The 72089-nt window shown below is 37.1% G+C and overlaps 1 protein-coding gene across 1 annotated transcript; it reads left to right on the top strand.

Moving 5' to 3' along the window:
- Positions 1-24149: 24149 nt before the first annotated feature.
- Positions 24150-68259, top strand: Cyp2c69 (cytochrome P450, family 2, subfamily c, polypeptide 69). Its single transcript, NM_001104525.1, has 9 exons — positions 24150-24379; positions 29311-29473; positions 29677-29826; positions 33253-33413; positions 34529-34705; positions 50962-51103; positions 59703-59890; positions 61432-61573; positions 67843-68259. The coding sequence occupies exons 1-9, from the start codon at positions 24212-24214 to the stop codon at positions 68025-68027; spliced, it is 1476 nt and encodes a 491-aa protein (NP_001097995.1). The 5' UTR covers positions 24150-24211; the 3' UTR covers positions 68028-68259.
- Positions 68260-72089: the final 3830 nt, after the last annotated feature.

The raw sequence follows: 72089 nt of genomic DNA, 5'->3' as shown, positions 1-72089 counted from the left end.
GCATGGCTCAGCATAACTGAGCACAAAGATTATGTCAAAAAGCATTTAAGGAAGAGTGTCTTGTTGACTTTGCAGCACCCCTATAGACACTCTTTCTACCTTATACTCTCTCATTGATAAGAATTACTGATCACTGCTGGTGCATAAACAATATTGAAGGTTTATGCCTTGTGTATGCAGAGCATAGGTGCTCTGCAAGTAAAAATTATTATAAAAGGATCAAAGTGCAGAACTAAATGGGTAGAGACATCCTTTACAGAGACTTGTATATCAGATGATGTAATGGCTTATTCAAGCAAAGACTCATTCTGTAAAGATGTTAGCATGCTTGTTCTGATTTGACTAAGCAGATACTCATAAACTTCCTCAGTATGGGAAATTGTCTCTTTCATTCTTGCTTACATCACATTGTATTGGTCATCCCTAATTTGATCAATTCACACTCTCTCTCTTTTTTTTTTTTTTCATTTTTCTGTGTTGTTTACTGAGTTAAAATTCATCGAACTTGGAGATGAAAAGATCAACTTTGGAATTTCAGGATCTTGACAATACCAGAGTTTGCAGATGGTATAGTGGGGTTTTAGGCCAAATATATTGAGCATCACATCTTTCCCTGTATTGAATTATACCAATCTAGTTATCTTTTCAACAGTTATTTACCTTAAGGTAAAACATTGTCCTTAATCAGTGGCAAGTAAACAAAGAATTTTTCAATAATATTACCACTGTTTATAGTACATGGATTTCAAAATTGTTTGTTCTTCTTGGTAATCCATTGATCTTTAATGACCCACATTCTAGGGAAACTAAACTCTACAGTACAAACACTTTCTTTAAAAAGTACAACCTCAACTTTCATTTCTACTATAATCCTCATTTCTGCAACTGGTCAGGTACCCTTAGATGGTAATTTGAACTACCTTTAACTACTATTCATTTTGTATTTGCTCCATGCTCATTACCACCTCAGCAGATCTTGAGTCCTATCCTGTCAGAATGATCTACATGTCCATCCCTGACAAGTCTGGGTCCTTTGATATTGTTCCCAGAATAGGCTATTGTAGTTTCTGATTGAACTTAATCTGAGGATTTGTTAAAATTAACAGATGACTTAAAAGATCACCTTCATTTCAGACATAAACATTTTTAGTTCTGTCATAGAGAAGCAATCCAATTTTCCCAAGAAAATATGGCTCAATCACCCCTCATAACACTGCTATTCATTTCTTAGCTTTGGGTTAAAGGACCTCTGAATCCCCAAGGGACTAATGGGAAGTGCAAGCAACCGGGTCAGTAGAATGTCTCTGACAGTAGTGTCCTCCAATCAGAAGCCAAATACAGGCCCCCTGAACTTAATGCTGATGGAACAGGAAGCAAAAATTTTCTTAATGTTTCCATTATCCCCATTTCTTCCATGGATCCCCATTTCTTTCTGGAAAACACAAAATATCCATCGAAAATATCATGCAAAACACAAAATATCCATAAAACACAAATTTCCATATGGACTCTACCTTACAAATGAAGACTTTTGAGGAATTTTCATTCATCTAAGTGTTAACTCACATGATTGTGTCTCCTATTAATATCAGCAGGACTACATATAAAATCTCACTAAAATATCTGCCCAAAAATACCCAAGAGAAATAACATTAACAGAAAGACTTTCAGGAAGTAGAGGAAGCTCCATAGATCCTCAAGCCTATGAAAAGAAATTACAGACTTACAATCAACATTACACAGATTTAGAAGACTGCACTTAAATTTTTACAAGTAGATAAATGTAAACTATATGTACTACATATAAGTATTATATGTTTTTATGCACACACATATACATTTATATATATGTATTTGTATAACACACACACACACACACACACACACATCTCAAACAAGTGTAAAAGAACAAAAACCATGGTTTAGAAAGAGAATAATTGGGTGTTTTAGGTCTTGGATTTAAAAAAAAGAGGAAAGTGAAATGATTTTAGTACAATCTCATAATTTTATTTTTTAAAAAACTTAAATAATATTTAAATATCCATCATGTTTTGAATAATCATATTTAATAGTATTACATGTCATAGCTCAATAAATTTAAGCCAAAATCTCTAGCAAGAACTCTATAAAAATGACATCATTAAGGAGCTTTTTAAATTTCATCATTGAGACAGGTGAACTTACAAGAGAAATAGTGTCCATTTCATTGTACAAAGATGTCCTAACACAAAATGTTGATTCTGCTGATGAATTATAAAATGTGTGAAGTGTCTGATCACTCCTGTGTCAGTAAGACCATGGGTCCATTTGTGGTCTTAGTGCTTAGGCTGTCCTTTCTGCTTCTTCTCTCATTGTAGAGACAGAGATCTGGAAGAGGGAAGCTTCCTCCAGGCCTCACTCCTTGTCCAATTAATGGAAATTTCCTCCAGATAGATATGAAGAACACCCACCAATCATTAATCAATGTAAGTATGCCTTATCCTCCTCAGGTATATTGCAATGGGAAATACAAGTCATGTTGCTTTTAATAAAATTGTACTTCTGGAGAAAATATTGTGAACCTGAACATAAAGAAAAAAACTGTAGACTTCTGACTTTTTCTAACTTTTTCCTCTAGTTCTGGTCAGGAAATCAGTAATGATCAAGGTTTCAGGTTGAAAAAAATGATACACAGGTCAATATATATTTGTATATGCAGAGTGCTGTGGCATATGTGGTGTTTTTCCAACACCAACACATTTTATTCCATACATAGCTTTTGACTTGAGTCTAGAATGGTGATTAATGAGAATGTGATTTTTTCTCAGATCCTGCAAGCTATGGTGCACTTTTAAGAAGCACACTCTCTAAATTTGCAACAATAGGTGAGAATGGAAATCAAACATTTGTTGAAATCTAAATCTAAATAAATCACAGAGCTCCTGAGGCAGGCCCGTTTCAGGCACCAGACATCTGGGCACCTTCCCTGCCATAGGAGAGGTGTCTGCCCCGCCTGGAAGGGCTTTGCTGTGGCACCTTGGGGAGCCACCTTGGTTCCTGGATTCTGTTGAGACTAGTCTGTGCCGGGGAGAGTGTGGACTAGTGAAGCTAACAGCTTCTGGGACAGGCAGAATACACAGAGCTACTGAGGCAGACACCATTTTGGGCTCCAGAAATCCAGGCACCTTTCCTGCCAGAGGAGAGGTGTTTGTCCTGCATCGGGAGTGCTTTGCTGTAGCACATGGTAACCTTGGTTACCAGATCCTGCCAAGACTAGTCTGCACAGGTGTAAGTGTAGACTAAAGAAGCTAACAGCTTCTGGGAAAGGCCCTGTTTCAGGCCTTCATCTTCTGCCAGGAGGCAGGTCAGAATGGCAGATATATGTGAACGTTCTCTACAAGAGGAGAGCTTGCCTGCAGAGAGTGCTATAACCACTGAAACTCAGGAGAGAGCTAGTCTCCCAGGTTGGCTGATAGAGGCTAACAGAATCAGGAGAGGAACAAACTCTAACCAGAGACAACTATAAAAACTAACTCCAGAGATTACCAGATGGCAAAAGGTAAAGGCAAGAATCTTACTAACAGAAAACAAGACCACTCATCATCATCAGAACCCTGCACTCCCACCTCAACCTGTCCTGGGCACCCCAACACACCTGAAAACTAGACCCGGATTTAAAAGCATATCTCATGATGATGGTAGAGAACATCAAGAAGGACTTTAATAACTCACTTAAAGTAATACAGGAGAACACTGCTAAAGAGTTACAAGTCCTTAAAGAAAAACAGGAAAACACAACCAAACAGGGAGAAGTCCTTAAAAAAAAAAAAAAAACAGGAAAACTCATCCAAACAGGTGATGGAAATGAACAAAACCATACAAGTCATTAAAGGGAAGTAGACACAATAAAGAAAACCTAAAGTGAGGCAACACTGGAGATAGAAACACTAGGAAAGAAATGTGGAACCATAGATGGGAGCATCAGCAACAGAATACAAGAGATGGAAGAGAGAATCTGAGGTGCAGAAGACTCCATAGAGAACATCGGCACAAAAATCAAAGAAAATGCAAAATGCAAAAAGATTTTTTAACTCAAAACATCCAGGAAGTCCAGGACAAAATGAGAAGACCAAACCTATGGATAGTAGGAGTAGATGAGAATGAAGACTTTCAAATTAAAGGGCCAGCAAATATCTTCAACAAAATTATACAAGAAAACTTCCCAAACCTAAAGAAAGAGATGCCCATGAACATACAAGAAGCCTACAGAACTCCAAATAGACTGGACCAGAAAAGAAATTCCTCCTGACACATAATAATCAGAACAACAAATGCACTAAATAAAGATAGAATATTAAAAGCAGTAAGGGAAAAATGTCACGTAATATATAAAGGCAGGTCTATCAGAATTACACCAGATTTCTCACCACAGACTATGAAAGCTAGAAGATCCTGGAGAGATGTTATACAGACACTAAGAGAACACAATTGCTAGCCCAGGCTACTATACCCAGCCAAACTTTCAATTACCATAGATGGAGAAACCAAAGTATTCCATGACAAAACCACATACACACATTATCTTTCCACGAATCCATCCCTTCAAAGGATAATAACAGAAAAAAAAAAAACAATACAGAAAGCACATCCTAAAAGAAGCAAGAAATTAATCCTTGAACAAACCTAAAAGAAGAGAGCTACAAGGACAGAATGCCAACTCTAACAACAAAAATAATAGGAAGCAACAATTACTTTTCCTTAATATCTCTTAATATCAATGGACTCAATTCCCCAATAAAAAGACTTAGACTGCCAGGCGTGGTGGCACATGCCTTTAATCCTAGCACATGGTAGTCAGAATCAGGCAGATTTCTGAGTTTGAGGCCAGCCTGGTGTACAAAATATGTTCTAGGACAGCCAGGGCTATACAGAGAAACCCTGTCTCGAAAAACCAAAAACCAAAACAAAGAAAAAACAAAAAAAAACAAAAACAAATAAAGACATAGACTAACAGACTGGCTACACAAACAGGACCCAACATTTCCCTGCTTACAGATAACCCATCATGGGGAAAAAGACAGACCCTACCTCAGAATAAAAGCCTGGAAAACAATTTCCCAGGAAAATGGTCTGAAGAAACAAGCTGGAATAGCCATTCTAATATCTAATAAAATCGATTTCCAACCCAAAGTTATCAAAAAAGACAAGGATGGGCATTTCATACTCATCAAAGGTAAATTTTTCCAAGAGGAAATCTCAATTCTGAATATCTATGCTCCAAATGCAAGGGCAGCCACATTTATTAAAGAAACTTTAGTAAAGCTCAAAGCACACATTGTGTCTTACACAATAATAGTGGGAGACTTCAATACATCACTTTCATCAATGGATAGATCGTGGAAAGAAACAAAACAGGGAAACAGTGAAACTAACAAAAGTTATGAAACAAACGGATTTAACAGATATCTACAGAACATTTTATCCTAAAACAAAAGGATATAACTTCTTCTTAACCTCAAAGACAAAAACCACATGATCATCTCATTAGATGATGAGAAAGCATTTGACAAAATCCAACACCCATTCACAATAAAAGTCTTGGAAAGATCAGGAATTCGAGGCCCATTCCTAAACATGATAAAAGCAATCTATAGCAAACCAGTAGCCAACATCAAAGTAAATGGTGAGAAGCTGGAAACAATCCCACTAAAATCAGTGACTAGACAAGCTGCCCATTTTCTCCCTACCTATTCAACATTTTACTTGAAGTCCTACCCAGAGCAATCCAACAGTAAACGGAGATCAAGGGGATACAAATTGGAAAGGAAGAAGTCAAAATATCAGTTTTTGCAGATGATATGATAGTATATATAAGTGACCCTAAAAACTCCACCAGAAAACTCCTAAACCTGATAAACAGCTTTAATGAAGTTGCTGGATATAAAATTAACTCAAACAAGTCAATGGCCTTCTTGTACACAAAGGATAAACAGGCTGAGAAAGAAATTAGGGAATCAACACCCTTCTCAATAGTCACAAATAACATAAAATACCTTGGTGTGACTCTAACTTAGGAAGTGAAAGACCTGTATGATAAGAACTTCAAGTCTCTGAAGAAAGAAGTTAAAGAAGTTCTCAGAAGATGGAAAGATCTCCCACGCTCATGGATTGGCAAGATCAATATACTAAAAGTGGCTATCTTGCCAAAAGCAATCTACATATTCAATTCAATCCCCATCAAAATTCCAACTCATTTCTTCAACGAATTAGAAAGGGCATTCTGCAAATTCATCTGGAATAACAAAAAACCTAGGATAACAAAAACTCTTCTCAAGGATAAAAGAACCTCTGGTGGAATCACTATGCCTGACCTAAAGCTGTACTACAGAGCAATTGTGATAAAAACTGCATGGTCCTGGCATAGCAACAGACAAGTAGACCAATGGAACAGAATTAAAGACCCAGAAATGAACCCACACACCTATATTCACTTGATCTTCGACAAGGGAGCTAAAACCATCCAGTGGAAAAAAGACATAATTTTCAACAAATGGTGCTGGCACAACTGTCAGTTATCATGTAGAAGAATGCAAATTGATCCATTCCTATGTCCTTGTACTAAGGTCAAATCTAAGTCGTTCAAGGAACTCAACATAAAACCAGAGACAGTGAAACTTATAGAGGACAAAGTGGGGAAAAGCCTTGAAGATATCGGCACAAGGGAAAAATTCATAAATAGAACAGCAAAGGCTTTTGCTGTAAGATCGAGAATCAATAAATGGGACCTCATAAAGTTGCAAAGATTCTGCAAAGCAAAAGACACTGTCAATCAGACAAAAAGGCCACCAACATATTGGGAAAGGATCTTTAAGTATCCTAAATCAGATAGGGGACTAATATCCAATATATATAAAGAACTCAAGAAGGTGGACTCCAGAAAATCAAGTAACCACATTAAAAAATGGGGCCCAGAACTAAACAAAGAATTCTCAACTTAGGAATACCAAATGGCTGAGAAGCACCTGAAAAAATGTTCAGCATCCTTAATCATCAGGGAAATGCAAATCAAAACTACCCTGCGATTCCACCTCACACCAGTCAGAATCGCTAAGATCAAAAATTCAGGTGAAAGCAGATGCTGGCAAGGATGTGGAGAAAGAAGAACACTCCTTCATTGTTGGAGGGATTGCAAAGTTGTACAACCACTGTGGAAATCAGTCTGGCGGTTCTTCAGAAAATTGGACAGAGTACTACCCGAGGATCCCACAATACCTCTCCTGGGCATATATCTAGAGGATATTCTAATCAGTAGGTAGGACACATGCTCCACTATGTTCATAGCAGCCTTATTTATAATAGCCAGAAACTGGAAATAATCCAGATGCCCCTCAACATAGGATTGGATACAGAAAATGTGGTACATTTACACAATGGAGTACTACCCAGCTATTAAAAGGAATGAATTTATGAAATTCCTAGGCAAATGGATGGACCTGGAGGGCAATATTCTGAGTGAGGTAACCCAAACACAAAAGAACTCACATGATATGCACTCACTGATAAGTGGATATTAGCCCAGAAACTTAGAATACCCAAGGTACAAGATACAATTTTTAAAACACATGAAATTCAAGAAGAACGAAGACCAAAGTGTGGACAGTTTTCCCCTTCTTATAATTAAGACCAAAACAGCCATGGAAGGAGTTACTGAGAGAGTTTGGAGGTGAGACAAAAGGATGGACCATCTAAAGACTGCCATACCCAGGGATCCATCCTATAATCAGCCTCTAAATACTGACACCATTGCATACACTAGCAAGATTTTGCTGAAAGGACCCTGATATAGCTGTGTCCTGTGAGGCTATGCTGGGGCCTAGCAAACACAGAAGTGGATAGAAGTGGATGCTCACAGTCAGCTATTGGATGGAACACAAGGAAGACCTAGAGCAAGTACCCAAGGAGTTAAAGGGATCTGCAACTCTATAGGTGGAACAACAATATGAACTAACCAGGACCCCATGGAGCTTGTGTCTGTAGCTGCATAAGTATCAGATGATGGTCCAGTAGGCCATCAGTGGAAAGAGAGGCCCATTGGTCTTGCAAGCTTTATATGCCTCAATACAGGGGAACACCAGAACCAAGAATTGGGAGTGGGTGGGTAGGGGAGTTGGGTGTTGGCTATGGGGACTTCTGGGATAGCATTGTGTTGTGTGCCAGCCTGTGGCTTACAAGGCTGAGTACACCAGGGAGGCAGGCTGGGGCTGAAAGAGACTTAGACAGGGAGAGGTTAATGGAGCCAAGACATGATTCTGTTCAAGGCCCTCCGTTTACTAAGGCAGTGTGCTTATAAAAGGGGGTAGGCCCATCCCCTGCCAGTCCATTCTTGGAGTCTGGAGCCAGCCTGTAGGTGATGTGTAGAATAGTATGTTCTTCCGGAATGTATCAGGTGCTTCTGAGCAGGTAGCAGTGTCTTGGAGAGAGCAGTGGCAGGTGGCAGAACAAAAGAGCCATTTAGGTCAGAAGGTTCCACCTTAGGTAATTTCCTTCACAGTGGCAGCAAGGTCAAAGTCTTGATCAGCCTAGTTCAGGGCTGAGGGAGGCTACAATTCCTCCCTGATTATATAATAAAAATATTTGAACTGAGGCATAAAATTCATTTATGCTCCATAGTCCTGCCCGGGAATTATGGTGGCTGGCGGCTGTGCCTTCCTTAGGATCTCAGATCTTCTCGAACCATCCAATTCCATCATAGGAGGCTACATACTGCTAGTTTGTGTAATATTTCACACAAACATGGCTCTGTGGTGCATTATTAACAGCCACAGCCTTTTGGCATGTACCCCTCCCTCTCTTAGATTGGTATGATTCTGGATCTGGTTGCCCATCATTAACTAAAAGGCCCTCATAGCACACCTTATTCCCAAATCAGACCAAAGCCACAATATGTACTTTGAATTCTTCTTTATGAAAATTAGTAACTGCCACCTGCCTTGTTGGAGGTGAGGTTTTATATCTGCTGTAGTCAAGCAGAAGGGCATTCCGGCCCGTTGAGAAACAGAGGTGGGACAGTGAAAAGCAACAGTATAAAAGCTTCTTTGTGGAAGCCCAGATACTGTATTCAGTTGCAAATTAGCAACAATCAAGCTCAGGCTCTGGCCTCCAGGTGTGGGGGAGCTGGCTTTTAGAATTAGCAGAAAGGCCAGAGATTCTCTGGATGTGGAGGCTGTTCTCCAAATTAACCTTGCTAGGTATTTAAGATTTTTAGCTATCTTCAATGGGAATCTCTAACATTGGACTTATTACTAGACCAGTCCAAGATTGGGTTAGAATAACTGGTCACATTGAAGGAAAAAGAAGAATCATTATAATTCTTTCTTATGACTAATCTTCCTAAGTCATATTACACAATCTTTGATGTTCTTTTTTACCATAAGGTTAAAAAGCTTGAAGTGAAAGTATAACAACGTAAAAACAGAATTCTAGGCCTTTAGGCCCAGGCTTGGGAATGTGGCCTTTGTAAAGGTATGCTAATCATAAAACACATAGCGACATTCCTCTACCCACCTGCTTCCTGGGTTCAAAGAGTGCTCAAAGAAAGTCACCCAGAACCTGCAATGCAAATGTGCTATTGTTAGGGGCTCTTAGAAGCTGTCTTGAGAGTTAACACTTACCAGGTATTCCTTGTGACTCTTGTAACTTTGCACTTCCTTGTGACTCTTAACTGGTATTTTTGGTATTTTCCAACAACACCCTTCCCACCTCCTTAAGGTGTGGTTTCTTCCTTTAAATACCCCCTAATCCAGCTACTTGGGGCGCCACGGTCCTCTACCCCTGCGTGGAGTATGACCGTGGGCCCGAGAGCGCTCTTAAATAAAAATCCTCTTGCAATTTGCAGCAAGACCGTTTCTTGTGGGTGATTTTGGGGTGTCGCCTCTCCTGAGTCAGAACGTGGGGGAGTCCTCACGTTGTGGGTCTTTCAGAAGCAAGGCAGCTTCACTTGTCCAAACTGGAAAAATGGCAAGCTAGGATGGGTGGAAAACATGTACTTAGTTCAGCTTCCTTGTCACTAAAGTCAGGACACTGAGCGAACTCACCTGTCTTGTCACACGAATTAGCCATCATGCTTCTGCAGCGTTCTGTGGAGAGAATCTATGCTTTTCCCTTTCCTAATAAGGTAGCTGTTCAGGATCAAACCATATGCCAATAAGTAAATCCTTTTAAGATACTATAAAGCATTTATTAATTTCTTTGGCATCTAAATTTCAAAATTCTAAAATACAAGTATGATTTAAATAATGTGCACGGGAATGCATTAAATAATATGCACGGGGATATAATTTCCTCCTTCTTTGTCTTTTAAGAAGTTAGTTTTAAAGTTCCATAATACCTTGTCCTTGATAATTAATAATTTGTTGACAAAACATCTCAAATACTTGACTGTTATAGTCAGGTTTAATATAACATGGGAAGTGACTAATAGCACTTTCAATTGTTTCTCTTGAAGATCTGTTGTAACTAGAAAGCTTGAAAAGTTATTAATAGTCACATGTGCATAATTTATTTATTAATCAGAAATAAGAGCATTCATTTGCAGCAATTAATTAAGTATAAGTCCTCAAGAATTAACACTATTATGTGGAAACAAGTAGAAACTGAGGACACTAATAGCAAAGAATTTTTTATAATTTGATATGCACAATTTCTAAGAATATTAAAATATTATCTTAAACCATAACTGTTTTGAATATATAAAGAACAAGATTATATATCCAATCTATCTTATATGTAGGACCTAATGACTGCCTGAGATATAAATCCAGCATGGCATTGCTTTAAGATGTCTAGGCAAACTAGAAAAATGTATTAAATGTCTAAAAACAGCCTTCTTAAAAGGACAGCATTTTTTTCCTTATGAGTTGTATATGCATAAGCAATTGCAAATTTGAGAATTAATAGCATCCGAGGGACGAACAATCTTAAGCAATTGTGAGCTCTGAGATATAATATTGACTGTTAATATACAAATTAAGGTTTGGTTGTTCAGCATTTTAAAACACCATTCACAGCACACAGCTAAATTATCTGTGCTGAAGCAGGGGGAAGCTCAAAAGAGTAAGTGTGTGATCTAATTCACATCTACTTATTTCTCATAGAGGGGTTGTTTTTAAACATGGGATGCATGCATGCATGAATTTATAGAAGAAACAAAAGCATGCATAAAAACAATTTTTTAAACTTATCTTTGGGATATTGATTGTCAATTTTATATTAAATGATGGTATGCAATAGATCAATTTTTATTATTCTGTAATAACCAATTTGATTGCTGTTTGGAACAAGGAACAGACACTTAGTCAGGTTTTTAAGACACAGTTTTTGTTATAGGTATCCCAAACAATATGAATTTATCTTATAATTCTTTATTAGCACTACAGTGGCTTAATAGGATGCTGAAACTATGCTTTGAAGTGAGTGCCACCTCAGCCTTACCCTTGAGAGGCATTAGCTGCTAAATACTTTTCACTTAGGAAACAATATACACTGAAAGATTCAAATTCTTAGATTCTTGTATAGAAGCAAAAATGACAAAAAATTTTTCTTATATAATGTAAAGCTGTGTTAGCCGAACCTACAGCAATATTTTCCAGTGATTACCAGTTCACTAGAAGCAAAACTCTTTACAATTATCAGAATGTAAAGGAAAAAACAAACTCTTAAATCTATAATAACTTTACATGAAGTAGGCAAGTCAAATTGCAATGTCCTGATAAATTCTACAGCGTGATTGACCCTTTTTATAAACTTAGAATTTAAACTTTATTAGAACAACATCTGGGTAGATTTGCAATAGTGTTCTTTCAGCTAAAAGAAATTTCTCCTGGAGGCAAGTTTCCAGAGCTTCCCTAGGCACCATTTGCAAGACAAAAGAAAGTCACACAAACCTAGCAGAAGCTGCTCTGAGCTTAGTTCCTCTTGCATGAGGACAGATTTTAGAATTACTAAGTTTCTTTTACAATATTAGACTATAACTACATCTTTGGGAAAGCAAAACCCAATTTCAAAACAATTTATCACCTTAGAATCAACATTAGAAGCATTACTATCATGTTACCAAGTTTGGCTGTCAATTTATGCCTATGAATGCATGACAGTACAAGCTTTAATGCTTCATTAAAGAGACATTGCTCTAAATCTTATCTTTAAATTTACTTTCCAGGATAAGAATCACATTAAATATTATCTCAACTAGAAGTATCCTTAGAGGCCTAGTATTTTTGGCCTGCTTTATACCACGTGTTTGAAAGACTCCTGAGCTGCCAATTTAAAACTAACTTTCTAGTAACCAGTATTACACCTTTTTGATCATACAAAATAACTAATACTCTACAATGAAGACACACAGAGTATATTACACCTATAAGAACAGTAAAAAGCTAGATGAAGCGGCTACACTTAGACCAATCAAAGAATTTTAATTTTTCTAGTTATAATTATAAAATAAAAAGCACTTTGTCATTACCTACACACAATAATCACGAATGCAGAGAATTTTCTTAGGAAAAAAACATTTATCAGTTTTTTCGCCCCAATAACCTGAGGCTGCAGAGTCTCTCTCTCTCTCTCTTTTTTTTTTAAACAATTTTTCCAGCAGGGGCCCTCCTGCTATGCCTGATAAAGTGTGTGGCCACTCTCTTGAAAAACCAGCAGATAAAGTTCTAGCCAACTTTATTTTCAAACATGAAACACAGAACATTCAGTCATTCAGACAACAAAACAAAGCACACATGAATTGACATGTAAACGGACAGGTGCACCAGATATTAGACAACACAAAGAGGGCAGAGAACTTCTGCTGTAGAGCCAGAGAGAATAAAGCAGGGTATCCTGAATTCTCTCTGTCTCTGGGAGAGTTTCAAAATCCATTTTCCTCTATATATTTTATTCCATTATTTTAAGCCCTATTCCTCTAGCCTGATACAGTTCTCAACTGCGGACAACCGCCTGTTGCATCATTTTAAACCCTATTCCTCTCGCCTGAAACAGCTTTGAAAAGCTGGGGACAACCACCGGATTCACAGTTTCTAGTCCCACACATATTTCACTGTCAAATTCTAAGTGGAAAAAGCACCGGGTTAGCACTGTTCTAAACTTAGCCCGTATCCTTCTGAACCTCCAGCAACACTTTTTAAAAAAAAATGAAGTTTAAAGCCAGTGCTAGCATAAATACCTGTTGCTCACTGTGCCTAATACGATCTGAATCTTTCCTTCCCTTGGAGCTCCATACAGGACAGCAATTCCCTCAGTGTTTTCCCACCGTTCCTGTGGTCCCTGGTCCGGGCGCCAATCTGATGTATGCTGGCCTGCAGCTTACAAGGACTGGGTACACCAGGGAGGCAGGCTGGGGCTGAAAGAGACTTAGATGGCCAAAGGTTAATGGAGCCAAGACATGATTCTGTTCAAGGCCCTCCATTTATTAAGAGAGTGTGCTTATAAAATGTGGGAAGGCCCATCCCTCACCAGTCCATTCTTGGAGTCTGGAGCCAGCCTGTAGGTGATGTACAGAATAGGATGTTCCTCTGGAATGTATCAGGTGCTTCTGAGCAGGTAGCAGTGTCTTGGAGAGAGCAGTTGTAGGTAGCAGAACAAAAGAGCCATCTAGGTCAGAAGGATCCACCTTAGGTAATTTCCTTCACAGTGGCAGCAAGGCCAAAGTCTGGATCAGCCTACTTCAGGGCTGAGGGAGGCTATAGCATTGGAAATGTAAATGAAGAAAATACCTAATTAAAAAAAAATGAACCCACACACCTATGGACACTTGACAGTTGATTATACAATCAACAAATGAAAGCATCTTAAAGAAATTGTGCTGGTCTAATTGGATAACTGCATGTAGACAAATGTAAACAGACCTATAACAATCACCCTGCACAAAACTTACATTCAAATGAAACAAAAGAAACCACACACACACTAAATTTCATGGAAGAGAAATTGGGGTAAATTACTTGAACTCATTGGTACAGGAGACAAATTCCTGAACAAAACTCCAAGAGCTCAGGCACAAAGATTAATTATTAATAAAAGTGACCTCTTAAAACTGAAATGTCAGGAGCCAACAAATCAAAGCTGAAAAGGAGCAGTATCTTCCTGAGATAAGTTTACCTTAGATTAAAAACTTACAACAGATTTGCCAAGCCTCATGAGGAGACCATTTTAGGAAATATTCCTGCTATTAATATGCTTTTCTGGTATTAATAACTATATATAACAATCACTAGGTATTATCTCATCCTTTTGTTCAGATCTCTGTATATATATATTGAAGATGTATGACTTATAGTGATGCTATATATACAACCAGATAATGATTTTGTAGTATTCCTAATTTAATTCAAACAAGTTTGGGAAGAAAATTTTTAGAGATGGCCTTAGTTGCTAGAAGGATGTAATAAATTTAGAAGCAAGAATAGAATGTGCTTACTCATCAGAATAGTATGTAAAGACTGCATAATAAGAGGTACAATCAGCTTTCATAATCAAACCAAAAATGAGAAAGACTTGGGAGAATTTTGTGTTCATAGAGAAGAATTTAGGTCCAAGGGTAAAGTCACAGATAGGTACTATGATAAGGCAAGGCCCTGCAAAACTTGCTTTCAACTTTTAATGGGTATACTATAACAAAACACTGCTTTAAACTTAATATTAACATCCTTCGGTTACTTCAATTTCATGTAACACTTAAAGTCTGAGGTAATTTTCTAAAGCATTTTCTGTGTAAGATAGTATACAAAAACTAGAAGCAAGAAATAAAGTTTTTACTTGAGTGGTTTAGCATGGGGAGCTTTGCCCCATCCATCCATCCATCCATCCATCCATCCATCCATCCATCCATCCATCCCTCCATCCATCCATCCATCCATCCATCCAAATATGTATGCCTGTTTGTCTATATGTTTGTATGTATGTATATGACTATATGGGTAAACATGCATGAATACTTGGGGAACTGATTGTGACAAATGATCTGGCCTGTCCAGAGTATTGGTATATGAATGTTTAAATGTATATGTGTCTGTGCATATTTACCTGTACAGAACATCTTAATTCTTTTCCTGCCCTTCCTCTCTGTTTCACAAAGAGTTGACCAGCTTAGCCAGAGAGGCTTCTAGGTGACTCACCAAAGAAGGAGTACCAGCAATAAATCCTTTCTCTTATCCCTTGCTGTTTTATGAGGAGGTACTAAACAGTTTTTCCCTTAAGAGGATCTCACAGAAGGCATGTCTGCTACTTAAGCATAGTGACTTAGACATAAGACAGGTAAATGTTTTATTATTATATAGAAATCCTAAATATTGCCTAAGACCAAGTATTACCCCACAACACTCTTTTCACTCCACTGTCTTAGGAATAACACAAGAAAGAAGAAACAATAGGATTGGGACTTAGTACTGAAAAGCTTTTGCAAGGTTAAAGACACCATTAATGGGACAAAAGGACAGCCTACAATTGGAAAAATCTTCACCAAACCTATATCCAACAGACAGCTAATATCCAAAATATATAAAGAACCCAAGAAGTTAAACACCAATAAACTACAGAATCCAATTAAAAATGGAGCACAGAGCTATACAGAAAATTCTCAGCAGAGGAATCTCTAACAAACAAGAAACACTTAAAGAAATGTTCAACTTTCTTAGTCATCAGGGAAATGCAAATAAAAATGACTCTGAGATCCCATCTTACACACATTGCAATAGGTAAGATTAAAAACAAAACAAAACAAACAAAACAAGACAAGACAAGAAAAAACAAAACAGTACAAAAGAAAACCCTAAAGTGACAGCACATGTTGGGGAGATGTGAAAAAGGTGAAGATGCCTCCATTGCTCGTAGAAGTGAAAACTAGTAAAAACCCCTTCAGAAATGAATTTGGCTGTTTCTCAGAAAATTGGGAATAATTCTACCCCACAACCCTGGTAAATAACTCGGGGTAATATACCCAAATGATATCCTACTATAACACAGGGACACTTGCTCAGCTATGCTCATAGTAGCTTTATTTGTTATATCCTGAAACTGGAAACAACCAAGGTGTACCTCAACTGAAGAATGATAAAGAAAATTTGATACATGTTGATAATGGAATACTATTCAGCAATTGAAAACAAGGATATCATGAAATTTTCAAGCAAGTGTATATAGGTAGAAAATATAATCTTGAGTAAGGTAACCTAGACGCAGAAAAAAAACATATTGTATACACTCACCTCTGTTATAGACATTAGTTATAAAGTACAGGATAAATATGCCTCTGCCTCCCAAGTGCTGGGATTAAAGGTGTTTGCTGCCACGCCTGGCTCTACCTTATAATTCTTAATTGGTACCACAGCAGCCTTATAATAGGATGTTAAAACTTTACTTGGACATGAAGAAAAATGATTTTACATTAATGTTTTCTTTGTCAAAGAATTGCTGTGCGCTCATAACAATAATTAGAATAAGCAGCTAATATTTGATTACCATTGTTTATAATTGATAACAATTGATCACAGAAGTTTCCTCTACTTTCTGTAAAGCCTTTATGTTTCTCACCAGTTAATTTGAATCTCACTTGATAGCACCTAACAAAGGTTACGTTCTCCTGTGGTGAGTTTAAGGTGAGATCTTAGCCAATTAACATCTCCTAGAAGATTTCAAAAATAATTTGAAGTAAGCAAGTAATTTCTTTCTTAAATTTTCTGTACCACACTTTTTCTAGGATAACTAAGACCTAATATTAAAACGATATTGCCTCTGAATCTTTTTTATGGAGCAATAGCTACTCCCCAGAATTTTAAAGTTCATTATGTGACAGCAAAGATTTGAAGTAAATGTTCCTTTAGAAGCATTTGCTAATAAATTACTTTTCATTTAAGAAACAATACACTGAAAGTTTCAAGGTCTTAGCTTCTTCTATTGTAGCCGAGACAATAAAAATTTCTTACATAATGTAAGACTATTAGCCATACTGAGGGGCAAAACTTTTTAATGGTCATCAGTTCACTAGTAGCAAAGTCTTTACAATTAACAGGATGCAAAGGAAAAAACAATCTTACAAATGTATAATAATTTTATATGAAGTAGGCAAGCTAGCTTGTAATGCCTTTATAAGTTCTATAGCCTGATTGACCTTTTATAAATCTTAAAATTAAACTTTAAAATTTACTATGAACAATACCTGGGTAGATCCAAAACAAAGTCTTTTAGCTAAAAAGAAATTCCCCTGATGGCAGGGAGAGGCTAGGTTTCAAGAACTTCCTTGGGCACGGTTTGCAAAACAAATGAAAATGCCACACAAGGCTGGCCAAGGCTGCTCTGAGTTTTGCATTAACTCAAATGTATATATTTCTTAATCTGAGCATACAGCCTTCCTGCCGTGAGAACAGATTCCAGGGGAAGAATTCAACTGTCTATCTATGCCTCTCATTTTGGACAGTCTTTCTTAAATTGACTTATACTTAAAACATTTTTTATAACCTTTTATGGTCCTGTAAGGTCACAACCATAACCAAACGGATTGTTTGAGGGTCTAATTTCTGCACAAAGAAGAATATATCTAGATAAGTCTGTCTTTGCTTTGTATGGGCAGATGGCCGCAATGAGCTGCATTAGTGATCTCATAAGATGATTACTCTTGTAATAATCTTAATAATATATGGGTGAGTAAAAAAATCTTAAATTTGTGATCAACCTCCAAACTGCAGTCAATAGAACATTGGCAATTTTAACCATAATTTTTAAGTTTCTTTGAAATATTAGAATATTATCTACAACTTTTGGAAGCAAACCTAATTTTAAACAATTTATTCTCTTTAAAATCAATATTATAAACATCACTATTACATTACGAAGTTTGGCTTTCAATTCATGAGTGCATGACAGTGTAATTTTAAAGTTTTATTAAAGAGACATTGTTTTGAATCTTATCTCTATAAGTCTACTATCTAGGATAAGAATCACATTAAATATTGTCTCAATTAGAAATATTCTTAGAGGCCTAGGTTTTTGGCCTAGTTTATGCCACATGTTGTTTTAAAATGAGTCCAACTCTGAGTTACCAATTTAAAGCTAACTCTCTTGTTACCAATGTTACACCTTTTTAATCATACCCAATAATTTATAAGCCAATATTCTATGACCAAGACACACAGAGCATATTTATACTTTTAAGACTAGTCAAAAGTCAAATGAAGCAGCTACACAAATCTTATAAATTTATACCAATCAAAGAATTTTACTTTTTCTAGCTATAATTATAAGATAAAAAGCACTTTGTCGATGGCTAAACACAATAATCACGATTGTAGAGAATTTTCTAGGAAAAAACAACTATCAGCTTATTTGCCTTAGAACTAAGAGGTTGCAGACTCCTTTTTAAGAACAGTTTTTCAGCAGGAGCTCTCCTGCTGTGCTTGATTCTTGGCTAATGTGCAGGCCACTCTCAGGGTCCACTGTGCAATGTGAGACTGATTCAGCAGATAAAGTTTTAACCATTTTTTTTCTTTCCAACATGAAACATAGAACAGTCAGTCATTCAGAGAACGTAACAAAAACATACATGAATTGACACATAGAAAGATTGGTGCACGAAACATAGACAATACAAAGAGGGTAGAGAACTTCTGCTCTAGGGGCCAGAGAAAATTAACAGGACATCTCCCAATTTCTCTGTCTCTAGGAGAATTCCAAAATCCATTTTCCTCTATCTTTTTACCTTTCCCCTTCCCCTTCCTCTTTCCCTTTCCCTTTCCATTTCCCCTTTCCCCTTCCCCTTCCCCTTTCCCTTTCCCCTTCTCCTTTCCCCTTCCCCTTTCCCCTTCCCCTTTCCCCTTCCCTTTCCCTTCTTTCTTTCCCTTCTTTCCTTTTTCCCTTCTTTCTTCTTTCCTTTCTTCTTTTCCTTCTTTCTTTTTCTTCTTTCTTTTTTTCCTTGTTTCTTCTTTCCCTTCTTTCTTCTTTCCCTTCTTTCCCTTCTTTCCCTTTTCCCTTTCCCCTTTTCTTTTCTTTTCTTTTCTTTTCTTTTCTTTTCTTTTCTTTTCTTTTCGTTTAGTTTCGTTTCATTCCTGCTTATAAGAGGCAGCTTGTCAAACCAGGAATAAAACCTCAAATTCTCTAACAGCTTCTGGCAAGCATCTGAAACTTCCAATTTATTTAATCTGAGGGCAATTCACTGATAAACCACACAATCTCTATACACTAAATGTCTCAAATAGCCTAAAAGTTTACCATGCTGAATCTTTTTTGAAGTGACCACCAACCCATACTTAGTCAAATATTTTACAGCCATCTGCAAAACCTGCTTTGCCCAGTCTCCAGTTTTTGCCACCAACAAAAACACCACCCACAAAATGAATTATATATGTTTGAGAAAATTATTTCCTAACTTCCAATAAAGCCTTATCTACGAATTTTTGGCACAATGTAGGATTGGGAAGCTGTAAATAAGGTAACTGTAAGAATTGAGCTATATTTTGACATTTATGAAGTCTCTTTTTGTACTTTATCCATAACTTTTAATTTTACCAAAGTATCAATATCCACAATTTGAAGTTTTTCTTATACCTGGGGCTGTGTCCTATAACAAGGTTCACAGTTCAAGAATGGGGTTAAAAGGCTGCCCCTTATCTAGTTTTTTGTCCTACCTGCTTCTTTAGTGAACAGAGTACCATCTTTATGGGACTTTGATTTACAACCATTCCTTCAAGGTTCTCTCCATCACAGCATGGAGAGAGACCTGAAGAAAGGCCTTTCTCATTTCCTGGGGGATTTTTACAGTACTTCCTCAGGTGTCCTGGTTTTTACAACTGAAACATGCAACTTTCATTCTCCTGAGAATGATTTTCATTCTTATAGGCATTCTTGAAATTGGTGCTGAGTTTCTCTCCTTTCATCACTACAGTGTAGGCCTTTACTACAGCTGGTGAGGTATCTAATCATATTTTAACGTCAAACTGCCCCATGGTAAAAAAAAAAAAACAAAAAAATAAAACAAAACAAAAAACAAACAAACAAAAAAAACCCCAAAAAACCCTTACTCATCCTAAAACTGATTAGCCTTTATTAGTTGATCTGCAGCACTGAAATGAGATCCTATTCTTGCTTGAGAAATAAAGAAGAAAAAGAAAAAGAAAAGAAAAAGAGATAAAGACTTACAGGCCCAAAAGTCCCTGTTTGAAGGTGCCAGCTACCACAGACTAACCTCTATTGGGTCTCCTATCTGTGGGGAACGGGTTTCTGGTTGCTGGTGAACAAGGGTTTTAGAGAATTGACAGAGAGACATAAACTCAAGGGAGAGCTGAATCCAAATGTATTTTGTCCAAAGGAACACCAGACATTTAATACAGAAGAAAAACAAGAAAACCAGGTGATCACATCTGCCAAGTTACATTGACACAAAACAAAAGAGAATGTTTACATAAAAGATCGTGGGAGCCAGGCCGCATTAACCACTGAGAATAGGATTGTTCCTTTAATCAAAAAGGTCTGCTAAACACAGAGGCCAGGTGAAGGCTCTGATGAAATGCTAGTCTATTGTTAAACTCACCACCAGGGGTTCTTTAGTAAATACCTGATTATGCTATTGTTCTGAGCCTAGTGAAAAAATCTGCACCAGGGGAATTGCCTTCCACTAACCTTTTCATGGACAACCCACCTATTTCCGAGGCCATTGTATTCCTCTGTGTGGTTGTGACTTGGCTATTGTCCTAAGTAATTACTATGCAGACTAGCCCTGAGCTTTTCTAATTCAGTTTCCAGTACATTGTAATGCCTAATTAGTTTCACTGTCTCCACTAGAAGTGAATTTGAATGTTACTGAATGGGTAACATTCTTAACTGAATTCCAAACTCACCTTCTGCTTCAAGGATTTTCTAGGAATCATTGGAACACTGGTGGAGGCTTAGCTATATGTCAAAATCAATCCTTAAGGGAGTTATAATAAAACAATACTGAAAGAGAGCACATGGATCCATACACCAGACTAATGCGGGGACAGGGTTTGGGTATACAGGCTATTGGAATGCCAAGGTTCCAGGAGGCTGTTTCCTTGAAACTCTTTGCCTCCTGACTGCTTCCAGGGTTTTAGGCCTACCAAGCAGACTGCACTGGACTGGATGTAGCAACTAGTAATTGAAAGCTGCCAGAAATAGGAAACTGGGTATCCTTATAAGTATGTCCCCTATAAGATGAAACACCATACAGCCAAGAGTACATACTAGACTTGATGGGTTAAGAAAGAGAAGACAAGGTTGGTGATATGAGAAGTAGGGAAGGAGGAAATCAAAATCTAATGAACAAAATTCAAATAATTAAGAAATATATTAAAGATTGCCATGGTTAAATGGATATGCTGTTTTCACTCTAGGAAATAAAAAGTTTGTACAAATTCTCATTGTAAGAAATGGATAAATGGAGAAGGAGCAACCATTCTTTTGGCTGTAAAATAATTCTGCTTTTAAAAGAAATATACTGAGCATGTTTCTTCAATATAAATTGTTCATAAGTGGGGAATTTTAGAGCAAAATGTGTCAGTCACAAACTACTGCTTATTCTGTTATAGGTAATGGAGACTTCCAAAATGTTGGGTCACTAATGTTGTATAAATTATAAAAAGCAAACTGTTATAAAATGCATGTTCTAAATCATGTGCATGTTATTGAGCAACTCTTTATTTATTTTGATTCTTAATGAATATAGTCATTATTGAACCTTAGGACAAAGTCAGCACTGTAGACTGATACAATTGAATGGAATATATTTATTCAGGAAAAGATATGGGACACAGTGGTATGGCCTAGACCCCCAATCTAATCACTGGAGTAACCAGTTTTGTCATGGTTTTGAATCACTAAGGCCCAGCTTCTCATCTTTATATGTAAAAAATAGCCACAGTAATGAAAGTGGGACAAATATAAAGAAATAAGAGAATAATAATTGACAGAACCACTTTAATAACTCTTAATAAATTGTGATGTAAGCAAGTATTAAAAAGAGAACTTCTTATACTGAGCAGATTTTTGTGTACGTACTTAGTGTAATCTGAGCCAATATAATTATATCTTTACAGAAGGAGACTTTGCTTGAACAATGCCATTACTGCTCAAATAATAAATGTCATTCTTCTGGAATTTAAGTACTGGAAATGTATGCCTCTACTTATTTAATTCTGCATACTTTGGTCATTTTATAGTACAATTTTGACATCCATAGAATATACAATTCCATTACTGCTTCACATTTAACAACCCTTCATTATATTGGACCAACTATTTATGATTATTATCAATGAAATAAATGAACACAATGAAAGTCTCTGAAGTGCTTCAAATTCTAGAAGATAATCTTTCTCAAGAATTTTCATTTATTGTCATCTGTTTGGTTATGCTGAGATAGCCTCATTTCTTAAATGATGATAAGTGGAGAATCCTAAAAACTGTAAAGCCAGTGGGAGTATCTGCAACTACAGGGTAATCACATTGAATTCTAAATTCTTCCAGCCATGTGTTGTGAAACATTTATAGTCCTTCTTTTACAGTGATGACAATATAAAGGATAAAAGAAAGGAGGGAAGGAAGGGAGAAAGAATGAGAGAAAGAGAGAGAAAGAGAAAGCAAGCAAGCAAGTAAGAAAGAATGCAAGATGAAAGAAAGAAAGAAAGAAAGAAAGAAAGAAAGAAAGAAAGAAAGGAAGGAAGGAAGAAAGAAAGCAAGCATGGAAGGAAGGAAAGAAGGAAGGAAGGAAAAGAAAGAAAGAAGGATAAGCCTAGGTCTGCCATTGAATTTCACAGTGGCAAAAGTCATATAGCTTTTCCTATGTATCAACTTAATATGTTTTCTTACTAAAATGTGTGTTACTAATGTAATTCATTTTTGTCTTTTTTCCTAGCTTTTTTTGCTCAAAGCATATATGAAAGTTTTATTGCATTTATAATTAAAGCATATGTCCATATGTTTATATTAGCAAGAACCAATTTAAATACACAGTTAAACATGCATGTACCAGAGACCTGGGAGGTGAGAGAATCTCAGAACTTAAAAGTAGGGGCAGTAGATGAAATTCCCGATAGTAAGGGGAGGGAACTTATAGAGCCCACTTCCAGCAGGAAGACAGGGCATCAAATGAGGGAGAAGGGGGCCATCCCACTATTACAACTATGACCAATAATTGTTCTTGTTTGACAGAATTACAGGGATAGAAATGGAGAGAATCCTGAGGAAAGAAGGTCCAGCCACAGGCCCAAATTGGGATCCAGCTCAAGGGGAGGTCCCAAAGCCTGACACTATTACTGAGGCTATTGAGTACTCACAAAAAGGGACCTACCATGACCGCACTCCAGAAGACCCAACAAGCAGCTGAAAGAGTCAGATGCAGATATTTGCACCCAACCAATGGGCAGAAGCAGCTGACCCCTGTTGTTGAATTAGGGAAGGCTGAAATAATCTGAGCAGAAGGGCAATCTAGGAGGACAAGCAGTATCATTTAATCTGAATCCCCCTAGTTCTCTCCACCAAATAGACCACAGAACACTGGACCTCCAAACAGACAGAATACACAAGGTGATATGAGGGCTTCAGCCCACATACATTAGAGAACTGCTGTGTCTGTGTTCACTCAGAGATGATGCACCTAACCCTCAAGGGACTGGAGTCCCCAGGGAGTTTAGAGGTCAGGTGTGTGGAGGTGGGGATATTCACGTGGTGACAGGGGTGGGGAGGAGGTATGGGATGTGGGTTATCAGAGGGTGGATGGGGGGGGGATAAAATATGGACTGTAAAAAATAAATTAATTAATTTTAAAAAGATAAAAGAAAAAAATGTGTTAGAAAGTGAATAAGGAAATTATATATGTTGTTTTTGATAAAGAAGAAAAGAAGAAATTGACATAATTTTAGTACAATCTCATAACTTTTACAAATTAACTCAAGTGTATTTCAATTTTTGAATGATTATTATTTATCAGCCTTACTGGTCACAACTCAACAAAATTAAGCCCAAATGTCTTACAGGCACTGTACGAAAATGACAATGTTAAAAGTTCTTGTTTTTTCTTATCATTGAGACAAAGTCCATTTGGAAGAGAGTTCAACAGTAACTAGTTGATTGCACAAAGATGCCCAAACGCAAAATATTGATTTGCGAATGCTGTATAAAGTGTCTGGAATGCCTGATCATAACAGTGTCAGTAAGAAGGGTCTCCATGGATCCATTTGTAGTCTTGGTGCTTTGTCTGTCCTTTATGCTTCTCCTGTCATTGTGGAGACAGAGATCTGCAAGACGGAACCTCCCTCCTGGCCCTACTCCTCTCCCAATTATTGGAAATTACCACCTGATAGATATGAAGGACATTGGGCAGTGCCTTACCAATGTAAGTATGCCTTATGTTCTTCAGGTACATTTCAAATTGAGATAGAACTCTTGCTACTTTCATAAAATTCTATTAGTGGAGCTAATGTTGTGGAAATGAATATGATGTAAAAAACTGAAAAGTTCAATATTTTTTTCTGACATTTGCCTCTAGTTTTGATTAGGAAATTAGTAATGCTCTAAGTTTCAGACTGAAGACCCTGAAATGCAGGTAATTATATGCATGCTTTTTAGAAAAAAAATGCGGTAATCATATACTATTTTTACACACATTTTCTATTATTTTGTGTTGTTGGTCCTCTGAGCCGGTGGCGACAGGACCAACACAGATACCAAGTCGGGTTCACGCAACAAAGTCTTTACTTCAGGTTTTTCCCTTACAGCTCTCTTCCCCAGCAGCCCGTTCTTCTATCCCTTTCTTCTTTCTTGCAGCTTTACTTACAACTCTCTCTTACAACAGTTTCTCTTACAACCACTAACTTCTACTTAGGGCAAGGCATAAAACAACTCCTATAATAACAGCTTCTCTTACTACTACTTCTACTCATGGCAATGACTAAAATTCCTATTACAACAGCTTCTCTTACTCTACTTCTACTCATGGCAATGGCTAAAACTCCTATTACAACAGCTTCTCTTACTCTACTTCTACTCAAGGCAAGGGCTAAAACTATTCCTATTAAAATAGCTTCTCTTACTCTACTTCTACTCAAGGCAAGGGCTAAAACTATTCCTACTACAACAGCTTCTCTTACTCTACTTCTACTTAGGGCAAGGGCTAAACCCTATCCTTGCACTGACTATCCTCATCTAGCTCCACCCCACCTCATCCAATCAGAATTCATACATACTCCAGGCATGAGCTCAGGTTGGTCACCCATAGGCTGACAGGTCCGGATCACGAGGAACAGTCCAGTCTGGCAGCCAGCCCATGCATGCTTTTTCACTGCGCATGCTTGGGCAAGGCAGTAAACAAGTGGGCTTCACGGGGCCTGCGGCCACACCCACTTCCTGCATCTTCCCCTTGTTGTTTTATTAGTAGCTCTGGGATCAGCATCTGTCTAAGGTTTCCCCCATCCGTGCCACATCCTTACCCATCATGGGGGTGACGAACTCACTTTCTCCATCTTGTTTTAGGTTGGTATGCACACGTGAGGGTCTTACCCATCATTGATTACTGATCCAGCACGTTGAGCCAACATTGGGGGGATGTTCCTGTTTCCAAAGCTGCCATAGCTTGCACTAAGGCTCATTTATCAGCCCTGTGCCGCTTTCGCATACATGCCATTCACCAAAGCATTACTCCACACACAACAGACAGCAGGAGCGCTGAAAAGGCCATCTCTCCTTAATTTTTTAAGAATCCCACAGTTCCCTGGATGATCTCCATCCATTGCTTTGCAGTTGCAATGTCCACACGAGTGTTGTTCACAGCAACAATTGATGCTTGCAATTCCTTCATCTTTGTGTCGAGATCATGACTCTAATTTCCTAGCAGCATTGCACCAATTCCATGTGACAGATTTGCAGCTCTGGAAAAATTCTGATACTGACAGAGGTTGCACACATTCCTGACATATGAGTAATGCAGGAAGCAAATACTAACTGCTCCAAAATATTCATCTGTTCCTGCAACCAATCCACTCTTTGGTTAACCATAAGGATACCAGCTTTCAAATTTGTATTCCAGTGGAACTGAAGCTCCGATTTCCTCTTTTCAGTCCCCTTGAAGGGAAGCTAGCATGGTGACTAGGCAAAAGCAAAATTTGAGCAATTCTATCTCCAAGGGAAATGGCAGACACCCCTCTGGAGGAGGAAACCATGAACTTATTTTTGTGAACACCATATTACTTTCAAAACACAGAAGTACATAAAGAAAAACCTTTTATTCAAACTTGGCTATATTCTGTTCTATACCCCCATACCATACTGCCTTCTGTTCCCTGCCTGTTCACTAAATGTCTTTTCCACATCTTTTCAATGCTTACTAAAATACAGATTTTATAGATATAAATTTGTAACATATTTACATAGAGCATATGCATACATATGCATACCTAAGAACTTTGAGTGTTTTTATCTTACACAAAACAATGGTCCATTTCATAGTGTTGTTTTCCTTCTAGTACTATTGGCTAGTCCTCCCATCCACTATATAAGACCATCTTTTCTCTTTTTCTTTCATTTAAAGCATTTTCCTTTAATGGCTCAAGTTTATTCCTTCAATCTTTGTACAACCTTCCAATCCAGGGGTTCATGATACCGTTGCCCCTGTTGGTCCTGAAATACTGGGAAGTGCCCCACAATGGCGGGCACAATTTTGCAGACTTTTGCATGAAGACTACACTTTCCCCTTTTGTCTCCCTCATCTTTATAGGGCAGAGGAGAAAACCACATTGGGGCTGATGATTTGGGCAGCCTACTGTTCCTCAAACTCCAGCGGAACATCCGACTACAGATGTCATTGTTGCTATCTGTCCTGTCACTGTCACTAGTAGACCCTTCAGAGCTAGATTCCTTCTTCTCTTTCTTATCTTTGGTTTGTTGTCTAAGCTGTTTAGGTTTTTGGCGGCTAGCCCGAGAAGCAATCTCCTTAGCCTCCTCAAGTGCTGTCACTCCTTCCTCTGTTTCAGCACTGTACTTTCCACTGTCATCCCCCAAGCACACCCTGACCAAGATCCAGATGGCTAACATTTTTAATATCATTTTAGTCGCAGTTGAACCCATATCATTTAGATTCTCTCCGTCTCTGTATCTGAGATCCTAGTGCTCCGTCCCTTTTTTTTCCGGGGAACCTATCAGGTCTATGCTTTCTTTAGTTGCTGAAGTTCCCTTCGTCTCTATTCCTGAGAACCTTAATGCTTCGTCCCTCTTTTCCCGGGAACCTTACTTTCATCTCTATACCTGAGATCCTTAATGCTTCGTCCATTTTTTCCCGGGAATCTTACAGGCCTGTGCTTTCTTTAAATACCGTTGCTTACCAAAATTTCCTTACCATTGTTTACTCAATTTTCCTACCATTATTTACTAAGGTTTCCTTACCTCTCTTTACTAAAATTTCCTACCTTTTTTTTTTTACTAAGGTTTCCTTACCTTGGTTTACCAAAATTTCCTATCGCTGTTTACTAAGGTTTCCTTACCTCAGTTTACCAAAATTTCCCTACTGCTGTTTACTAAGTTTTCCTTACTGCTGTGTACTAAAATTTCCTACTGCTGTTTACTAAGGTTTCCTTACCTCTGTTTACCAAAATATTTCCTACCACTGTTTACCAAAATTTTTCCTACTACTGTTTACCAAAATTTTTCTACCACTGTTTACCAAAATTTTCTTACTGCTGCTTTCCAAATTTTTTCCTATCGCTGTTCTTACCAAAATTTCCTTACCTCTGCTTGCTAAAATTTTCTTACTTACCATTGCCGACTGACATGATGAGTTCCCCATATGGGCCACTGCTTTTCATTGGTCCTTCAAGCCGGCGGTGATAGGAACAACACAGACACCAAGTCGGGTTCATGCAACAACATCTTTATTTCAGGCTTTTCCCCTTACAGCTCTCTTTCCAGCAGCCTCTTCTTCTATTCCTTCCTTCTTTCTTGCAGCTTTACTTACAACTCTCTCTTAAAACAGTTTCTCTTACTACCACTAGCTTCTACTTAGGGCAAGGGCTAAAACAACTCCTATTACAACAGCTTCTCTTACTCTACTACTCATGGCAAGCGCTAAAACTCCTATTACAACAGCTTCTCTTACTCCTACTCACAGCAAGGGCTAAAACTATTCCTATTACAACAGCTTCTCTTCTACTACTTCTACTTAGGGCAAGGGCTAAACCCTATCCTCGCCTCAACTGACCTCATCTCGCTCTAACCCACCTCATCCAATCAGAATTCATACACGCTCCAGGCACGAGCTCAGGTCGGTCACCAACAGGCTGACAGGTCTGGATCATAAGGAACAGTACAGCATGGCAGGCAGCCCACGAATTCTTTTTCACTGTGCATGCTCAGGCAAGGCAGTAAGCAAGTGAGTTTCATGGGGCCTGCGGCCGCACCCACTTCCAGCAATTTTGACTGAAGGTGAAGAGCAGGGAATATTTCATAAAATGAATCTAAATTTTAGCAGTGCATTGTTCTTGGATTTGACATTAATTTTGTACTTTGAAGAATTTATTGGTGTCTGAATTGCAGTAAATACAATGTGCATGAGATCATACATGAAATAATAAAACATAGTGTGCGTTTGCATCTGTCGTATTTTCCCCATCACCTTTTATTCCATTAATAGTCTGTGCCTTGGACCTAGGATGCTGATTAGCAAGAATGGGGTTTTTCTGTGATGCTTCATACTATGGTACACTTTGAATGATACCTACTCTATGTACATTTGTAGCAATAGATAAGAATGGAAATCAAACATTTTTGGTAATCTAAGGTTTTAGTTTTCTCGTCTTTATCACAGGGCTCTCTTAGGTTTCACAAGAAGTGTTTCCAGCTGGTTCTGCAACATTCTTCTGAAAATTGAAATCCATTTCAGTATGAAGTTATCATGAGAGTGATGCTCAAGTATCCAATAATGAATAAGCAGGGAGTCAAATTCGAATGTACTTATTTTCAATACAATCCTGTAAATAAATGTGGATATTTTACTTCAGTATCTTTGTGTACTATGAAGAACAGATCAGATCTTAGTGTGATAAATCTTTGGTTTTAGTGTGTCAACAGCCTGAAAGATTTTCTGGCATACTGTAAGCCATGAATACATGATAATCATCATAATCATCATAATGTACAGAATTATACAGACTTTAAACTGGGGTTTTCTGACTAAAAATATCATAATACAATATGATAATTAAACTAAATAGATTGACTCTATTGAAAATACAATGACTTTTTTTTTAACTAATATTTATGTTTGCTATTTCTTTCCAGTTTTCTAAAACATATGGCCCTGTGTTCACTCTGTATTTTGGCTCACAGCCTATTGTGGTATTACATGGTTATGAGGCAATTAAAGAAGCCCTCATTGACCATGGAGAAGTGTTCTCTGGAAGAGGAAGTTTTCCGTTTTTTGACAAGGTTTCTAAAGGAAAGGGTAAGTGTGTGTGTGTGTGTGTGTGTGTGTGTGTGTGTGTGTGCGTGCGCTTATGTGTATACTGGGCAGTTTCCAGAGCAAGCTGAAAGGTGGAGAGTAGAGGTCATGCTTGCTTGTCAGGCATAGGTTTGGGCTCTATAAATCTGCCACCTGTTATCTCCTTTTGTGTCTGGGATTTCCAGTGTCTGTTCAAATTTCTTTAGGCATTGGTTTTAGCCATGGAAATGTATGGAAAGCCACAAGGGTCTTCACAGTGAATACCTTGAGGAACTTGGCCATGGGAAAAAGGACCATTGAGAACAAAGTGCAAGAGGAAGCACAGTGGCTCATGAAGGAACTGAAGAAAACAAATGGTAAGTGCAGGTCAGATTCTCCTTTTATATCTTGGTCTATGCATGACTGTGTATGAGTAATGTTGTTTCTATCTTTTTCTAAGAATATTTTTCTAATGGGATGTCATGAGTATAGGTACCATGATAATTTTAGTGCATTATAAGCCATAAATTCCCCTAATCACAAATGTCACTTGTTCTTTGAATACCAGAATGAGAGGTAGATTATCAGTGATAATGGTTACCATGTAAAAGTAAGGAGCATAGACCATGTAGTACTGGTTTTCATTCTTTCTCTTTCTCTCTCTCACTCCCCTTCCTTCCTTCCTTCCTTCCTTCCTTCCTTCCTTCCTTCCTTCCTTCCTTCCTTCCTCTCTCTTTCTCTTTCTTTCTTTCTTTCTTTCTTTCTTTCTTTCTTTCTTTCTTTCTTTCTTTCTTTCTTTCTTTCTTCTTTGTTTCTTTCTCTCTCTCACTCTCTGTCTCCATCTCTCTCTCTCTCTCTCTCTCTCTCTTTCTTTCTTTCTTTCTTTCTTTCTCTCTTTCTTTCTTCCTTCCTTCCTTCCTTCCTTCCTTCCTTCCTTCCTTCCTTCCTTCCTTCCTTTCTTCCTTCCTTCCTTTCTTTCTGGCAATGGATAGCACTTCTTCACTGAAGTTTCTAATTGTCCTCGTATAATCTTGTTTGTAGTTCTCGGTAACAGGGGTGTGATGGATTATTTTTATTTCTTAGCTGTTTGTAATAGATTTTTATCAATTATTATAATTCTGATTTTAGTATGATCTCAACATATTATTATTTCTTTTTACATAGTATTTCATATTTTTATTAATAAACTTTTCTGAATCACTTCAATACAAATAGTCAAAATTTGTGCACACATGAAAACTAGTAAAATAATTCCTTTAAAAAACCAGAAAACTGTTTCATTGACTCTAGTATTTTCCTATTGGTTTTCAGTTGTTGAAGTCATATTCACCTTTACAGGTTTTTGGTATGAGAAAGTTGAGTTGCTGGCTGTTACTTTGCTAACACAGTTGATGCTACTCACCTAGTGCTTTTAAAGAAAGAATATTATATTTTTTATTTAAATTTCTATATGAAAAGTTTTAGCACTTTTACTTCTAAATACATTAAATCACATACAATCAGATTTTCCATGTGAATGGTATGCACACAAGAAGTAATCTCAAAGTACTTCAGTTCACCCTCATTCCTTAAAAGAATGTAATATCTTAGTATATTGTAAGGTGTTAAAATCCTTATAGAGCATTAGTAATCTCAAGGAATTCCACATATTTAAGTGTTCATCTTTGTTAACTCATATGACTTTTGTTTGAAGGTACACAATTTAAGATCACCTTCAACACAACATCACAAATTTGATCCTTTGTTCACAGCAATTTCACTACTGAAATCATTCTCTCATATATTATTGTTTTTGTTTCTGTCATAAAATAACTGGCTTACAGGTTATAGCCACCATTGAGGGAACCAATGCAGGACCTCAAAGAAGGAACCTAGAAGCATTAACTGCAACAGAAAACATGAAGGATAGCTTCTCAGTCACCTATTCCACTTTTCTTTCTCACTTTCTTTTTCCTACTGCCTAGCATCACATGCCCAAGACTCACATTGCCTACAGTGGGTTTAGCTAGTGTCCCTATCATCAGCAATGAAGGAAGAGAACAGAGAGACATGACCTCAGAATAGTTTCCTGGAGCAATTACTCAATTGAGGTTCCTTCTTTTGAGTTGACTGTAGTTTGTGTCAGCTTGACTAAACTACTTGACAAACACTGATTATTTATTTTTCTTTCATGTAACATAAATCACATGACTAATAAGATGCACACATTATAAACATATTTGTAATGTAATATATTGATAGTTACTTGATATAAAATATCCACACATTTAGGTTTTGCTTAAGTATATTAAATGTGATGTTTGGCCATGATGAATATTTATTTTTTATTGGATATTTTATTTATTTATATTTCAAATGATATCCCCTTTCCTGGTTTGTCCTCTGGTAACCCCCTATTCCATTGCCCCTCCCTTTGCTTCTGTGAGGATGCTCCCCAACCATAATATTGAATATTTACTTTCTTTTCAGTGAATGTTATTGTTGCAATTGTACTAGGTGCTGGGTCTAAATTATTTGTATATTTTTGTAATTGTAGTATATGCATTTTGGTTTGCTTGCCATTACAGTATTTTCCTCTTTCATTTCTCCTATTATTCCCAGATACCACATATATTTTCCTTTATTATACTTTCAAAATGGATATTAAAATAGCATATGTATTTCATAGATAGTAAAATTCAGTGTTTGAAGGGTGAACATGCAAAAAGGAAGGGTTCATTTGTTTCATAATAGTGTTGTCTCACATTATATGGACATTAAAATTAAAGTTCCTTACACCATTTATTCATATAAGTGGATCATGAAATATTTACATACCATAAATTCTGTACATTCTTTCAAAATTCAAAAGAAAAAGAAAAAGGTAACACATGAGACTGTGACAGCAATACAAAAATAAAAAAATAAAAATAAAAATGGAAAGAATTCAACGTATCTTGAAGGAGATATATCATGCAGACCTTTGAGGGACACAAGTCTTCATCAGGTGATCAGAAAAGGTGTCTAAGAAACATGCCATAAAAATCATATCAAAGAGATCTATGTTAAATTTGAATTTTCTATAAAATGTTTGGTATAAGAAAAGAACAAGTTTATGGGAGTGAGAAATTGATTGTGACAATATTTAAGTGGTATATTCTAAGGGTGTCAGTGTACCAAAGGGAGAATGTATGGAATTTAACAACAAAATGAAGACAGTGATATTGATGCAATTTTTGAAAAGATAGATGCAACTTAGCTTAGTAGTGTAATACTGAAAATTTTTCTCCATTCTCAGCTAGAAGTGCAACACTTATGGGCAAACCCTGAAGTGTCTTAATATGCTACACCTAATACAAAAAAATCTATAAGTGTGAGTGGTCCATGAATAAGCATAGAGACTTCCTGGAAGTCCACACATACACTGGTGTTTGGATGTTTATTGCATGTTTCTTTTGAACACTCATGGGGGCCACATTTTGGTCACATTTATATGGTTATAAAAATAAAGATGTTATTGTAGTCATTCTTTAAACCTTGGTTTTGAATAATATATGTTGAAGTAATTGGCTAAATTTTAGGATGTTATGGCATTTAAATTAAGGTCCTTGAATGAAGCAGTGAACATGTTAATTAGTGAGAATGAAAACTAAGTCAGGTTTAATGTTAGAAAGATCACCATTCTTCAGCAGGTAAGTACCTAGCAGTTAAGTATATTCATAATTAAATTACTTGTTACAATTTCATAAGTACCTTATCATGTTAACAAGGGCAAATGTATGTGTTTATTTTTAAAGAATTTTACAATTGTTTCCAAACTTCAGGCTCACCCTGTGATCCCCAATTCATCATAGGATGTGCTCCCTGCAATGTCATCTGCTCCATTGTTTTCCAGAATCGTTTCGATTATAAGGATAAGGATTTTCTTAGCTTGATAGGAAAAGTGAATGAATGCACTGAAATTTTGAGCTCTCCTGGGTGTCAGGTAAAGCCAAGGTTTTCTATTTCTGAAAACACATGTAACATCTTTCTTTCTCACAGGTCAAAATCAATAGAGACATGTCAGACAAGTACTTCAATTCTGAGTATCATATGCACAGAGTATCTGAAATGGAGTTTGAAACCCTCAGCTATACAAGCATTAAAACTAAGGGGCAAATGCCAAAACAGTTGTAGCCTGTTAGCTGCTTATCCATGAATTTTCTCAATGACTACTACAGAATTGTGTGTAAAATAATTCCATTCACTTCTACAAGTGTGGGTAGTCACATATAGGCCATTCTCCTACTATGGAAATTCCTTTCCTACTTTAAAACAATTAAACACATTTTCATCATATTACTAGGCAAGAATATCTCAGTATAGAAATAACATTCTTTCAATTAAGGAAGAGTATTAATGGAAATGAAAGCTTTCAGGAGAACTGAGTAGTTACAGTTGTTTGATGGGTTTGCTGGGATAATTGTTGACAAGAGGAAAGGTGAAAATGAGAACATGAATATTTTAATACTTTGTGGATCATGTACAAACTCACAGAATTGTCCTAGCCTGAACTGGCGTCAACTGCACACTTCAAATAAAATGATCATGTGATCATGCAGAAAGTATAAAGTGATACAGTATGCTCTTGATTTCAGGGCATCTTGAAGCTCCACATACATCTAAATAGATTTTACATGTCAGAAACAGGTAGATAGAAATGAAGCTCAGGCATTAGATTTCTTTTATAAATCAGGTCACCCCAAAATTTAACCTGCTATTATCACCTTAAAAGTGTGAGAGTTAATAATCTATATCAGATGGTTATTCAAACGTGTAGAACAGAGTTTATGTGAATCATTGTGTAACTAACATGATCATTGTTTACACTCAAAAGATATGTCAGTGTGGAAATATTGTTTATGATCTTTGTTCATTTTGCAGAAATTTGTTCAACAAATCTATTAGAATGGAGAAGTATTATATATGTAAATGACCTAACTAAGGTGAATTTCATTCATATCTTGATCTATCAATGGAAAAAATCAGGCATTGTTATGAATATGTCTTAATTACTTCATTACAGCATATTTATTTAGTAAATTCTGTCATTTTTTGTAGATTTTCAATGCAGTCCCTATTCTTATTGATTATTGTCCAGGAAGGCATAATAAATTTTTTAAAAATCATACATGGATTAAGAGCTATCTTTTGGAGAAAATAAAAGAACATGAAGAATCATTGGATGTTACAAATCCTCGGGACTTCATCGATTACTTCCTAATTCAAAGACGTCAGGTAAAGGGTTAATAAATAATTGTAAAATTATGGACTTGTCATGGACTGTAGAGTTCATTGAATTCTTACTGAGTTACAAATGATGTTTAAAATCATGCAAGTAGCATTTAAAAAAACAATTTATTTTTTATTACATGTGTGGGAATGGCTGAGAGAAACAGGGTGATTTTGTGTTTTTTTAAAATTTTTTCTTTTATTAATTAATTATGTTTTTTACACTCCATATTTTATTCCCTGCCCTGGCCATCCTCTAATTGTTCCTCATCCCCATTACACTGTCTCCCGAGGATATCCACAGCCCTCACCCCACCATACCTCTAAAGTCCCGAGTGTGTCCAGTCTTTTGAGGGTTAGGTGCATCTTCTCTGACTGAATTAAGACCCAGCTATCCTCTACTGTATATGTTTTAAGTTCCTCATATCAATTGGTGTATGCTGCCTGGTTGGTGGTCCAGTGTCTTAGAGATATCGAGGTTCCAGGCTAATCCAGACTGCTGGTCCTCATACAGGCTCATGCTCCTCCTCTGCTTCTTCCAGGTTTTCCCTAATTCAACCACAAGGGTCAGCAGCTACTGTCCATTGGTTGGGTGCAAATATCTGCATCTGACTGTTTTAGCTGCTCCTTGGATCATTCAGAGGACAGTCATAATAGGTCCCTTTTTGTGAGTGTTCCATAGCCTCAGTAATCGTGTCTGGCCTTGGGACTTCCCCTTGAGCTGGATCCTACTTTGGGAATATTACTGGACCTTGGTTTCCTCAGACTCCTCTCAATTTCATCCCTGCAATTCTTCCAGACAGGGACAACTATGGGTCAGAGTTTTTGAAGTTGGGATGGCAACCCCCTACCTCTCTTGATGCCCTATCTTTCTGCTGGAGGTGGGCTCTACAAGTTCCTTCTCCCTACTGTAGGGCATTTCATCTAAGGTTTCTTCCTTTGAGTCCTGAGATTCTCTCACTCCAGGTCTCTGCTATAGAGTTGATTTGTTAATTTGAGCACATTGCCCTATTTTTTTGAATTAAAAGAAAAAAAAAAACTTAGAATAGTCTAGCAGAATAAAATAATAAGACAAATGGCAGAAAAATGAAATAAATTCCAACTTGATTATACATCATACCTAATTCTGTATTAAGATAAACATTTTCAGCATCATTTTCTATTGTGTGGATCAATTTTATATCCTATGTATTTAAAAAGATATGGACTCTTTAGCAACAATAAACCCTATAGAGTTTTTTTTACTTTATTTTTAATTTTTACACTCCATATTCCATTACCTATCCCTCCATCCACTCTCCGAGTGCTCCACATCCCACACCTCCTCTGTACCCCGCTGTCACCATATGGATGCCCTCATGCCCTACCCCACCTGACCTCTAATCTCCCTGGTATCTCCAGTCTCTTGAGGGTTGGGTGCATTATCTTTGAATGAACACAGACAATTGTCTACTCTATGTGTGTTTGGGGCCTCATATCAGGTGATGTATATGGCCTTTTTGGTAGCCCAGTGTTTGAACGATCTCAGGGGTCCAAATTAATTGAGACTGCTGGTCCTCCTACAGGGTCGCCCTTCTCCTCAGCTTCTTTCAGTCTTCCCTAATTCAACAACAGGGGTCTGCTGCTTTTGTTTATTGGTTGGGTGCAAATATCTGCATCTTACTTTTTCACTGCTTGTTGGGTCTTTTGAAGGGCAGTCATGATAGATCCCTTTTTGTGAGCACTCCATAGGTTCAGTCCTAGTGTGATGTCTTGGGGACTCCCCTTGAGCTGAATCCTATAGAGGTTTGTAAATGGATGACTCTGTTGTACTATCAGAAAGAATAGATGAATGAAAGTTCTGAGAATAATTGTTGATGAATTTGCCCTAATGGGGTTAAAGATAGATTGGCTTCTATTGGCTTTGCTGTCAGGATTAACTACTGGCATTGTGTAATTTAGGAAAAAGACAGTTTTCCCACAATTTCTTTGACACTCTAATTTACAAAACAATTGATCACATTCAGGTTTGCTGTTATCTGTAAATTCTGGCACAGTGTTACAGTTCTCTATTAATGAAGCTTTTTAAACACTATTTAAAAATCCAGCACTATGTGTCCCTTGACTATGCTCCATGTTTTTCAAGACTGCTTGGCCAATATGCATTCTTTAAACTTCCATATGAATTTTAAGATAGGTTGTCAATTTCTGTAAGGAGGTCAGTGAGTATTCATTCATACAGAGATTGCCCCTTTATGTATGTTGATTTTCATTCAGTTTTTATTATTATTACTATTATTAATCTTTTTTCACTGTCCAGTCATTATCCCCATCTAGGTCTGCCCTCTGACTGTTCAAAATATACCTCTTCTCCTGTCTCTAATAGGATCTTCCTATCCCGAACTCACCACCCCACTGGAACTTCCCACTCCTTGGGGGCTCAGGTCTCTGGAGGCTTAGATGCATCTTCTCTCACTGAGAGCAGACCAGGCAATTCTCTGCTGTATATATGTCTCAGGGGCCTCAGATCAGCTAGTGTATGCTGCATGGTTGGTGGCTCAGTGTCTGAGAGATAAGGGACATCCCCTTATTGAGGATCTAGGTTAGTTCACAGTGCTGGACTTCCTATGGTGTCGCCCTCCTCCTCAGTCAGCTTCTTCCACCCCTTCCCTAATTCAACTACAATGGTCCCCAACTTCAGTCCATTGTTTGGATGCAAGTATGCGCCTCTGTCTAGGTCAGGTGCTTGTTGAGCTTCTCAATGGGCAGCCATGCAAGGCTCCTATCTATAAGTACACCATAGTGGAAGTAATAGTGTCAGGCCTTGTAACACTACCTTGACATGGATCCCAAATTGGGCCTGTCACTGGACTTCCTTTCCCTCATGTTCTTCTCCATTTTTGTCTGTGCAATTCTTTTAGAAATGAACAAACCTGGGTCCCTTATTGTGGCTGTGGGAAGGCTATACCATCATTCTACTTGATATCCCGTCTTTCTACTGGAGGTAGATGCTAAAAGATCCTTCTCACTGCAGAGCCTCTGTCTATGGTTATGCCCTTTGAGTACTGAGAGTCTCTCACCTCCCAAGTCTTTGGTACATACTTGAGGATCCTTACCTCTTACCTCCTGAGGTTTGTGGCTCTCAGGCCTCCTTTCTTGCTTCCCACCTGAATACATGATCATGTTCCCGTTTTCCTGTTTCTATGCCCTTTCCCACCCAGGTCCCTTCCACCTTCTGCCCTCTCCCAACCCCTGTGATTGTTTTCTTCTCTCTGCTATGTGGTACTGAGTTATCCTCACTTGTTCCCTTTGGCTTGTCAACCTTCTTCAGTTCTGAGAATGTTATCCTGGATCTTCTGTACTTCTTTGGTTAATATCCACTTTTTAGTGAGTACTTGCCATGCATGTCCTTTTGAGTCTGTGTTACCTCATTCAGGATGACATTTTCTAGTTCCATCCCTTTAACTTACAGAAGCTTTCAAGTTTTTTGATGTCCCATTTTTTAACTCTTGATCATAGTGCATGAGTCATTGGAGTTTTGTTTAGCTAATTTATTCCTGTGCCAAGAGTTCAGGCTCTTTCCTACTTTCTCTTCCATTAGATTCAGTGTATCTGGTTTTATGTTGATGTTCTTGATCCACTTGGACTTGAACTTTGTGCAAGGTAACATATATGGGTCTATTTTCTTTTTTTCATACTGTCAGCCAGTTAGACAAGCACCATATATTGAAGATGCTTTCTTTTTTCCATTGTATATTTTTGGCTTCTTTGTCAAAGATTAAGTATCTGTAAATATGTGGTTTTATTACTGAGTCTTCAATTTTTTAACTGTCTCAAAAAATTTAATAATAATGATAATAATAACAATAATAATAATATATGTCTTTTATTTCTTCAGATGAAGAAATGAGATGAAGGGTATATGTTGCAGGAAATAGTCAAATGAGTGGCAAGTTCCTATGCTATACCCACCTACTCTCTGTCCGGACTGGCAGAGAGGCAGCTGTCTCTCTGCCTTTGTCTTTAAACTACCCCAGTAGCTACTGCTCCTGTGGGCTTCTCAGCTATGGTTCACTTGTCTCAGTGCCGCCTTTAACTTCTCAGCTATAAACCCCTGTGGTCGCTGGTCCCACATTCCAGTAATACAGTAAAACAAAACTATAGAAGCTTATAATTAGTCATGTTTATATATCAATACATTCTCAATACTCAAGATGCTCATGCAATAAATTTAGGGCCAATTGATGATGGTACAAGCTGCCCTCCTAGATTAGAAAATTTACCCCAATTATTCTATTCCTATACAGTATTATAACTATTCTCACTGTGGCTATTTAAAACAATGTGGAATTTTAATCATCCTGTTTCTCCTCCATCATGCTTCCTTCTCCCTTCTCCTGTGTCACACCCTGTCTTTGCAACTCTTAGCTCCACCTTCGTTTTCCCTGTCCAATCACAGTCCTCCTGCTGCCCTAATATTTTTTTCACATTTTGTTTCAAAAACAATTTTTATTAGATATTTTCTTCATTTACATTTCATATGCTATCCCCAAAGTCTCCTATAACCTCACTTGACCCTGCTCCCCAACCTACCCACTCCTGCTTCCTGTCCCTGGCATTCCCCTGTACTGGGGCATATAATCTTCAAAAGACCAATGATGATGGCCTCCTAATGATGGCCAACTAGGCCATCTTCTGCTACATATGCAGGTAGAGACACGAGCTCTGGGGGTACTGGTTAGTTCCTATTGTTGTTCCTCCTATAGGGTTGCAGACCCCTTCAGCTCCTTGATTACTTTCTCTAGCTCTTCCCCTGGGGACCTTGTGTCTTCAGTTCTATTGCACTGATCAACGTCTCGTCTCTGTCTCTCTGCCAATACCATGCAGTTTTTATCACTATTGCTCTGTAGTGTAGCTTGAGGTCAGGGATAGTGATTCCTGCAGCTGTTCTTTTATTGTTAAGGATTGTTTTTGATATCTTTTTTTTCCCTTTCCAGATGAATTTAAGAATTGTTCTTTCCATGTCTTTAAAGAATTGTGTTGGAAGTTTTATGGTGATTTTGTTAAATACATAGGTTGTGTTTGGTAGGATGGCCATTTTACTATGTTATTTCTTCCAATCCATGAACATGGGAGATCTTTACATATTCTGAGGGCTTTTGCAGTTTCTTTATTGAGGAACTTGAAATTGTTATCATACAGATATTACACTTGTTTTGTTAGATTTACCCCAAGTTACTTTTTTGATTTGTGACTATCATATTGTAAAGAGTTTTGTTTCTCTAATTTTTTCTCCGTGCATATATTATTTGTATAGAAGAAGGTACAGATTTATTTCAGATAATTTTATGTCCAGCCACTTTGCTGAAGTTGTCTTTCAGTTGTAGAAGTTCTCTGCTGGAATTTTTTGCATCATTTAAATTTACTATCATATAATCTGCAGGTAGTGATATCTTTATTTCATTGTTTCTAATTGCTATCCCTTTAACCTATTTTTGTTGTCTACTTGCTCTGGCTAGAACTTTGAATACCATATTTAATAGATAGTGAGAGAATGTGCAACCTTCTCTAGTCCCTGATTTTAGTGGGATTGCTTCAAGTTTAGTAGAAATGATTCAAATGTTCTCCATTTAGTTTGATGTTGGCTGTTGGTTTGCTTTATAATACTTTTGTTATGTTTAGATATGGGCATTGAATTCCTGATCTTTCCAAGGAAGTCAATGTGGAATCGTTTGAATAGTGTTGTTGTTAGGTCTTCTTTGAAGTTCTGATATAATTCTCCACTAAAACTGTCTGCTCCTGGACTCTTTTGGGTTGGGAGACTTTTAATGATTTCTCCTATTTCTTTAGGGCTTATGGGAGTGTTTAGATGATTCACCTGATCATGATTAAACTTTGGTCCTTGGTATTTGTCTAGAAAATTATCTATTCATCAAAAATTTTCAGTTTTGTTGAGTATAGGCTTTTGTAGTAGGATATGATGTGTATTTGAATTTCTTTAGTTTGTGTTCTTTTGTCTCCTTTTTCATTTTTATTTTGTTAATTTGGATATGGTCTTTCTGCCCTTTGATAATTCAGGCTAAGGGTTTATATTTCTTGTTGATTTTCTCAAAAAACCAGCTCCTGGTTTTGTTGATTCTTTGTATACTTCTACTTGGCTGATTTTAGTCCTGAGTTTGATTATTTTTGCTGTCTACTACCTTGTGTGTATTTCCTTCTTTTTGTTTTAGAGCTTTCAGATGACCTCTTAAGTTGCTAGCCGATGATGCCCTCTCCAATTTTTTTAATGAAAGTACTCAGAGCTGTCAATTTTCCTCTTAGCACTGATTAAGTTGTGTCCCATAACCTTGGTATGCTGTGCCTTCATTTTCATTAAATTCGAAAAAGCCTTTAATTCTTTCTTTATTTCTTCCCTGACCAAGTTATCTTTCATTAGAGATTTATTCAGTTTCCACATGTGTGTGGATTTTCTGTTGTTTGTTGTTATTGAAGACCAGTCTTATTCCATGGTGATTTGATAATGTGCATGGGATTATTTTGATCTTCTTGTATTGGTTGAGGCTCCTTTTATGTCCAATTATATGGCCAATTTTTGAGAAGCTACTATGAGATGCTGCGAAGAATTTATATTCTTTTGTTTTAGTGTGAAATGTTCTATATGTATCTGTTAAATAAAGTTAGCTCTTCACTTTTGTTAGTTTCACTGTGTCTTTTTTTAGTTTTTGTTTCCATGTTCTGTTTATTGGTGAGAGTGGAGAGTGAAGTCTCCCATAATCATTGTGTGAGGTTCAATGTGTGCCTTGAGCTTTAGTAATGTTTCTTATACAGTTATAAGGGTTCTTGTAATTGAGGCATAGAAGTTCAGATTTGAGAGTTCTTTTTGGTAGATGTTTCCTTTGAGGTCTGTGAAGTGTCCTTTCTTATCTTTTGTTGATAACTCTTGGTTGAAAGTCAATTTTATGTGATATTAGATGAGTACTATTTCATTGTGTAAATGCACTGAATATGTAGATGGCTTTTGATAAGATGGCCATTTTTACCATTTTAATTCTGCTGATCCATTAGCATGGGAGTTCTTTCTCTCATCTGAGGTCTTCTTCCATTGCTTTCTTCAAAGACTTGAATTTTCGTCAACAGACAAAACATACAGTAAGTGAAAACTTGCTTGGTTTGAGTCACACCAAGATATGTCATAGTATTTGTGACTATTGTAAAGGGTGTCTTTTCTGTAATTTCTTTCTCATTCTGTTTATCCTTTGAGTAGAGGGAAGATACTCTTTTGTTTGAGTTAATTTTGTATCCAACCTCTGTGCTGAAGAGATTTATCAGCTATAGGAGTTCTCTTGTGGCATTTTTAGGTCACTTAATATACTATCATATTATCTTCAAATAGTGAAATCTTGCCTTCCTCCTTTCCAATTTGTAACCCTTTGACCTCCTTCTGTTCTCTAAGTGCTCTGGCTAGAACATCAAATATTATATTGAATAGATAGAGGGAGAGTGGACGGCTCTGTCTTGTCCTTGATTTTAGTGGAATTGTTTTAACTTTCTCTCATTTCAGTTGTTCGATGTTATGTATTGGCTTGCCCTATATTGCACTTATATTTAGGTATGGACATTGAATTCCTATTCTCTGCAATACTTTTAGCATGAAGGTGTTGTTTTTGTTGTGTTGTTGTTGTTTTTTTTTTTGTCAAAGACTTTTTTTTTGTCAAAGAATTTTTCAGCATCTAATAAGAAGATAATGTGTTTTTTCCTTTGAGTTTGTTTATATAGTAGATTGTGTTGATGGATTTTCATATATCGAACCATCCCTGCATCCCTGGAATGATACATACTTGATCATAGTGAATGATCATTTTGATGTGTTCTTTGATTCAGTTTACAAGAATTTTATTGAGTACTTTTGCATCAATATTCATGAAGGAAATTGGTCTGAAGTTCTCTTTCTTGGTCGTGTCTTTGTGTGGTTTGCTTATCAGTGTAACTCTGGCTTCATAAAATGTATTGGGTAGTATTCTTTCTGTTTCCATTTTATGAAGTAGTTTGAGAGGTGTTGGTATTAGGTCTTCTTTGAAGGTCAAATAGAATTCTGCACTAAAACTTATTTAGTATTTAGTCTGTTAGTTTATATCTTTTTATAGGGGAGTTGTATCTATTGATATTGAGAGAATTAAAGATAGATTATTGTTAATTCTTGGTATGTTTGTTATTGTAGATAGCTTTATATATAAGTGATTTTCTCATTTTGGTTTTCTTGTAAAAATTAATTGGGATGATTAATATCTTGTTTTTATCTTTGGTGTAGGTACCCTCCTTGCTTTGGATTTTTCCTTCTAGAATCCTTGTAGGGTGGCTTTGTAGATAGATATTATTTGAATTTTGTTTTGTCCTGTAATAGTTTGGTTTCTCTATTCATGTTGATCGACAGTGTTTCTGGGTATAATATTCATGGCATTCATGTTCTCTTAGGATATGTGTAATTACTTTCCAGCTTTTCTTGGCTTTTATTTTCTCTGTGTGAAGTCTGGTGTAATTCTCATAGGTCTGCCTTTATATATTACTTGGCCATTTTCTTTTGAAGTTTTCAATATTCTTTCTTTGTTCTGTGCATTTAGTGTTTTGATTACTATATAATGCAAATATTTTCTTTTCTTGTCCAATCCATTTGGTGTTCTGTAGGCTTTTTGTACATATATGGCTATCTCTTACTTTAGGGTAGGAAAGTGTTCTTCTATGATCTTGTTAAAAGAGTGTGTGTCCTTAGAGTGGGGAATCTTTGCTGTCGTCTATTCCTACTATACTTAGGTTTGGTCCTTTCATTGTGTCCTAGATTTCCTGGATCTTTTTTGGTTTATTCGTGTTTTATGATTTGTATTTCCATTGACTGTTGTGGCAATATCTTCTAAGGTATCTTCTATGAGTGAGATTCTCTCTTCTATCTCTTGTATTCTGTCAGTGATGCTTATATCTGTAGTTCCTAAAATCTTTCTTAGGTTTTCTACTTCCAGGGCGCCATCAATTTTGTTTTCTTAATTGTTTTTACTTTCACTTTTAGGTCTTTGTCCACTTTGTTCAATTCTTTAACCTGTTTGATTTTGTTTCCCTCTTTTTCTTTTAGGGATTTATTTGTTTCCTCTTTAAGTGCTTCTACCTGTTTACACATGTTTTCGTGTACTGTGAGCTATTTACATCCTCCTAAAAGGACTCTATTATCTTCATGATATAGGATTTTAGGTCATCTTCCTGAAAATCAGGTGTTTTGGTGTATCCAGGGTTTGCCGTGGTAGGAGAAGTGGGTTCAGAGTGTTCTAAAGTATATTGGCTTCTGCTGCTTATGGTCTCGTGCTTAACTCTCACCATCTTGTTATTCCTGGTGTTAGCTGATCTGGATGTCTCTGTCTGGAGGCTGCCTCCTGTGTCCTTTGGTTGCTTCAGGTCTCCTGGCAGACTTATGGCTCTGGCTGTAGCAGACCTCCTGTGAGGCTTTTGGACTGTGGGGTCTTCAGAGGGGAATGTATGCCATTGACCTGTTGGCCTGGCTACAGTGGCTCTTCAGGGAGGTCTTCAGAATGTGGTGTCTTCAAGAGGCATTCAAGCTGCTGATTTGTTTTCCTGGCTGCTGCAGATGTCATTGGGATGCCTTCAGACTGATGGGTCCTCAAAAGAGCAGTTCAGCTGTTGTGCCCTGTTCTCTTGGGAGACCTTCAGTCTATGTGGTCTGTTGCCATGCATGCAGTGGAACTCTTACCTGGCCTTCAGGCTATGGTGTCTATTGTCCTACTAGCAGTGTAATTCCTGGGAAGTCTTGAGCCTCTGATTTCTTCAGAGGAGCAGGCAAGCTGAGAGTCTGCTCCTGTACAAGGTTCAGGCTAGAAGGGGAGTGGAATTCGGAGGACCAGGGCTGTGAGGAGTTATGAGTCCCAAGTCCACTGTACTTCATCAAGATTACCATCTGCTGCAGTTGTTTGGGACCATCCCCTATTGGCTGCCCTGTGTGCAGTAGAACTCCTAGGAGTTCTTCAGTTTATTGTGTATTCAGAGGAGCAGACAAGCTGGTAATCTTTAGAGATTACCCTTAATCTGCCAACTTCTTTCTGTACTATCTTTTTCTGATACAACAAACTACAGTTTACAAGCATGGAAACTACCATGCACTTATTATATCATTCATATATCTTTGCATTATTTCTACCTTAGAGCTCTCTTAGTTATTTACCTATGAATATCTGTGCAGACATTACTTGATGGGATGTTTTTCTTTTCTGTGTACACATCTCCAATAATGAGCTTTTTCCTTCAAACTGTAATTTCATATTTGCTATTGTGAAAAAAAATTAAAGTTTTCAAAAGATAGTGTATATTTTAATAGCAATAAGATCCTTTACTTTTTATTTCTAAATTCTTATACCATGTGTACGGCAGTTTTCATTACACATAAGTCTGCATAAGTTGGAGATCAAAGCTATTTATATCTTGATAGAAGTGTACATCACCTGTTTATTCTTTGTGTAGAGAAAGGCCATTGACTTGTTTGAGTTAATTTTATATCCAGCTACTTCACCAATGCTGTTTATCAGGTTTAGGAGTTCTCTGGTGGAATTTTTAGGGTCACTTATATATACTATCATATCATCTGCAAAAAGTGATATTTTGACTTCCTCTTTTCCAATTTGTATCCCCTTGATCTCCTTTTGTTGTCGAATTGCTCTGGCTAATACTTCAAGTACTATGTTGAAAAGGTAGGGAGAAAGTGGGCAACCTTGTCTAGTCCCTGATTTTAGTGGGATTGCTTCCAGCTTCTCTCCATTTACTTTGATGTTGGCTACTGGTTTGCTGTAGATTGCTTTTATTATGTTTAGGTATGGGCATTGAATTCCTGATCTTTCCAAAACTTTTATCATGAATGGGTGTTGGATCTTGTCAAATGCTTTTTCTGCATCTAACGAGATGATCATGTGGTTTTTGTCTTTGAGTTTGTTTATATAATGGATTACATTGATGGATTTTCGTATATTAAACCATCCCTGCATCCCTGGAATAAAACCTACTTGGTCAGGATGGATGATTTCTTTAATGTGTTCTTGGATTCGGTTAGCGAGAATTTTATTAAGGATTTTTGCATCGATATTCATAAGAGAAATTGGTCTGAAGTTCTCTATCTTTGTTGGATCTTTCTGTGGTTTAGGTATCAGAGTAATAGTGGCTTCATAAAATGAGTTGGGTAGAGTACCTTCTACTTCTATCTTGTGAAATAGTTTGTGCAGAACTGGAATTAGATCTTCTTTGAAGGTCTGATAGAACTCTGCACTAAACCCATCTGGTCCTGGGCTTTTTTTGGCTGGGAGACTATTAATAACAAAGTTTGGAGCTGAGATAAAAGGATGGACCATGTAGACACTAGCATATCCGGGGATCCATCCCATAATCAGCTTCCAAATGCTGACACCATTGCATACACTAGCAAGATTATGCTGAAAGGACCCTGATATAGCTGTCTCTTGTCAGAGTATGCCTGGGCCTAGCAAACATAGAAGTGGATGCTCACAGTCGGCTATTGGATGGATCACATGGCCCCCAATGAAGGAGCTAGAGAAAGTACCAAAGAAGCTAAAGGGATCTGCAACCCTATAGGTGGAACAACATTATGAACTAACCAGTACCCCGGAGCTCTTGACTCTAGCTGCATATGCATCAAAAGATGGCCTAGTCGGCCATCACCGGAAAGAGAGGCCCATTGGACACGCAAACTTTATATGCCCCAGTACAGGGGAACGCCAGGGCCATAAAAGGGAAGTGGGTGGGTAGGGGAGAGGGGGTGGGTGGCTATGGGGGACTTTTGGTATAGCATTGCAAATGTAAATGAGCGAAATACCTAATAAAAAATGGAGAAAAAAAAAAAAGACGTGTACATCACTGTAATGAAGCTGACTTGATCATTGGGCATGATTATATTACAGTGATCTTATATATAGTTTTCAAGTATTCTACACACAATTATTTTTTAAGCTTTATTAGTCATTTTGAACAGTTGAGTAACACTATATTTTATAAATTGCCAGGAGCCATTTTGGAGAAGTTAAAGTTAGCATGTAATCTTCCTAAGATTGTTCTACCATGAACTGTAAAGCTATGATGGTTTTGGTTCTTTAGGCTAGGGTAAGAAGATTTCATTTGAGGAAAATTTTTTGATATTAATTTGCTTTTCATGTATATAACTAAGTATTAATCCTCCCCTCTGTAGAGCAACAAAGTTGTACTCTTTTATAGAAGTACTATATACAAAGGGATAATTTCTTAATACTTAATGAAGATTCTATAAGTATTCCTAAAATGATATTAGGAAATAAAGAAAAGAAAGGATTTATTATAAGTGCAAGGACAGAAGACACAAAATTGGCTGGATTTATCTATACAAAACTTTAATAATACCATAGTCACAAAATTTATGGATTTTAATTTTCAATGAACCTATTCATCTTGTGAAAGATAATGAATGTTTATTAGATAACCACTTTTAATAGATATGCTTTTAAAAATTCACTTTTGTAAACTTATTCAATTCATGATATAAATTTATGTTTGAATATCTAATGAACTTTTGTAAAAAAAATTAGAGTACTTGGAATAACCATGTTATCTACTCTCCTAGAAACGTTACAAAAACTGGGAAGATTAAATTGCAAAGGCCTGGGGAGTTAAAGCATTCATGGTAAAGCAAATTGGAAGTAAGAGCTTTGGGAGCAAGGGGAGAGAGCAAAAGGAGGAGGAGAGCAGGAGAAGAGCACAAGTTTAGGACATAGGGAAAGCAGGGAAAACTTTTTATTATTATTATTATTATTATCATTTTATTGGATGTTTTATTTATTTACTTTTAAAATGTTAGATCCTTTTCCAGTTTCTACTCCAGAAAAACCCCTATCCCATCTCACATAGCACTGCTTCTATGAGGGTGCTTCCCCACCTATCTACCCACACCTGCTTCCCTGTCCTGTCAAACCCCTACACTAAGGCATCGAGACTTTATAGGGGTAAGGGCCTCTCTTCCCACTGATGCCTGAAACAAGGCCATCCTCTGCTACACATGTGGCTGGAGTCATGGGTTGCTCGATGTGTACACTTTTTTTCTTTTAAAAATGTTTATTAAGGCAATTTCTTATTAGATATTTTCTTCATTTACATTTAAAATGGTATACCAAAAGCCTCCTATATCTTCCTCCTGCCCTGCTCCCCAACCCACCCACTCCCGCTTCCTGTCCCTGGCATTCGCCTGTCATGAGGAATATGATCTTCTCAATACTGAGGGCCTATCCTCCCATTGATGGCCAACTAGCCATCATCTGCTACATACTTTGTTGGTGATTTCGTCCTTGAGAGCTCTGGCAGTGATGGGGGGTGTGTGGTTGTTTGATATTGTTGTTCTTCCTATGAGGTTGCAAACCCCTTCAGCTCCTTCAGTCCTTTCTCTAACTCCTCCATCTGCCTATTTGTCAGGCTGTGACAGAGCCTCTCAGGAGACAGCTATATCAGGCTCATTTGAGCAAGTACTTTTTGGCATCTACAATGGTATCTGGGTTTGGCTTCTGTATATGTGTTGAATACCAAGATGGTGGTAGTCTCTGGAGGGCTACCTACTTTCTCCATACCTCTTCAATATAGCACTGGACTTCCTAACCAGAACAATTGGACAACCAAAGGAGGTCAAAGGGATACAAAGTGGAAAAAAAAAGTCAAACTATCACTATTTGCAGATGATATGATAGTATACTTAAGTGACCATAAAATTCCACCACAGAACTCCTAAACCTGATAAGTAACTTCAATAAATTGACTGAATATAAAATTACCTCAAACAAATCAGTCGCCTTCCTCTATTAAAATAATGTGCTTACAGACTGGAACCTTGTATCCCTGTCCTCTGAGAGGCTCTGCAAGCACCTGACTAAGACCAATGCAGTTGCTCACAGCCAACAATTGGACTGTGCCTGGGGACCATAATGGAAGGGTCAGGGAAAAAGCTTTAGGAGATGAATGGGATTGCAAACCCATTGGAAGAACAACAGTATCAATTCTCAGGACCCCTTAGAAATCTCAGGGACTAAATCATCAACCAAAGAGTATATATAAGCTGATCCATGGGTCCCACCACATTTGTACCTGAAGACTGCCTCATCTGGCATCAGTGGGAGAGGAGGGTCTTTGTCTTGTGGAAACTTGATTCCCCAGAGAAGTGGGAGTCCAAAGGTGTGAGGTGTGAGTCAGTGGATAGATGGGTACACCCTAGTTGGGACAAAATAGAGGGGAATGGGATGGAAAATTGGCAGATGGGAAACTGGAAAGGGGATAAAATTTAAAATGTAAACAAATAACATGATTAATAAAAAGTGCTTCAGTCCCAGGGAGTTGTGAGGGGTATTGATTAGTTCATATTGTTGTTCCTCCTATGGGGCTGCAAACCCCTTCAGCTCCTTGGGTACTTTCTCTAGCTCCTTCATTGTGAACCCATTGCTCTGTCCAATGAATAGCTGTGCATATCCACTTCTGTATTTGCCAGGCACTGGTAGAGCCTTTCAAGAGACCGCTGTATCAGGCTCCTGTCAGCCAACTCAATCAAAGAAATCACATGGTGGGACTCATGTCTGTAGCTGCATATGTAGCAAAGGGTGGCCTAGTCAGCCATCAATAGGAATAGAGGCCCTTGGTCTTATGAAGGTTCTATGCCCCAGTATAGGAGAATGCCAGGGCCAGGAGGCAGAAATGGGTGAGTCAGGGAACAGGGGGAGGGGGAGGGGAAGGGGATAGGGAACTCTGGGAGAGGAAACTAGGAAAGGGGGTAACATTTGAAATGTAAATAAAGAAAATATCTAATTAATAAAATACAAAAATAGAAAAAGAACCAAAAAAGAGATTCATGTATCTGGTTTTATGTTGAAGACCTTGATACATTTGGACTTGAGCTTTGTGCAAAGTGATAAATATGGATCTATACTCATTCTCCTAAATACAGACCCCAGTTTGACCAGCATTGTTTATTGAAGATATTTTCAAGCTATAAATGCCACATTTATAGTTAGATAAATCCGTGAAGCTACATTAGAAAGGGAGATGAGTGTCTTTGTCATGTTGGTATCAATACAGAGAATGCTAGTACTTTTACTAGGGTTGGTTATAAAACATTATACACACTGAAGGCCATCTAGGGATCATGATGATATTGAGATGACAGTTAGAAAATAATTATGTTCTATTTCTGCTCCTGCCTTAATATTTAAAGCTATAACCTTGTTGACAATCTTGTAGCATATCATCTTTGCATCTTTGTCACCTGCATTCCTCTCGTTCTCTGCTTTATTTTTTTGCAGGTCACAAATGTGTCATGTTCTGTCTTTGTGAACATAGAATTTTTTTTTAACATATAAGTTATCAACCCTTACATTTTATAAAGATCATATTGATAATTGCCTTTCATATAGAGTGGAGCCTAGTTGTACTGCCTGTGAACATAACTAATCTTGCTAGGAGTGATTCATCACATTGTTTATAAAATTTGAACTTTGTGCAGAGCCTGCAGCTATTGCTTGTCCATAAAAAAACTTTGAGAACAAATTAAAGGGAAAATTTCATACAGACTTGAAGCAGCTAAGATAATGGCTCCAACTTTCCTATTTGTACTAAATCAAATTGTACTTCCTAACCAATAGGGGAACGTTTAGCTATGGATGCCTTAAAAATATAAAGGATCTATAGAAGTCAGGTACAAAGAAACTCATTGTTACCCAATATTGATATAGTGAAGATGTAAAGCTTTAGAGTCAAGTGCCTTTCAATATTCTTACAATGTTTACTGTGTTGGCTTTCTTTGAATAAATGTATCACTTTATGTTCAGGTGAGTTGAAACATAAATCTTTCTTACATGTGGTAAGTAAGACTAGACTCCATGTTGTAGGACTAAAAAACAAACCAAATTAGCTTTTTTCATATTTTCTGTAGACTGATTATCCATTGCACACACACACACACACACACACACACATACAAACACACACATCTTAAGAACATCATCTTCAGAATGCAATTTTGACAAACAGGGAAAATAAGTGTGGAAAATGAAGTTTAGACCATCTACACCACAGTCTCTGAAATGGTATAAATGTTTTGCCACTGATCAACATTTTAGATTCTGTGTTATCAACAATATATATTTGTCAAAAATTGTCTATTCAATTATAATTGATTGTGCAAAGACAATACTTATCAGATAATGGAATCAAAATGTTCTTAGGATAAAGGCATTGAGCACATGGAATATACCATTGAACACCTGGCAACATTGGTGACTGATCTGGTTTTTGGTGGGACAGAGACCTTAAGCTCAACGATGAGATTTGCTCTCCTGCTCTTGATGAAGCACACACACATCACAGGTAAGAATACAGGTAATGAAGCACAGCATTCCTAAAAGTTTCTAGGACAATGCAGATTGTGTCCTGCACATTGTTATTCAAAATGTCAGTATTCAACTTTCAGTCCCATTGGCTTTAATGAAAATGTTGACTAAGTAAATGAAGATACCTGAGCAGTTGAAAAGCCATCAAGGCCAGTACTTTGTTTGAGTTCTCTGGAAGGTGATCTGTTCTAAGCATCTAGAGCATATATTGGGCTATGGTTGCATTATGCTTCTTCCTCCAATTCAAGCTTTCATAGCAGATGGATTCTTGCAGTTGCTTTCTTCATTGTGATAAATCTAATTCTGGGGTACATAAAAGAAAACTCAGCTCACTAAAGCATAAAATAAGGTCCAATATTTAAAGCAATTTCCTCGGAATTTTTTTTTCTATGAAGCATTTTACATTTTTTTTCATTATAATTGTATTGCCCTTGATGTCAAGGTTATGGTGTCAAATTTAGAGAATAGAGAGTTTTATCATGTTCTATAAAATGTCTGATGAGCCCATGCCATATGGGTGTGATCTCAGTAGAGGCCCCCAAGGTCCCCAGAGGGCTCTGCACACTGCAGTCACCCTAGTACACCCTGGATCTTAAAATCACTGGTGAGTGTAATGCAACATCAGTTCCAAAAAACCCAGAGGGTTTTGTGCTAGCAGGAACAGGGACAAAGAACACCTGCCTGACCAGTAGCTGGTGTTTGTTTTGGTCCATGCCACCCCTGTGCCATCTTAGGTGCAATCTCGGCAGAGGGTCCCAAGGTCCCCAGAGGAGTCTGCACACTGCAGGCACTCTAGCACAACCTGGATCTTGAGATCACTGGTGAGTGGAACACAGCATTAGTTCAAAAAACCCGGAGGTCTCTGATAGCAGCAATAGGGTCAAAGGACAAAGGCAGGCCCTAGCACATGGGCAGCAGAAGCAACAAAGCTTCTTGGACAGGGTCCATTTGGGCCTTCATTCTCAGTCAGGAGACAGAGCTGAGACCCAGACCATTGGACACATTCTGTGACAGAGGAGAGTTGGCCTCCAGGGAGCTCTCTGACCTTAGGAATCAGAAGGTGGATCTGAGCTCCAGAATTCTGTGTACCTTCCCTGAAAGAGGAGAGGTTGCTTGCAGAGAGTGTTCTATGACTGGGAAACATGAGGAGTTGTTCTCACAGGAGTGCTGACAGAAGCTAGAGAATCACTGGAGGAACAACTTCCAGCCAGAGACAGCTAGAACATCCAATACCAGAGATTACGAGATGTTGAAAGGCAAATGAAAAAAATTTTACTAAAAGAAAACCAAGACCACTGGGCATCATCATTAAACTTTACACACACCACAGTGAGCCCTGGATACCCCAACACATCTGAAAAGCAAGATTTGGATCTAAAATCATATCTCATGATGCTGGTAGAGTATTTTAAGAAGGACATGCATAAATCACTTAAAGAAATATAAGAGAACACTAGTAAACAGGTAGACGCCCTTAAAGAGGAAGCACAAAAATCAATGAAGGAATTACATGAAAACACCGTGAAGCAGGTAGAAGACTTTAAAGAGGAAACACAAAAATCCCTTAAAGAATTACAGGAAAACACAACCAAACAGGTGATGGAATTGAACAAAACCATCTAAGATCTAAAAGTGGAAGTAGAAAAGATGAAAACCCAAAGGGAGACAACTCTGGAGATAGAAACCCTAGGAAAGAAATCAGGAAGCATAGATGTGAGCCTCAGCAACAAAATACAAGAGATGGAAGAGAGAATTTCAGATGAAGAAGATTCCATAAAGAACATAGACACAACAATCAAAGAAAATGCAAAATGTAAAAAGATCCTAAGCCAAAAACTTCCAGGAAATCCAAGACTTAATGAGAAAATCAAACCTACCAATAATTAGATAAGATGAAAATGAAGATTTTTAACTTAAAGGGCCAGCAAATATCTTCATCAAAATTATAGAAGAAAACTTCCCTAACCAAAAGAAAGAGATACCCATGAACATACAATAAGTCTACAGAACTCCAAATAGACTGGACGAGAAAAGAAATTCCTCCTGACACATAATTATCAGAACAACAAATGCCCTAAATAAAGATAGAATATTAAAAGCACTAAGGGAAAAAAGTCAAGTAACATATAAAGGCAGACATATTAGAATTACACCAGATTTCTCACCAGAGAGTATGAAAGCAGAAGATCCTGGACAGATGTTATACAGACCCTAAGAGAACACACATGCCAGTCCAGGCTACTATACCCAGCAAAACTCTCAATTACCACAGATGGAGAAACCATTGTATTTCATGACAAAACCAAATTCACACAATATCTTTCCATGAATCCAGCTCTTCAGAGGATAATAATGGAAAAACACCAAAAGAATGATGGAAACTACACCCCAGAAAAAGAAAAAAGTTATCCTTCAACAGTTCTAAAAGAAGACATCTGCAAGAACAGAATCCAAACAATAACCAGGAAAATAACACAAAGCAACAATTACTTTTCCTTAATATCTCTTAATATCAATGGGATCAATCCCCAAATAAAAAGACATAACTAAAAGACTGTTACATAAACAGGACCCAACCTTTTGCTGCTTACAAAAAGCCCACCTAAGGGAAAAAGACAGAAACTACCTCAGGGTAAAAGGCTGGAAAACAATTTTCCAAGCAAATGGTCTGAAGAAACAAGCTGGAGTAGCCATTCTAATATCCAATAAACTTGACTTCCAAACCAAAGTTATAAAAAAAAAAGAAAGACAAGAAGGTGCACTCATACTCATTAAAGGTAAAATCTTCTAAGATGATCTCTCAATTCTGAATATCTATGTTCCAAATGCAAGGACAGCCACAATCATTAAAGAAACTATAGGAAAGTTCAAAGCACATATTGTACCTCACACAATAATAGTGGGAGACTTTAACACCCCACTCCCATCAATGGACAGACTCTGGATACAGAAACTAAACAGAGACACATTGAAACTAACAGAAGTTATGAAATGAATAGATTTAACAGATATCTACAGAACATTTTATCCTAAAACAAAAGGATATAACTTCTTCTCAGCACCTCATGGATCTTTCTCCAAAATCAACCATATAATAGGTTTCAAAACAGGCCTCAACAGATACAAAAATATTCTCATTATCCCAAGCATTCTATCAGATCACCATGGACTAAGGCTTATCTTTAATAAGAATATATATAATAGAAAGTCAATATTCACGTGAAAGCTGAAGAACACTCTACACAATGATACCTTGGTGAAGGAAGAAATGAAGAAAGAAATTAAGGACTTTTTAGAGTTTAATGAAAATGAAGCCACAACATACCCAAACTTATAAGACACACTGAAAGCACTCATAAGAGGAAAACTCATAGGTCTGAGTGCCTCAAAAAAGAAGCTAGAGAGAACATATTCTATATTTTAGCACACCTAAAAGCTCTAGAACAAAAGGAAGCAAATTCACCCAAGAGAAGTAGATGGCAGGAAATAATCAAACTTGGAGCTGAAATCAACCAAGTGTAAACAAAAAGAACCATTTAAAGAATCAACCAAACCAGGAGCTTGGTTCAACAAGATAGATAAACCCTTAGCCAGACGCACTAGAGGGCACAGGAACAGTATCCTAATTAACGAAATCAGAAATGAAAAGGGAGACTTAACAACAGAACCTGAGGAAATCCAAAAGATCATCAGATCCTACTATAAAAGGGTATATTCAACAAAACTGGAAAACCTGGATGAAATGTACAAATATCTAGAGAGATTCCAGTTAACAAAGTTAAATCTAGATCATATTAATGACCAAAACAGTCCGATATCCCCTAAAGAAATAGAAGCAATCAGTAATAGTCTCCCAACCAAAAACACGCCCAGGACCAGATGGGTTTAGTGCAGAATTCTATCAGTCCTTCAAAGAAGACATAATTCCAGCTCTCCCCAAACTTTTCCACAAAATAGAAACAGATGGTACTCTAACAAATTCATTGTTTAAAAGCCACAATTACTCTGATACCTAAACCACATAAATACCCAACAAAAAGAGAGGACTTCAGACCAATTTCCCTAATGAATATTGATAAAAAAATTCTCAATAAAATTCTCGCTAACTGAATGCAAGAACACATCAAAATAATCATCCATCATGATCAAGTAAACTTCATTCCAGGGATGCAGGGTCAAGTCTTCGTGGATCAATGAACTCCACATAAAAGCAGAGTCACTGAAACTTTTAGAGAAGAAAGTGGAGAAAAGCCTTGAAGATATGGGCACAGGGGAAAAATTCCTGAACAGAACAGCAATGGCTTGTACTGCAAGATCAAGATTTGGGACCTCATAAAATTGCAAAGCTCTTGTAAGGCAAAAGACACTGTTAATAAGATAAGAAGGCCACCGTCAGAGTGGGAAAGTATGTTTACCAATCTGAAATCTGAAAAGGGACTAATATCCAATGTATATGAAGAACTCCAGAAGATGGACTCCGGATAATCAAATAACCCTATTTAAAATGTGGTACAGAGCTAAACAAAGAATTCTCACCTGAGGAATACTGAATGGCTGAGAAACACCTGAAAAAATGTTCAACATCCTTAATCATCAGGGAAATGTAAATCAAAACAACCCTGAGATTCCACCTCACACCAGTCAGAATGGCTAAAATAAAAAATTCAGGTGACAGGAGATGCTGGTGAGGATTTGGAGAAAGAGGAACACTCCTCCATTGTTGGTGGGATTGCAAGCTGGTACAACCACTCTGGAAATTAGTCTGGCAGTTCCTCAGAAAACTGGACATAGCACTACCGGCAGATCCGGCAATGCTTCTCCTGGGCATCTACCCAGAAGAAGTTCCAACTGGTAATAAGGACACATGCTCCACTATGTTCATAGCATCCTTATTTATAATATCCGAAAGGTGGAAAGTACCCAGAGTTCCCTTAACAGAGGAATCGATACAGAAAATGTTGTACATTTACAAAATGGAGTACTACTCAGCTATTAAAAAGAATGAATTTATGAAATTCCTAGGCAAATGGATGGACCTGGAGGGCATCATCCTGACTGAGGTTACCCAATCACTAAAGAACTCACATGATATGTACTCACTGATAAGTGGATATTAGCCCAGAATCTTAGAATACCCAAGATACAAGATGCAATTTGCAAAACACATTAAACTCAAGAAGAAGGAAGATCAAAGTGTGGGTACTTTGCCCCTTCTTAGAATTGGGAACAAAACACCCATGGAAGGAGTTGCAGAGACAAAGTTTGGAGCTGAGACAAAAGGATGGACCATCTAGAGACTGCCATACAGGGGATCCATCCCATAATCAGCCTCAATACACTGACACCATTGCATACACCAGCAAGATTTTGTTGAAAAGACCCTGGTATAGCTGTGTCTTGTGAGGCTATGCCAGGGCCTGGCAAACACAGAAGTGGAAGCTCACAGTCAGCTAATGGATGGAACACAGGGTCCCCAATGGAGGAGCTAGAGAAAGTACCCAAGGAGCTAAAGGGGTCTGCAACTCTATAGGTGGAACAACAATATGAACTAACCAGTACCCCTGGAGTTCGTGTCTCTAGCTGAATATGTATCTGAAGATGGCCTAGTTGGCCATCATTGGGAAGAGAGGCCCCATGTTCTTGCAAACTTTATATGCCTTAGTAGAGGGGAACGCCAGGGCCAAGAAATGGGAGTGGGGGGGAAGGGGAGTCGCGCCAGGGGAGGGAATGGAGGACTTTTGGGATAGCATTTGAAATGTAAATGAAGAAAATACCTAATTAAGAAATAGAATGAAGAAAAAATAAGCTTTCTTTGTATAAATTTCAAAACAAAACAATGAATTCATGAAATTCTTAGGAAAATGGATGCATCTGGAGGATATCATTCTGAGTGAGGTATCCCAGTCACAAAAAACACAGGTTATGTACTCACTGATAAGCGGATATTGCCCAGAAACTTAGGATATCCAAGATTCAATTTGGAAAACACATGAAACTGAAGAAGAAGAAAGACCAAAATCTGGATACTTCATTCCTTCTTCGAATAAGGAACAAAATACCCATGGAGGAGTTACAGAGACAAAGTTTGAAACTAACATGGAAGGAAAGACCAACCAGAGACTGCCCCACCGGGGATCCATCCCATATACAACGACCAAACCCAGACACCATTGCATATGCAAGAAAGTTTTTGCTAACAGGACCATGACATAGCTTTCTGTTGTGAGTCTATGCCAATGCCTGGCAAAGAGAAGTGGATGCTCAGTCTTCTATAGTCTTCTATTGGATGGAACACAGTGCCCCTAATGAAGGAGCTAGAGAAAGTACCCAAGGATCTAAAGGGGTCTCCAACCCTATAGGAGGAACAATGATATGAATTAATCAGTATCCCCCAGAGCTATGTCTCTAGTTGCATATGTAGCAGAGGATGGCCTAGTCGGCCATCAATGGGAGGAGAGGCCCTTGGTATTGCAAAGATCATATGTCCCAATACAGGGGAACGGCAGAGTCAGGAAGCAGGAGTGTGTGTGTTGGGGAGCAGGATGGTGTGACAGTATAGGGGGCTCTGGGGATAGCATTTGAAATGTTAATGAAGAAATTGTCTAATAAAAAAAGTTTGATGAACAATATTTTTGCAAATATACCAAAATTTCATGTTATAAATAACATTATTGTAAAATTTTTAGTTTTAAATAGAACCAGGTGTTTCACATTAATGAAACATGCCTTCCATCCTTTGCCAATATCCGCTGAAATGACAATAGCAGAATTATAAGACAGAATTTGTTGATTTAGACTAGCAAATAAAGTCAACAGTAAACAACACAATCCTTCATAATACAAGAATAATACAATCATCATGGGGCAGGGGCGAGATTCTGTAAGATTATTAGGGACTATATACTTGAATAATTGCTATAGAATAGCAAATACGTATTGTGCCTCTCCTGGGTCTCTAAGGGTCCCTTTTTGTATCTAATAATTTTAAGTAGAAAATCAGGTTGGGAACCAGAGGCTGCTCTGCCCACTATTCTCTTAATTACTTCCCCCTTCTTATGAGAGTTTCCAACACATAAATCTTCGAATTTCTTTTAAAATTGAAAGAAATCTATGTGTAAAGAACATTGAATGGTTGACACAGGAAGAATAATGAAGAAGATGAAAGTAGAAAACTGGCAATGTTGAATAGTCTCAGAGCTCTTTCCACCCTTTCATGAGTATCAACAACTGAATCTACCACCCAGATTGTATTGTACTATAAACATCTCTGTGTTTTGCAAAGACATATTTTCCAAATAGCCATCAGAAATAACACTATAAAGACCAGGTAGTAAGGAATGGAATGAAAGCACAAAGATTTTCAGGTTTATTCCCAATATGCATTAAAATAGTGCCACTGCACCAGCTTTCTCAAGAGTAGCTGGTGATTATCTAATGCGTAGAAAAGAAAAAATTTAAAGCTAGATCTTCAATTGTAAATTTTGCTCCCTATCCTACTTTCTTTATGACACCCTGTAGGAGGTTTTCCATTTAATTGTCTAAAGTAACTTTCCACAAAGCAATTTGCTCCAGATACCTTTATAGCCTATGAGCAAAGTCTACACTTTCACAGAGTGTGCTGGGTACTAGAAGTAGAAAGCCTCAGATTTGGGATTGACTTGGGAGTTGCTTCAGGAATGAACAGAGCATGAGGGAAAACACAGATGTACTGTGTCTTCTCATGTCTTCATTCAGTGCATATTTATTGTAGGAGCTGAAACATCCACTGAAATACTTGGAAGTAAGTATAAATCATGAAAGAGACAATTAAAAACTAAAGTGAACAGTATGCATTATTCAAAAAGTATATCAATAATTTAGACAAACTCTTATATTAGAGATAGGGAATCATATTTATATATCTCTTTCCACAATTTGTCTATATTACAAAGTATGATAATCTACGAATGACGCATGGGTGGGCATTCACGTGTATATGGTATGTGTGTGTGTGTTCATTATCTACTTGTATTTGTAAATAGGATATAGATATAACTGATATGTTCTTTTCTGCTACCAATATCTCAATAAATATTGTATATGATTGAGTACATAAAACAGTTATTGTTTAAAATACAAATATATTTCTAAGTAGTTGTTGGTGATGAATCTGACCACTGATAGTTAAGATAGGGAGAATAAAATTGCAAAAAGACCTTCAGATACATAATTTTAAAATCAGTACTACAAATATTCACCATTATAATAACTTATTTCTGATATCTTTTATTAATGTCAATATTGCCAAATTAAATGTACTCTGTTTTATTGTTATCAATAATTATTTTATCTCATAGTATTTGATACTCTAGATAAAAACAATTAGCATATAATAGTGAATCATATTAGCTATGTTGTAGGATGATGGTATTAAACTATATTAGAATAATCATATGTATCTAAGTTTATTCCTCAGCATAAAATGTATGTTCAAAATGTTTCTGGGCCACTTTCTTAATGGCCTAGGTAACTGTGCATTTATGGGAGATACGGGCTACATTTTTCCCATTCCAATATTTGTCATTACTTGTATCCAGCTAAAGTCCAGGAAGAGATTGACAATGTGATTGGGAGACACCGCAGCCCCTGTATGCAGGACAGGAAACATATGCCTTACACAAATGCCATGGTGCATGAGGTCCAACGATACGTTGACCTTGGCCCAACTAGTTTGGTGCATGAAGTAACCTGTGACACTAAGTTCAGAAACTACTTCATCCCCAAGGTAAGCTTGTTTCTCCCTGTTACACTTCTGTGCTCTTGATGTTCCCTGTTTCAGTGTGATTCCAGTCCTCTCCATCACACTTTCTTTGCTTATGCTGGTTCACCACTGAGAAAGAAGCTATAATGAGGCAGGGACATGGTAGTAGCAATCTGACATTTGCTTTGTCTTCCACAGATCATTTGAATAAAGATTGGTTGCTTATATTCTCATATATATTTTTCAATTAGAGTTGGATTCAACCAATACGTTTTGGAATTTTAATTATTGAGAGAAAAATCTACAAATAACTAGAAGTAGTTTATATGCTTAATTCTTCAACTTATGAAAAGGCCATATTATACTTTAACTTGTATGGTTTACTTTAGTCATATTAATTTTCTTTCAATGATACAGCTTGTATCTAGCTTTTGAGGTTTACTGAGCAATGAATATTCTTTTGTTATTATTTTTTAAATATGGTGTATAGAAATGAATTATTATGTGATTTTTATTTTACCTATCCTCATATATTTTACTAGTTACTGATGCTTTCTTTGAAAATATATGCAGAATTCAAGGTGGCTTCTGGTTAACATTTCATCTATACTTTTGTTTTCATATATTTGTATTTCATTACCATTTAAGTTATTACTGATCCATTAAAATATTATAGATGAATTTCAGAAACCAGTAATTTGTACAGCTATTAATTTCTAAATTCGTTAAAATAAAATTTTTATAGAAGTAATTCAGGACATTTTGAACATGTGTGCAATCAAAAAATAGAAAGGACTTCAGAAACTTAAAATGTAAATTATACTACTACAAATTCATGGATTCTCTAGAGAAATAATGAGTTTGACATAAATCTTATGAGGTAAAGAAGACTGAATGAATAGAAACAACTGATATATAGGCATATTCATGTCACTTATGGTTAATATATCTGTAACATTTCTCTGTCAATTTCCAAGACTTTAGATGATTTGGAAAATGATTTTATTAGATTAAGTTGTAGTCAAAGGATAAAAACAATTAGCATATAATAATGAATCATATTAGCTATGTTATAGGATGATGGTATAAATCTATATTAGAATAATTCTATGTATCTAAGTTTTTAGAAAAAGAAGCACCTAGGTATATAATCACACTAAACCTGAAAAATAGCACCTAAATATATAATCATTCCAAATCCATGTGCCTAGATGCCAGGATAAGAACAAAATCAATAGCCAAAGCATTATTTCACTATTAGACCAGAACTAGGCTACTGCAGAAAGCTTGGAATACTCTAGTGCAGTTAAAGCACAAGAAAAAGACCTCAGTATCCACAACACTATGAGGAAGGCAGAAGATCTTAAAGAAGTGAGTAAATTCTTTAAAGAAATTGTGGAAAACACAAACAAAAAGTAGGAGGAAATAAATAACCTGTGACAAAGGACAAGAATAACACCTCCCAAGTACCATTTTTTGTACTTCCTCTACGGGGGAGGAGGAGAACAATGTTCAGCACCCTGAGACATTCATACATTGCTTTCTTTGTTGTGTGTTGTTTGCAGGGAACACAGGTAATGACATCACTGTCATCAGTGCTGCATGACAGCACGGAGTTCCCCAACCCAGAGGTGTTTGACCCTGGCCACTTTCTAGATGACAATGGAAACTTTAAGAAAAGTGACTACTTCGTGCCTTTCTCAGCAGGTAATAGAAAGTCATTCCCAAGGCTCCAGTGACATGAGGATCTGTGGGACTTATCCAGTGGCTCCCAATTGCTGGTAGACTTGCAATTTGTGCATGATCTGTAGCTTTAATCCCAGTGCCCATGTACTGTCCTTGGTCATGATGACACATTTTCTTGCCAGAATCAAATGTTAAGGATTCACTGTGTTCATGCCTTCCTAGCAATCCTAATGCTTATACACTTGAAATTTTCTTTTATGTATATCTTGGAAATGCAAAACACATTACCCTAGAGAATAAATGGTAGTTAGCCTTTGATTATTCACCAGTGAGATAAAGACTAAACCATATTTTGAACGTTTGCCTTTGTTATATCACTCTCCTCCAGGCTCAACTATATAATAAATATTAAAAAATTGAAAGTTAAAATGTAAAATAAAAACACCCGAAATTCTCCAACAGGCATAAGTCCATATAGAAGTAGATGAGCAAAGAGCCTGATATAACTGGACTTGCGTTTGGATAGATTTACATATCACTGAACAAGTGTGCTGCTGGATAGAATTCTCCACAGTGTTTGCTCTCCAATATCTCAAATTTAAAATGCAAATGTGATTCAACTTTGTAATTGAGACATTTCTACCTGACACAAAGAACATAAGTCATAGGAGAAAAAGAGAATAATATTCTTAGATCTCATTTTTATTGTTTTAGTTTCATACGTGTATACAAGTTCTTTGATCAAAACTATCCTGATATTTCAACATAACCATCACATGTCCATAACATATTTTCAGCACAATTTTTCCACCCTTGTACACCTTTTTAAAAGGTATTGTGTGAACTATGTCCTGTAATACATTTATTTGTTTAGTGACAACCTCTGGACAATAAGTAACCCACCTATGGTTTAATTGATAAATAAAATTGGCTTTCCATCTCTTAGTAGCCTGCAGCTGCCCATAACTTCAGTTAGGATTGAGGCTTTGTGAGCACATTCCCAGTCATTGCTGGAACCTTGGCTGATGTTTGATATTCTTACAAAAGCAGTAAAGGGCTTGATAGATGGCTCAGCAATTAAGAGAACATGCAGCTCTTGCCATATACCTGAGTTGAATGCCTAGCACCTATCTTGGGTGCTAAAAACCACTTGTATTTACTCTTCCAGGAGACCTTGAGGAGCTTCTGAACTCGAAAACCAGCTAACTTTGATATTAACTCACCCACACATGCAAGTGTAATACACATTTATTTATATAAAAGTTGAAACACAGATAGATAATACTTTCTAGTTCCAGATGTAAGAGACTTTGTAGTCCCCATGAGACTGTGGAAAACCTGTGATTGTGGCAGAAGACTATGCTGTGATCGTGGACCTCACTGTTGCTCCACCAGTGAGGATACTTTTTAACGATATCACATCTCCTTACCTAAAGTGTTGACATGGCTTCATGTTCATTTGTCAAGTGATTTTGAGAACAAATCATAACATGACTCCTTCTGCCTGTTTGATTTTGTGTCAATACCATCTTGACTTTATTACTGTAGTACAATTTGAGTTCAGTGATACTTTTATCTTCCCTCTCCCCCCCGTCCATTTTTTTATCATTCAGGATTGTTTCAGCGATCATGGCTTCTTGTTTTTCTTTTATATAAAGCTGAAAAATTTCATTGTTATGGAATTTTAATCTGTAGATCGCTCTTGGTAGGATAACAATTTTTCACACTATTAATCCTGCTGATCTGTGAACATTGGGATTTTTCCATCTTCTAATTTATTCTTTAATTTATTTCTTCAATATCTTAAATTTTTGTCTTTATGTCTTTCACTTACTTGTTCAGAGTTACCCTAAGCTGTTTGTTTGTTGTTAATATTGCGAAAGATTTTGTTGCTCTGACTCTTCTCTCAGTACATTTGTCATTTGAATATAGAAAGCATCTTGACTTTTGCATGTTAATCTTGAATACTGGTACTTTTCTTAACGTGATATCAGTTGTTGAAGTTATCTAGTAGAGATTTTAGGGGTTTATGGATACAATCTTATCATCTGCAATTAAGGATATTTTGAAATATTCCTTTCCTACTTGTATTGCTTTGAGCACCTTCAATTGTCTCATTGATCCTGCATAGAATCAATTACTATATTAAATATATATGAAGATAGTTGACATTGTTTTTTGTTCCTCCTTTTGGCACAAATGCTTTAAGACTTTCTGTTTAATTTGATTTGGCCTGTGGGTTTGATCTAAAATAACTTTTATTATGTGGAGTAACATTCCTTCTATTTCAAGTCTCTTCAGGACTTTTCTAATGAAGGAATGCTGTGTTTCAGCAAAGCCTCTTCTAATGAGATGATTATGATGATCATATCTTTTTGTATATTTATATTGTGGATTACATTGATTTATGTATGTCAAACCATCTCTTCATCTCTGGGATGAAACCTACTTGATAGTCTTTTTGAATATCCTAGTATTTTTTTAGCAAGTATGCATACTGAGAATTGTTATATCTGATTGTAAGACAATTTATTTTGTAATTCTATTTCATACTTGGGTTTAGGTGGTTTAGGGGTATGGATAATTGTGACCTCATAACATGAATTAGGCAAGTTGTTTTGTTTCTATTTTGAAGAATAATATTGGGATTATTGGCTTTAATTTTCATTGAAACTGGTAGAATTCTTTTCATCTGTATTGGTGAAACTCTAGCAGTGCCAATCAGGAGACAGCTATATCAGATTCATGTCAACATGCACTTTTGCCATCAGCAATATTATCTGGGATTGGTGTCTGCATATGGGATGAATTCCCAGGTAGGGTAGTCTCTGCATGGCTTTCTTTCTAACTCTGCTCCATGCTTTGTCCCCATATTTCCTTTCCTCAGGAGCAATTCTGGGTTAAAATTTTGAGATGGTAGGTGGTCCTAATCTTATATAAAGGGTAGTGCCTAATCTCTGGGTATGGTCTTTACAGGTTCTCTCTCCCCTTTGTTGGGTATTTCAGCTAATGTCACCTCAGTTAGGTCCTGGGAAACTCTTGCTTTCCTGGCATCTGGGTCTTTCTGGTAGCTACCCCCAATTTCCCCCACTGGTATACACCTCTGTTCAATTTCCTTACCCTCTGTATATCTAGCCCAACTCCTCCTATACTTCATCCTGCCTTCTTTTCCCCTTTACTGACTCTCTTCCTCCCATGTCCCTCCCTCTGTCTATCTCCTGTGATTATTTTGTTCCCCCTTCTAAGTAGGATTTAAGCATTCACACTTATGTTTTCCTTTTTGAGCTTCATATGGTCTGTGAGTTGTATGGTGTGTAATCTGAGCTTTATGCATAGTATCTCCTTATCATTGAGCACATACTAGGTATGTTATTTTTTGACTGAGTTTCCTCACTCAGAATGATATTTTCTAGTTGTATCCATTTGCATAAGAATTTCATGAAATAATTGTTTTTAATAGCTGAGTAGTACTTCATTGTATAAAAGTACCACACTATCTCTGTGCCCTCTGGTTAATCTGGATAAGGGTTTATCTATCTTGTTTATTTTCTCAAAGAACCAGAGTTTTGTTGATACTTTCTATAGTTCACTTCTTTTCTACTTTGCTGATTTCAGCCCTGAATTTGAATATTTCCTGCTGTCTATTCCTCCTCTTGGGTGAATTTCCTTCTTTTTGTTCTAGAGCTTTCAGATGTGCTGTTAAGCTGCTAGTATTTGCTCTCTCCAGGTTTTTATTGAGGTACTCAGAGCTATGATTTTTCCTCTTAGTATTGCTTTCATGGTGTCCCATAAGTTTGGGTATGTTGTGCCTTTATTTTCGTTAAATTCTAAAATATCTTTAATTTCATTCTTTATTTCTTCCCTGAAGACCACACTTAGTCTGTGAGCATCTAATAGAATGCATGGGATTACTTCAATCTTCTTGTATCTTGAGTCCTGTTTTGTAATGGATTATATGATCAATTTTGGAGAAGGTACCATGAATTATTGAGAAGGAGGTATATTCTTTTGCTTTAGGGTGAAATGTTCTACAGATATCTGTTAAATTGTTTTGGTTCAGAGCTTCTGTTAGTTTTATTGTGTCTCTCTTTGTTTTCTGTTTCCATGATCTGTCCATTATTATTTTGCAAGGTTCAATGTTTTGCTTTGAGCTTTAGTAACTTTTCTTTTACAAATGTAGATATCCTTGCATTTGGGGCATTAACATTCAGAATTGAGTGTTCATCTTGATTGATTTTTCCTTTGAGGAGTATGAAGTATCCTTCCTCATCTTTTATGATAACTTCATTGAAAGTAGATTTTATATGATATTTGAATGGATACTCCAGCTTCTTTCTTGTGAACATATTCTTGAAAAAATGTTTTTCTAGCCCTTTAATCTGAGGAGTGTCTGTATTTGTCACTGAGGTATGTTTCCTGTATGCATCAAAATGCTGGGTCCTGTTTATGTATATGTTCTGTTAGTCTAAGTCTTTTTATTGGGGAATTGAGTCCATTGATATTTAGAGTTATTAGGGACCAGTGACTGCTGTTTCCTATTATTTTTGTTGCTAGACGTAGAATTATGTTTGTGTGGCTATCTTCTTTTGGGTTTGTTGCAAGTATATTAATTTTTTGTTTTTTCTTGGGTGTAGTATGCCTCTTTGTGATACACTATTATTTATTATAGGTTTGGATTTGTAGAACAATAATGTTTAAATTTGTTTTTTTTTTTCATAAAATATCTTGCTTTCTTCATCTATGGTAATTGAGAGTTCTGCTGGGTATATTAGCCTTGGATTTTTTTTTATTCTCTTAATATCTGCATGACATTTCCACAGGATCTTCTAGCTTTTATAGGCTCAGTTGGGATTGATTGTGTAATTCTGATGGGTCAGCCCTTATATGTTATTTGACCATTTTCCATTATCATTTTTAATATTTTTCATTCTTTAGTATATTAGTTGTTTTGATTATTATGTAATGGGAGGAATTTTTTTCTGGTTTATTTTTTATGGTGTTTTGTAGGCTTCCTTTATGTTCATGGGCATCTCTATCTTTTCATCAGGGAAGTTTCTTCTATAACTTTGTTGAAGATATTTACGGACCCTTTAAATTGGGAATCTTCATTCTCTTCTGTATCTATTATTTTTAGGTTTGGTCTTCTCATTATGTCCTGGATTTCCTGGATGTTTAGGGTTAGGAGCTTTGTGAATTTTGCTTTTTTTTGAGTGTTGTGTCAATGTGTTCTTTGGTATTTTCTACACCTTAGATTCTTCTATCTCCTGTATTCTGTTGGTGATGCTTGCATTTGTAACTCCTGATCTCTTTCCTAGGTTTCCTATCTCCAGGGTTGCCTCTTTTTTGGTTTCTTTATTGTTTCTATTTCCATTTTTAGATCATGGATTTTTTTCAATTTTTTTTTCCTGTTTGCTTTTGTTTTCCTATATCTCATTAAGAGATTCACTAGTTTTCTCTTTAAGGGCTCCTATCGTTTACCTGTGTACTGCTGTATTTCTTTAAGGGAGTTATTTACGTCCTTCTTAACGTCCTCTATCATCATCATGAGATTTGATATTAGATCAGAATCTTAGTGTTAAGGTGTGTTGGAGTATCCAGGGCTTGCTGTGTTGGATGAACTGGGTTCTATGGCTGCTAAGTAGTCTTGGTTTCTGTGCTTATTGCTTATGTTCTTGCACTTGTTTCTCACTATTTGTTCATCTCTAGTGTTAACCGGTCTTGCTGCTGACTGGAGCTTCCTTTTGTGAGCCTGTGATTTTGTGATCTTAGGTGTGTCAACCCTCATGTGGGCATGTTATCACTAGGTGGGATTAGGTGTGGTGTGCTGTTTCACAGGAGCAAGTCCAGGGGACAGATATAATCAGGATAATGTCCCTGGCTGTACCTCTGTTCCTGGCTTTGTTGGGCCCTTGGCAGGTGCCACTTGGACCAGTTATTGAGGCAGTAGTGGTGGTCTCACCTGTAGGCTTAGGTGTGTCAGCACTCTTGGGGGACAAGTTATCACCAGTCAGGATTGAGTTGGGAAGAGCTACGGCTTATGGTCAGCTTCCAGACATGGGTGGAAACCTGAAGCCACAATATATTTCTTAACATCATATGTTAGTAGGGTAACTATGTCTCATCTTTGTGTCTCTGCTTAACTAGATATCCATTCAACTATCAATACATCTAAACACTCATCCAATAACTCATTCAATTTTATTCTCTTATGCTATTTACAAACACAATGCCTCTCAAACTCACTTATGTATGAGGCATAGTTACCTTCTTTCAATCTTTATTTCCCATAGGAAAACGGATTTGTGTGGGAGAGAGCCTTGCCCGCATGGAGCTGTTTCTATTCCTGACCACCATTTTACAAAATTTCAAACTGAAACCTCTGGTTGATCCAAAGGACATCGATACGACCCCCAAATATTCTGGATTTTCTAAAATTCCTCCCAAATTCCAGATGTGCTTCATCCCTGTGGAATGAAGATGATAAATAGAAATGAAGATGAGGAAAGCTTCTGCTATGCTGTTTTTCTCAATCGCCCATGGAAGCCCTCATTTAACCCAGTCCCAGAAATTCCATCTATATTCCTTCTTATCACAGCTTCTGTTCTCTAATTGCCCAAGGCTGAAAGTTCTCTGTTATATAGTTTCTGAAGTCAATGTAAAAGATCCTGAAGGATAAAGTCATTGCAAATTAAAGTGTTCAAATATGATATCCTGTTTCTAAACCTATTTTGGGAGTTCCTAAGGGACAAAACCAAGAATTGAGCTCTGACCTCCACATAAGCCTTACACCTTTACACACACACACACACACACAAACACACACACACACACATTGAGAGAGAGAGAAAGAGAGAGAGAGAGAGAGAGAGAGAGAGAGAGAGAGAGAGAGAGAGCTTGTATCTTCCCCTGTAAATACATATGGGAAAGAATTTATTGGTGAGGATGATATGAGAAATCTCTTTAGATAGGAATCACCTGAAGTTACTGGAAGGATTGACATTTGAATCAGATAATCTGTGTCTAGGGGTAGCTTCACACTCTACAGAAACAAGGGTGGAATACACTGTCAGGGTGAAGCCACTACTGCTTTGTTGTTACCTAGATCAAATTCAAAACATTTTAAAGCTGTTTAAAATGCAAAAGCATTTTATAGTTGTCTTTCATCTTAAACCTTAGTAAATTTTTTGCTTTCATGTTTTTTATCTTGTCTCTAAGCTTCTCTATTCTTTCTAGCAAGAATAACAGTCACAGGAAGCATCATATTTTATTATTTTTAGTTACTATAATTCCTTCCCATATCACTGAAAATTATTAAATGAGAAGACATTGGCAAAGACAAATTCATTAGTAAGGGAAAAAGTCATGAATTCAGCATAGTTCCAGCAAAGCTGCACTGACTGCTGAAATCTATCTTGAACTTTTGTGTTTTGATCCCAATGTTGCATTCTTGGGACTTTCTGTATTATGATTTTTGTGTCTTTTTCTGCGAAAATTATGTACAAGCTTTTAGGAAAATTCCAGATTTAACTTTATCTGGCCTCTATTTTGAAATCTTTCTTATGCCCGGGAGATCATTACATACAGTTATGCACACAGCTAAATGATGCAATTACTCAAGGAATCTTCTTTGAGTATTTCCACCTGAGCAAATTCAAACAGTATAATTGGTGACATATAAACAGAGGCAATTGTCCAGAATAGGTTACAGATTGATGCTTCTCTCTCTCTCCCTCTCCCTCTCCCTCTCCCTCTCCCTCTCCCTCTCCCTCTCCCTCTCCCTCTCCCTCTCCCTCTCCCTCTCCCTCTCCCTCTCCCTCTCCCTCTCCCTCTCCCTCTCCCTCTCTTCAGAGCTCTCTGAAAAAGTAATTTAAAGTTAAATGTTCATACAGGGTACACTCCTGAAGGAATAAAACTCAGTAAATAAAATAGATTGACTAAAATAACACTTTTTTGTTACTCTGGAGTATATGATGTATCATAGAGAAGAAGTTAGATATTAGTATTTTCGAATCATAAACATACTGATTTACATATAATCTGTTTGTTTGGAGTACATTAAAACTACAAACACACTGAGCAGTGGTGGTGCATACGTTTAATCCCAGCAGTTGGGAGGTAGAAGCAGGCAATTTTCTGAGTCCAAGGCCAGCCTAGTCTACAAAGTGAGTTCCATTACAGCCAGGGCTATGCAGAGAAACCCTGTCTGAAAATAAATAAATAAATTAGACAACAACGACAACAACAACAACAAAAACCAACCAAACAAAACAAAACTATAAACACTTCTACCCAAGGAGAGTAGAAGGTAGGAAACAGTCAAACTCAGGGCCAAAATCAACCAAGTAGAAAAAAAGAGAATGAATGGAACAATGGATCAACGAAACCAAAAGCTGATTCTTTGAGAATATCAAAAAAGTAAACCCCTATCTAAACTAGCTAAAGGGCACAGAGATAGTATCAAAGTCAACAAAATTAGTAAGGAAAAGGGAGACATAGCAAAAGAAACTGAGTAATTAAAAAAAAAAAACAACAAATAATCAGATCCTACAGATGCTCAATAAAACTGGAAAATTTAGGTGAAATGGATGATTTTCTAAACAGATACCATATACCAAAGTTAAATCAAGAGCAATTAAACTAGCTAAACAGTCTCATATCCCCAAGGAAATAGAAATAGTAATTAAAAACCTCAGGGCCAAAATAAGCTCAGAACCAAATGACTTTAGGGCAGAATTGTTCCAGACCTTCACAGAAAAGCTCTTTCCAATATTTCTGAAACTATTCCACAAAATAGAAACAGAAGGAACACTCTCTAATTCATTCTACAAAGCCACAGTAATTCTGATATCTAATTCACACAAAGACCCAACCAAGAAAGAGGACTTCATTCCATTATCATTGATAAATATCAGTGAAAAATACTCAATAAAATTTCGCAAACTGAATCTGATAACTCATCAAACCCACTATTCTCTATGATCAAGGAGTCCTCCTTAAAGGGATTGAGGGATGTGTCAATATAAGAAGATCCATCAATTTAAGATAGTGTATGAACAAACTCCAGAATAAGTCACGTGACCATAGATGCACAAACAGCTTTTGAGAAAATACAATATCCCCTCAGGGTCATGTGTTCTTTAGAGCCAGGGTTCTGGGTCCCCACCCAATCCTGCAACACCAAGAGAAAACTTGAGTTCCAGGAGCTCTGAAACAACAGGATCTCAGGAGCTTGGTCCCACCAAATTTCAGGATCACAGAGGCAGCTTGACTACCAGGAGCTTTAACACACCCAAGGTCTTGGATCCCAGGATCTCAGAATCCCAGAATCAGAGAGACAGCTGGACTCCAATGAGTTCTGATACAGCAAGGATCACAGGAAGGACAGGCTGAATTCAGAGACAGAAAGGGCAGTTAGTATTAGACATAACCAGATAGTGAGAGGTAAGAACATGAACATAAGCAACAGAAGTCACTATATTTTGTCATCATCAGAACCCAGTTCTTCTACCACAGCAAGCCCTGCATACACCAACACACCTGAATAGTAAGATTCTAATCTAAAATCACATCTCATGATGATGATAGAGGACTTTAAGAAGGACATAAGTAACTTCTTTAAAGAAATACAGGATGACACAGCAAAAGAGATAGAAGCCTTTAAGGAGGGAACACCAAAATCCTTTCAAAATTTACAGGAAAATATAACCAAGAATATGGAGGAATTTAACAAATACCATCCAGGATCTAAAAATGGAAATAAAATAATAAAGAAATCACAAAGGGAGACAACCCTGGAGATAGAAAACCTAGGAAAGAGATCAGGAACCATAGATGTAAGCATCACCAACAGAATTCATAAGATAGGATAGAGAATCTCAGATATAGAAGATACCATAGAAAACATTGATACAACAATCAAACAAAATGCAAAATGAACAACGTTCCTAACCCAAAACATCCAGAAAGTCCAGGATACAATGAAAAGAAAAAACCTAAAGATTAGTGCTATATAAGAAAGTGAAGATTCCCAACTTATAGTGCCAGTAAGTATCTTCAGTAAGATTATAGGAGAAAATTTACCTAATATAATTTATATAATGTTATGGTAATTATCAGTTATCAATTGCCTGCAGTCAACCATGTAATGGCTTAGGGTTCAGGCAGTTATGCAAAGATTACAGTAAATTTTTACATCAAAACATTCAGCAGGACACCAGTCACCAGAACTCCAGTTAGGCTATCACTTGGCTGCAGACTACCCTCTCTTCCTCAGTACCTATCAACTCAAACTGAAATCATTCCTCTTACCCTTCTCACCTTCTCCAACCTACTAACTTGAACAGAAATGTCCTGCTCAACTAGAGGCCACCTTATTCTGCAGAAATCCAGACTACAACTTGGGTGGAAACCTTCACTTCAACTACAGGCCACTCAGACCAGAAGATGAACACAATACAGAAGTCAAGGTACAAAATACCCATACTACTAAATTTAATTTATACAGTTAGTACTATATGTCGAACTTCTGATACCATAT

This window comes from Mus musculus, chromosome 19 (genome assembly GCF_000001635.26).
Source record: "Mus musculus strain C57BL/6J chromosome 19, GRCm38.p6 C57BL/6J".
NCBI lineage: Eukaryota > Metazoa > Chordata > Mammalia > Rodentia > Muridae > Mus > Mus musculus.
The sequence above is the reverse complement of the archived record's forward strand: the minus strand, read 5'-3'. Positions and strand labels throughout refer to the sequence as shown.

Bases quoted from the DNA above. Each gene is read 5' to 3' on its own strand.
- Cyp2c69 (NM_001104525.1), top strand. From the start codon at position 24,212: ATGGATCCATTTGTAGTCTTGGTGCTTTGTCTGTCCTTTATGCTTCTC. The intron at 33,414-34,528 runs GTAAAGCCAAGG...CATTTTTTGTAG, and splicing joins TGAGCTCTCCTGGGTGTCAG to ATTTTCAATGCAGTCCCTAT. The intron at 59,891-61,431 runs GTAAGCTTGTTT...TGTTGTTTGCAG, and splicing joins GAAACTACTTCATCCCCAAG to GGAACACAGGTAATGACATC.